The 72,089-nt window shown below is 40.2% G+C and overlaps 1 protein-coding gene across 1 annotated transcript; it reads right to left on the bottom strand.

The window, feature by feature from the left end:
* Window positions 1-15,127: 15,127 nt before the first annotated feature.
* Window positions 15,128-41,854, bottom strand: ZNF365 (zinc finger protein 365). Its single transcript, XM_077778660.1, has 5 exons — window positions 41,749-41,854; window positions 39,418-40,173; window positions 26,227-26,407; window positions 18,823-18,860; window positions 15,128-18,085 (listed from the first exon to the last, which is right to left on the bottom strand). Exons 2-5 carry the CDS (start codon window positions 40,158-40,160, stop codon window positions 17,824-17,826), a joined length of 1,224 nt encoding a protein of 407 aa, XP_077634786.1. The 5' UTR covers window positions 40,161-40,173; window positions 41,749-41,854; the 3' UTR covers window positions 15,128-17,823.
* Window positions 41,855-72,089: the final 30,235 nt, after the last annotated feature.

Raw genomic sequence — 72,089 nt, forward strand, 5'->3', positions numbered from 1 at the left:
CAAATATCCACTAAAATTAGCTGTTGTGGCCCTATAAACATCAGATAAAACTGATTTTAGTGGAAACAACTTTAACAGAGATAAGAACCATTATGTAACAATAAAAGAATCAATTCTTCAGGAAGGCATAAAGTGCCAAATTTTTTGTACCTAATAATATAGCCTAAAATAAATATAAAGTAGACATTGACAGAATAGGTGAAGTTGATACACACAACATTATAGTAAGAGATTTTAGCACAGTTTCTTTCAATAATCAATCACAAAGATCACAAAGGCAAAATCATTTCAGTAGGGATATAGGTGATATAATGAATTCAATTAAGTTGGCTTACTTTATATGTATGTGACATTTATAGGTATGTCGTTGCAGCTAACATTAGGAGAACATACAATAAACCTTGGTTTACGAGCATAATTTGTTCCAGAAACATGTTTGTAATCCAAGCACTTGTATATCAAAGTAAATTTCCCCGTAAGAAATGATGAAAACTCAGATGATTCATTCCACAACCCCAAAATATTCATATAAAAATGATTACAACACTATAATATGCTACAAAATAAGAAGGAAAATAAAATATTGAAGAAAAATAAAACAAATTAACCTGCATTTACCTTTGAAAACCTTCGTGGCTGGTGTGAGAGAATCAAGAGGAAAGAAGGTTATTGTGAAAGACGACTTTCACTATCACTAATGGAATCACTGCCATCTATTGGCTCAATGGAATCTTTTTCTGCATGGGGGTCATTGCATATGCTTGCATGGATGTTGACTAAGTACAGTATTAATAAGCTCTTGTCATATACTGTATTAATGTAACTGGCAATAAGGCATCAGAGGAAAGAGTCTATATCTGCAGGCAGCCTGACCTAGAATGAAGCAAAGCATTCCTAAGCTTACTCTTGTATGAAAAAGCAGGGGACTGTCCATAGGTGCCTTGAAGTGACAAAAAAATACACTAGTGCCAGTGATAGTCACCTTCCAGCATTCTGAAAAATCACTGATTTCTGCCAAACATTGCACCCACCACAAAGCATCCAAGCATGGGAGATGATCACCCACAATCCCACAGTGAGAGGGAGAGAGAGAGAGAGAGAGAGAGAGAGGGAGAGGGAGGGAGAGGGAGAGGGAGAGGGAGAGGGAGCAGGAAAGGAGAGAGAGAGAAAGAGAAGATCCATCGGCTTAATTGTGATCATGAGACATTGGTGTCATGGACTACTTGGATTGCAAGATATCACTCATTTATCAAGCTAAAATTTATTAGAAATGTTTGTCTTGCAGAACACTTGCATAACAAGTTACTTGCAAGGTTTTACTCTGTATATATACATATATATATAATATATATTATTATTATTTTAATTTATTTTTCAAATTTGCATCCAATTTAGCATATAGTGCAACAATGATTTCAGGAGTAGATTCCTCAATGCCCCTTACCCATTTAGCCCATCCCCCTCCCACAACCCCTCCAATAACCTCTGTTTGATCTCCATATTTTAGAGTCTCTTATGTTTTTTCCCCCTCCCTGTTTTTATATTATTTTTGCTTCCCTTCCCTAATGTTCAACTGTTTTGTATCTTAAAGTCCTCATATGAGTGAAGTCATATATTTGTCTTTCTCTGACTGACTAATTTCACTTAGCATAATACCCTCTAGTTCCAACCACCTAATTGCAAATGGCAAGATTTCATTCTTTTTGATTGCCGAGTAATACTCCATTGTGTATATATAAATATATATATCCATTCATCCATCAATGGACATTTGAGCTCTTTCCATACTTTGGCTATTGTTGATAGCACCGCTATAAACATTGGGGTCCATGTGCCCCTTTGAAACAATACACCTGTATCCCTTGGATAAATACTAGTAGTGCAATTGCTGGGTTGTAGGGTAGTTCTATTTTTATTTTTGAGGAACCTCCATACTGTTTTCCAGAGCGGCTGCACCAGTTTGCGTTCCCACCAGCCGTGCAAAAGAGATCCTCTTTCTCTGCATCCTTGCCAACATCTGTTGTTGCCTGAGCTGTTAATTTTAGTCATTCTGACAGGTGTGAGCTGGTATCTCATTGTGGTTTTGATTTGTATTTCCCTGATGATGAGTGATGTTGAGCATTTTTTCATGTGTCAGTTGGCAGTACATATAAATACTGATCATATTATAGTCCATAAAGCCAGCACCAACAAATTCCAAAGGACTGATGTTAAAGCACCACATATTCTAATTAGTATGTAACAATTCACAATTGATGACAACAGGTAAATAGGAGGGAAAATTCTTTCAATTGGAAATTTTAAAAATACACTTTCAAGTGTTGATGGGTCAAAAAATAAAGCTTTATCAAATTAGAAAATATTTAGAATTGAACATGATAAAAACATTTCACACTGAAATTTGTGGGATGTAAAAGTACCAACAGGGAAGATTGTAGCCTTCAAATCTTATATTAGAAAAGGAGAAAGCCTAAAACAAGGAGCAAAATTTCCCATTCAAGAAATTAGAAAAGCAATCACAGAATAAATTCAAATAAAGTAGAAGATAAAACATAACAAAAGTAAAATTAATAAAATATAAAAAGGAAAAGAGCAATAGGAAGAAACAATAAAGACAAGACTTTATTCTTTGAAAAGGTTAATGAAACATTCTTCTGGCAAGACTAGCCGAGGACAAAAGAGAGAAGACAAAGACAGAGAAGCTAAGAAACTACAAAGCTTAATTAAATGGATAAATTAGTAGGGAAAAATGAGGCATACTAAGATTGACAAAAGTTTAGAAATAAATAAAGGACCTCAATAATCCTATCATCAATACAACATTGAATCAGCACTTTAAAACTTTCTCACAAACAGGGGCGCCTGGGTGGCTCAGTCAGTTAAGCGTCTGACTTTGGCTCAGGTCATGATCTCACGGTTTGTGGGTTCGAGCCCCACATCGGGCTCTGTGCTGACAGCCAGCTCAGAGCCTGGAGTCTGTTTCAGATTCTGTATCTCCCTCTCTCTCTGACCCTACCCTGCTCAAAATCTAAGTCTGCACTTACCAGAAACGCCTCACTGTCAAGGAAACTAACATACACACATCCTCCTCCGCCAACTCCGCTTTAGCTAGCTTACCTTACTTTAGAAAACGACCATAAAGGAGCCCCCAGCTTCCTAACCAATCACGTCCTCTTTCTGCATCACTGTTTCCAATGCTCCCTAGGGAAATAATGTAGCCTCTCTGTGAGATGCTAGATGCCCACCCTCAATTTATGGATTGTTTTCTCTTGAATAAAGAGCATAACACTTTACTAAATTGGATTATGTTGTCCTTTGACGCTAGTTATAGCAAAAACTAAAATCAATCTAAATACCCACCAAGAGTAAAATGGATTAAAAAAAATAATTGTACTGCATTCATAGAATACCTCACAACAATGAAATTGAGTGAAATACAGGTAATACATAGGAATCTCAAATAAGGGAATATTAAGAAAAAAACCAATCACAAATGACACAGTAAAATAGGATTTAAAAAATTACTGAAACTAACAAAACTAAAGAGAGTATTGTTTGGAGAACTTAAAAATCCTTTATAAATGTTCTGTATCGTAAGCTAGGTAGGGATACCTGGTGTTCATTTTATTAGTTTTTTAAAAAATTGGTTCATATATTATAATACCCTTTTGTATATATAATGTACTTCATACTTTTAATGTAAAAATAGAACTATTTGTTATTCCTTTGTTTTTAGTTGTTGAAGTAGTGTTTCTCTATATAATTGCTAAAATTTACTAAGCTCTCACTATTTACCTGAGGTTGTGCTAAGCTCTTTATGTGGATTATCTGTATTAATCTTCACAGCAAGTCCTTAGGTAAGAACTATTACTATGTGCACTTTAAATACATGCAAATGTAAGCTTAGAGAAGTAATTTGCCCAAGGTGACAAAAATAGTAAATAGTGGATCTGATATTAATCTGACTGTATAGCCCAAATCAGAACTAATATATATCATCTTTAAAAATGACAGTCCTGAGATTGGTCATGAAACGTATGTTATGCAGTCTTTGGGAATAGACTGTATCTAAACAGAATGCATACATTTGCTGTTGGCTTTCTTTTCATGAGAAATACTGACCAGAGCTGAGTCTTTCGGTGTTATATTCAAATATCACCACTACATGATAGAGAGCTTAAAGTCATTCATGACTGTAATCTTATTGGATTCTACTTTTTTTCCCCAATAGTTATTTGTGCATTTTGTCATTGTTTTCAAAGTTTTTATTATGTAAAAGATATACTTGATTCCAAAATCAAAAACATAAAGTAATTCAGAGAAGTCTTAGCTGTATCCATCACCTCCTCCAGTTCTCTCCCTCCCTTTAAAAGGAGAACTAATTTTTATTAGTTTCTAGTTCATTTTTCCACTTACAAATACATATTTCCTATTTCTTCCCTTTCCCTTTTTGGGCAAGGTAGCATGTAATATACAACAAACACACGGATTCTGATTTGGGTTTTTTAATTTATTTTTTATTTTTTTATAGAGGTACACTCTAAGAGGAAAGTAAGTTTCTAAACAAAAGTGTATTTGTTACTTGTTTTCAAGGAGATCCAAGTTTAAGAAAATTAAGAGCCTCAGGTTATAGTTCTTTCTCTGCAATTAACTCTCACATGGTTCTTGGAAAATCACAAGTATAAAAGTTTAAAAAGGAAAATATAAAAAAGAAAGAAGACTAATGATCTCTAGAGTCCTATCCATCCTCAAGAGAAAAGCCCACAACAATGTCTGAGTTGTGGGTGATGAAGCTAATCGAGGTTGAGTTAGATAGTGCAGGGATTAAGGATATCACCCTAAAATATGCTCCTTTAGTATATTGATTACTTTGAATTAGAGGTGCCTGAGAAACGGCCAGTGCAAAAAGGCTACTCGGACCCTCTGTCTTCCGAGAGCAGGAGATCAATGTTCCATGTGAAAGTTACTCTCCCTCTCTGTACCAGGGGGGCGGAAGGCATCCTTACCACCACCAGACAGGGAATTTAGGGCCAAAAAGGCTATACAAACAAATCTTGTTACTTATCACCATTTTATTTATTATCCCCTAGCCCAAACTTTGTCTTGCCAATTCTTCACAAATTTATTATTTCTTTGTCTAAAAAGTATCAAAGCTTCCTGCTTTTGGTCACTTCTTTGAGTCTTCTTTCTTTGGGAGACTCCTCTACATACAGATGTGCATATGTAATTAAAATTATTTTCCTCTTGTTGATCTGTCTTATTTTTTTTTTAAATTTAAGTAGGCTCCATGTCCCATGGGGCTTGAACTCACCACCCTGAGATTAAGGGTCTCACGTTCTGCCAAATGAGCCAGCCAGGCCCCCTGTTAATCTGTCTTTTATGGGGAGGAGGGCTATCACAGTCAAGGACCTAGAAAAGTAGAAGGAAAAATATTTTTCTTCCTTTACAGTAGATCTAACAACTATTAGCAAAGGTCCCAAGGCTTTTATTACAATGAGCTGATTTTCATTTTTTTCCCACTTTCCATGCCAATCCTTCAAAGGTAAGGGCTATAGAAAAGAACATTAGTTGACTCAAATGTGACATTAGCAAAAAAAAAAAAAAAAGAGAGAGAGAGAGAGATGGACATTTTATTCATGTTTATGGCAGTTTCTATTTATGAAAGACTATTGAAATGTTTTATCCACTGGAATCATTACCGGTATGTTTAAAATGACTACCAGGGCATAAAGTACTAAAATAATCCATTCTAAGCACTTCAGACAGGATGCCCAGTAATAATCAGCATTAGCTGATGTATAAATAAACATTATAATGACGCAAAATAAGGAGAAAGTGTGGTTTAGCTCAAGTAGATTCAAGGAATTGATGACCAATGTTGGAAATTTGGGGGAACAATGTAAGTGGTCATTTGGTAAACAAAGAAAGTACATTTTTTGTGGTTGATTCTCTTGAAAGAAATACATACTTTAATATTATTTCCAAGAACTCTTTTGTGAACAAAATAGGTCTATTAGATCTCAAATCTGAAATTCTCTGGGTTACTGAGCTACAGAGGGGCCTTGCCTTCAAGGGTTTTTATAATTGGTTTTGGAGAAGCACATCAAATCACAGTAATAACCTCATGCTAAATGATTACATATCTGCTCAATTTCCTTTTCTCTCTCTTTTTCCTTGTCTCTCTCATAAGATTTATATGTGAATAGAAAAAGTTTATTTTGAGCTTTAAATTGTCACTTAATATTTCAGGATATATAGCTTTTGAAAAATCTTTAATCCATTATATTTCCTGTTTTTTTCTCATCAAGAAATTGCAAGTAATAGTCTCTCTCTTCAAGGATATCAGACATGTGCTTTTTAGATTCAGTATTAGGAAAACATGGGAATATTTCAGATAAAAATAATTCTTCAAAGAATGAATACCTAGAGAAAACACTTCCATTTTTTTTGTTAGGAGAACAATACTGGAGTACAAATAATCATTCTTCTGCCAAGAGTTGTTTCTTGCATTTGTCTCACTCTGTGTTTAGCTTACACTGTTCTAGTGTCATAATAGTTTTGTTTTTTGTTTTTTTTTTAATATTCCATCTAGTCAGGTGGAAGCCTAAGATACCTGATCTGTGTTAGGGACCTGTGCTAGGGAGGGGTGAGATTTGCACTGTTCAGAGCTGAGGGTAATCCAAGAAACAGAAACCAGAATGAAACCAAAATGAAAAACCAGAGAAATCATGTGATCAAAATGTCAATCCAAAAGGCAAGATAAGAACATTCAATTCTGGGTAGAATAAGGCTGACCAATGCTTGCTTTAAGAACAGCTACAAATACTATATAACATATAGATTCACTTGTTTAAAAACACCAGACAATTGCTGAGTTAAAGAGGACAAGAATGGCTAAATTTCTCAAGAGGAAATAACTTCAGCTCTCTGGCAACACACAGTCACTTTTCCCTTTGGGACATATGTAGACTCTAAGAGATTGGCAGTCTGAGATTTTCCCATACAGTTGTGGGAAAGAAAAACCATCAAAGATTTTCATGGTCTTTGGGGTCTGTAGAGATGTAATTCAAGGCTTGAGGGACCTCAAACACACAATCTCTCAAGACATTTGCTAATTTCTGAGGCTCTAAGGGCAGGTGATTGAAAAGCTAAGCATAAAACCTATGAAACACAAGTAACATTTTTTTTTTCATGGACTTCTACTGCTGGGAAAACAAAGAATAGACTTTAGGACTTGGAAGAAAATCCAAAATCTCTAAAATTCAGAGAGAAGTTTTCTGCTGTTTCATAGTGCAGAAGAGACAAAGATAAGATCCTGCTAGGAATAGGGAGGCCAGTGAACACATCACCAAGCATTCAGTTGAAAACCCTGAAGTACAACAGCTCAGTAACAAACGAGAGGTATACCAAACCTTGCCAAAACTAGAAGTAAGTCTCAATTCAGTTCAATCTCTGGCTGGTTTAAGATAATAAGTCCCAATTTCATTTGCCTAAGATGAACCCACTGTGAAGGAAGAAAAAGATATTTGGAAATGTATATAATTATTATATAAAATGACCAGCATTCAATAAAAAATTTCTAGACATGCTATGAGTCAGGACCATATTATGAAAACCACAAGAAAAAGCATTCAATAAAAATAGAACCACAGGCAACATAGATATTGCAGTTAGTAGACAAGGACTTTAAAATAACTATAATTAGGAGCTCCTGGGTGACTCAGTCAGTTAAGCAACTGACTCTTGGCTTTGGCTCAAGTCATGATCTCAGGGTCGTGAGATCAAGCCCCACATTGGGCTCTAGGCTGAGTGTGGAGCCTACTTAAGATTCTCTCTCCCCATCTCTGTCCCTTCCCCACTCATGCTCTTTCTCTCTGTATTTATCTCTCTAAAACAAAAACAAGAACAAAAAAACTATGATTAGTACGTTCAAGAATATAGAGAAAATACATTTAAAAATGGAGAATTTTTCAGATAATTTTAATCTCTAAAAAAGAATCAAATGAAAATATTGAATATTTAAATATACGTGTATTATGCATTTAGTAGAGATTAGAGGCAGAAGACAGGATTAAGGAACTAGAAGAACGACCAATAGAAAATATTCAAACTGAAGCACAGAGAAAATAGTAATGGAAAATAATAGAAAAACCATAAGAGACATGTGAAAAGGTATATAATATGTATAATATGGATCCTTAGAATGACAGAAGAAAATGAAGCAGAAATATTTGAATATATAATACCCAAGAGTTTTCCCAATTTGAAAAATGATATCAACACACAAATTCATGAATATTTGGCATGGATTCAAGAATAAGCCATCAGCAACAGAAATATAAAGAAAATCATGCTGAGGCACATTATGATAAAACTGCTTTAAATGAAAAGGCAAGGGAAGGGAGAGAATCTAGGTACACAATGAAGGCCAGAAAGTGGGGAAAGGCTGTCTGAACAACAATAAAAAAGAAGATGGATTACCTGGATAATCCACCAAGTGGTACACCTGGCAAGGTACTTCAGAGATGGAGGTGAAAGCTCCTAAGAATAGGACAGGATAACCTTGTGCTTCACTCTTAGTTCACTTGTGTTGAGAAGCCTAAAATCTATGATAAAATCCCAAGCACTTGTTGCACTAATTAATCTGAATCACAACCTGTGTTTTCTCTATTATATCCAGTAAATTAATTTATATAATTTCTTGTCTGAGAAACACTGTAAGTTTCAGGAAGTGTTTGGGGCGCCTGGGTGGCTCAGTTGCTTAAGCGTCCGACTTTGGCTCAGGTCATGATCACATGGTTTGTGGGTTCGAGCCCGCATCAGGGTCTGTGCTGACAGCTAGCTCAGAGCCTGGAGCCTGTTTCAGATTCTGTGTCTCCCTCTCTCTCTGCCCCTCCCCCACTCGTGCTCTGTCTCTCTCTGTCTCAAAAATAAATAAAAAACAAAAAAAGATTTTTTTTTAAGTTTCAGGAAGTGTTTGCTTTTTTGCTGGGTATGCTAAACATCTAGAACTACTATCCCTGACTCTCTCAGCCAGGAGTTCAGCCTTGGAAAACCTGAGCCAAAGAAAAGAGTATCTAGAGCCTATGACTATTAGCTTCTCTCTCTTTACAACAGTGAATCGGAAATTCTGATAAGACATGGTGAGAAGAGGGCCAGTAATTGGATATTAAATGGTTCCCCATGTATTTATATACCCTGATTAAGAACCACTTCTCTATATGGGTGCAAATGAATCATCCAGGAATTGTATTAAAATTCAGATTCCAATTCAGTAACTCTGGGGAGGGACCGGGGATTCTGCATTTCTAACAAACTCCTAAGTGATGCTGGAAACAATATAAAGGGTTCGAAGTTCTCCTACAGAGATAGAGGTGTGCCCAGTGATTGTACTTTTGAAGTGTTTACTAAAATATATTCTGAGCACTCACTACTTTTGCAGTCACAAAAGATGTTAATGCATGTGCCCTAGAACTAAACAGTTCCATGGTACGATAGGGTTGGGAAGCATTTGTATACTTTCTTCCCCTCTAGGAGATTTGCACTGCATATTTGCATTTTAATAATTCTGAACCGTCTGCAGTAGGAAAACATGTTTAACCTGATAATTTATTTATTTAACTATTAATATTCTGAGACATTAATGTTCCTGGAACAAGTGTTGGGAAATGCAGCCACACAGAGCACTAGTTTTCAAACTTTGGTGTGTATCAGAATTAGTTAGAGAGCTGATAGAGAACACAGATGCCAGGGCTTGCTGAAGTAGAATAAGTCCTAGATCACCTTTGTATTTTCACCAAATTCCCCAAGTGATTATGATTCCCACCAATGTTTAAGGATCACTGCTGTAGAGTAATCTCAGAAGAGTTTGTTACCATCTGGGGACACAGGCCTAGCTGTGAGACTGGTTTCTATCTTGCAGAAGCTTATGCTATCCAGCGAGGACCACCGTCAGCTATGAACTACTGTCATCTAAGAAAAGACATTCAGACCACATGCGAGACCCCGAAGAGTCCTCCCTCTATTCCACATACTGGAGGGATTCCTCCAAGTCTCTTTTCTTCTTTGTAACTTCCCAGTCAACAGGGAGGGAGCTGTTACTTAGCCCTGCTCCAAATTAGATCTCCTGTGAAGAAGGATTCTCTCTAGAACCAATTCATTTGCTCCTTGAACAAATCTTCATCAATCAGGACTTTGGCAGTATTCATCAAGCAGACAGGCAAAACACTCCCATGAGGCAGGAGTAGGGGACAAACAATAAACAAGTAAACAAATAATTTCAGATAGTAATCGATGTCATGAAGAAGATAAACAGTGTCACAGGACAGAGAATGGCTGAGTCTGGGATTCTGTTTATGTGCTGTGGTCCTGGAAGACTACAAAAGCCCTAAAGCCAGTCAGGGTAATGTGGACACCATTTTGGAGAACGACAGTGACTGAGATTGGTCTTGATGGTTCAGAAAACTTCACCAGTGGTCAGGAGGCAACCTCTATCTCTTATACCTACTATAGTGATTGGCTTATATACACCCCCTCATGAATACTGGCAAATGGCTGGTTGGATTTATGGATGGGTGGATTGTTGTACATGTATACAGTCTAGTAATTTTGATAGTCAGGTAAATGTGGCCACAGAAAGTAAAATAACATTACTTGTGGCCCCGCTGTTCTCACACTTCCTAAAATGCTCTTCTCCCTTCTACTGCCCCAATCTTACTCATCCTTCAAATGCCACTTCCTCTTTGATCCTTCCCAGCTGGAAGAATATGTACTTTCTCACTGTTCTTTCCTTAAAAAAAAAAAAAAAAGTTATGAGGGTACTGATGCTCACATACTCTACAAATACTTACTAAAGACTCACTTTGTGCAGGCACTGCATCTGGCACTGGGGACATACTGGGGATAAAAGATGTAGACATGGCCTCTTGTTCATGGAATGACAGAGTAATGGGGCCAGCAGATGTGAGTCAAGGATTCATTCCATTAGGTCTAAAGGGGCACCTGGGATTAGTCCTATAGGGGAAAGGTACATGGTGTTGTAAGAGTTATGAGGTTGCCTTGGGGGAGTGACAGTTGACCCGGAATCTGAGCTGAGTAGAAATTAACCAGGTGGAGAAGAAAAAGAAGGGCATTCCAGGCAGAGGGCATAATGTGATATAGCTGGTGTGTAGGGGGAGAGCAGGTTTTCAAGAGGCTCTGAAAAGAAGTCAGTGGCTGGCATGGGCCAAGTCAGCACTGAGGGGCTACAGGAAATAGGAGAGGGAGGCCACAGCCAGGGCACGAAAGCAAGCTCTGGGCTTTGTTCTGCATCCCGGTAACTACATCCTCACTCATTTGCTCTTACCCACTCTCTCACCTCAAACCTCTTCGTGTTTATGCTAGGTTATCCCTCACCCAATAAGAATCCTAGTTCCCTCCACCAGTCCTGTGTTTAGGACTATGTAAGAAATTTCAACTATGCTGTCAAGTTACAGGTAGACTTAATTAGGGATAAAATTAGAAGAGTGCATTCTTTTTTTTTTTTTTTAATGTTTTATTTATTTCTAGGAGAGAGAGAGACAGTGTGAGCAGGGGAGGGTCAGAGAGAGAGGGAGTCACAGACTCTGAAACAGGCTCTAGGCTCTGAGCTGGCAAGTCAGCACAGAGCTCGACGCGGGGCTCAAACCCACGAACCATGAGATCATGACCTAAGCGAAAGTTGGACGCTTAACCGACTAAGCCACCCAGGTGCCCCTAGAAGGGTGCATTCTTGAGAATGAGGGAAATGGACACCTTGCCTTGAACAAAGACAAGGGACTGAGATATATAACCAGCTGTTTCTCTATGATATATCCAGTGAGGTAAATGCAGTGCCCCTCTTGTCAGTTTGCAAACTACAAGTTTGAAGTGTCCAAAAACGTGTGCCCTAAATTCTGACAAATCTGAACCTCTGGAATTTCTTGCCAACCTGGGGTAGCTCTACTATAGGGAGGGTATACAGATTGCCAAGTGGCGACATTTATATCCCCCCATAGCAACTTGCATTAAATAGGTGCGATCATTAACAATAAATGTTAAACTGAATTTTAGGACACTGGGAAGCACTGTGCAATCAGCATTTAGGGCCGTGTTCTAGGATTCCTGTCAAGAAGATGGCACAATGTGGTGGAAAGAGCACTGGCTGAGATTTAGGAGGATGGTATTCTGAACCTCACTCTGCCTCAGTCATGAAGGAGGCCTTGGGCCCTCGGCAGCTCTTCCCAACAATTACTAAGCCCCGCCTTTGTTGTAAAATATGGTGAAGTTGTGGGTTTTTTTTCTTTTTAATGTTTATTTATTTTTGAAGGAGAGAGAGACAGAGTATGAGCGGGGAAGGGACAGAGAGAGAGGGAGACATAGAATCTGAAGTAGGCTCCAGGCTCTGAGCTGTCAGCACTGACCCCGACTCGGGGCTCGAACTCATGATCCATGAGATCATGACCTGAGCTAAAGTTGGATGCTTAACCGACTGAGCTACCCAGGTGCTCTGGTGAAGTCACATTCTTAAGTATTATCAGAAGAAAGGCAAAAGTCAAGTATCATCAAAACCACTTGAGAAATGCTTGAGAAAGGTATGATACTGGAGCCACACTTCATCTCTTACGAAGTCCAATATTGCCAATTCCACCTTCCCCACCCTGCCCCGTTTTGGACAGAATTGCTGTTGACACAACTGAACACCAGATAAAGTGGTTGGCTTGTATTCAGGAGCCATGTTGTAACCAAAAAAGCATACCTTCTCTTTAAACCCTGAAACCACATTCAGTGAAATGAGATGCTTCCCAAGAGTCATATGGCCCCACTGAGGTAACACCACCAGGTGTACATCTCCCATTTCCCCTGATGCTGTTTCTGCACATGCCAAGAAAAGAAAATGATACCTCTTTATCCCTACCTACCTAAAAGCATCTTATGAGGTTAACTATGGAAACATGTCACAGGAAACTTCACAAAGTGCAAGTCAATAAAGTAAAATTTCCAATTGTCAATTTATCACATCAATATGAAGTTTGATGCAACCAACATTTACAATAATGTAGTATCAGTACATATGATAGAATCCCAGGGCTCATTGTTCTTTGAAGAATCCAGTCCAATTCCCTATCCAAAGTAGAGACACATCAACCACAAAACAAACAGTGGCACGGAGACGGGAAGCTCACTTTTCCAAAAGGTGACCTATTCTGTGCTGCACTAAGACTTTTTTCATTCAATGTCTTAAAGTCTGCTTTTTTTAAATTTAAATTTTAATTTTTATTAAAAAAATTTTTTTTAATTTATTTCTAGGAGAGAGAGAGACAGCGTGAGCAGGGGAGGGTCAGAGAGAGAGGGAGTCACAGACTGAAACAGGCTCCAGGCTCTGAGCTGGCAGGCAGCACAGAGCCCAACGTGGGGCTCGAACCCACGAACCGTGAGATCATGACCCAAGTGAAAGTTGGACGCTTAACCGACTAAGCCACCCAGGTGCCCCGAATGTCTTAAAGGCTGCTTTTATAGAACTTTCACTGACTGAAAGCCACACAAAAGAAGCATTCTTGCATGTGACAGCACTTCAGATATTCAGGGATAACAATCATGGGTACCAAAAGCTCTCATTCACCACCCCCCACACCTGTCTTCACATATACAAACTTTACCAGTGTCCCCTTACAGTGTGGGTAGGAGAGCCAGGCCCACCTCTTTGTGAAGTTCCTCTAAGAGAAAAACTCATTTCTTGGAATGGCTTGAAATGCCTTAGAATAATGGCTTACAAATGCAGAGTAAACACATCATAGTGCTACAGATTAAAGATCCCATTTTTTTTTTTAGTATTTTCTTTTTTACAAATAGTTTGTCAAATTGGTTTCCATACAATACCCAGTGCTCATCTCCACAAGTGCCCTCCTCCATGCCCATCTCCCCCCCCCCCCCTCCCCCCCCACATCCATCAGTCCTCAGTTTGTTTCTCAGCATTCAAGAGTCTCTCATGGTTTGCCTCTCTCCCTTTCCCCCACCATTTCCCCCACCATTTCCCCCCTTCTTCTCCCCCATGGTCCTCAGTTAAGTTCCTCCTAATCCTCCTATACGTGCAAACATATGATATTTGTCCTTCTCTGCCTGACTTATTTCGCTAAGCATAACACCCTCAAGGTCCATCCATGTTGCTACACATGGCCAGATTTCATTGTTTCTCATTGCCATGTAGTATTCCATGGTATAGATAAACCACATCTTCTTGAAAGATCCCATTCTTAAATGAACATTTCAGATGTGTCCATTTTATTGATACAGAACATGGACAGAAAAGAATGAAAAAGAAATTCACCACCTTAATTCCACAAAAAATAATCCTATAATCTAAAGCTCTCCATTACTTAAATTTTGAAATGGTTCCAAGGTTTGTGCTTGTGCCTCCCTGTACACCATCTCTGGAATTCACTTTTCAAGGATCCAGCCTAAGCAGAATCGAGACACTGGGATTTATTTATGCTTTCTCCTGCCCAGAGATCATGGAGAGTGTCACTGTTATTTTTCATGAACATTATGACCTGGCAAATCCATCAACTTTTACAAGAGTAAGTAGAAGAACAGGCTAAGTTTATCTCCCTAAAAGCTCTAACAACTCCTCAACAAATGGCACCCGCTCAATTTTCCTAATTCCATGGTTTTTAAAAGACCAATGGCTGAGTAATCCACCAGTGATATACAGTACTTCTGTTATCTATTGTAATCACTCTCTGGGTCTTACAATGACTGAGATGTATAGCCTATATAAGCTGGGATATACACTGTGAAATCTGTTCATGGTTTTTGCTAAGGGTTGCCAAGTTTAAAAATAGAGTGTAGGAAAATTACTCATAGTGCGGAGGAAGATGGGAGAAAAGTACCAAATGGGCTTTTAATGAGGACGTCTCAGTGTGAACATATGTAAAAAGAACTTTTTAATATAGGCATAGTGATCAACAAAAACAATCAAGCTAAGTTCTTAAGAAAGCTTCTAAGTACAAGACCATGGTGGTTATATGTACAGTGAACAGTTTGTTCATGAAAAACTATTTTGTTCACTGTTAATGGACTAGTACACTTGGCTCCCCAGAAACATTTCAACTAGACAAAACATACTGACACATTAGTCATAAATATAGCTTTATTTTTATAATATTTGATAATCTAAAAACTTTTTCTTTTCAATTCTGGGAAAAGAACATTCCAACTTCCATACAACTGATATACCCTGCAGAATACTGGAAAACAGTGTCTAAGCAACCTGAATTTTGCATTTGAGAATTCCTAACTTTGGGAAGAAAAAAAGACTAGTTCAAAGAAAAATTTCTTCCCTACAAAACAAGTAACAACATTAGATCCATTCTTCAGTTTAAACTTGAACATGTTTTCCCAGAAACTTTGGTAATTTCTTCAAAAATCAACTCGCAGGTTGACTGCCCATGTGGACAAAATATATATTATATATTTATTTAAAAATAAGACCCTAGCTGGGCACAGTACCTGGCTTGGGCCATGGCATGTAGGTGGAATACCCCTTGGAGTGAGCCAGCTCTGATGTTTCAATAGCAAATTTACGTCTCTAAGAAGCACAACATATATAATGCATTTCCTTGTATGAAGGTCAGAATTTAGTTGGAATTAAAAAGAATTTTTTAATATAATTAACCTTAAAATCCTCTGTCTTGTGTAATGTACATACAGTAGATATGACATTATGGTGCTTTCTGGAGATCACTGAGTACCACTGTCAAAGAGCACTGTCATGCCCTCTAGGCATATTAAATAAAAATTGAAAATGTAGGTTACATTAAATAAACAAAACCAAATCTGGCTATACCACCTTTAAAAACAAGTTGTTGCCATTGCACACATGTGTTACGGGACTAAGGTCATGCAATACAACAAGTCATTTTTTAGCATGTAAAAGGCTAGAGTGCAATCATGGTATAAACATCAATAATAAATAACTTTGGAGATTAATTCTCCAAATAAACAATAATTATAACATTACAATTTTTACAGTGTTAGCCTAAACAGTGATATTCACTTCACAGCAGTGTTTTTCCTCCACTTGATAGTTGCCTAAATACCATATGAATGGCCCATCCCCGTGAGCCAGATGTCAAAGTGAAGGTTCAAAAATCAACATTTTTTACTGTAATAGGTTCAAAATGTTTGTATAATGATAAGTTACACTTTTCAATTTACTGGCATTTTAAGTAACTGCTTTATACCTATTTTTAATGCATTGCTAATCTGATGCTTATTGCAATAACAATCACTCTACTAATGTTAATTAGGTTACAGCTTTAATTTTTAAAATAAGAGAATCAACTAACATGAACTAACTTATATAGTTTAAAAACCACCCACCACAAACACACACCTTTTGCATGAGTATTTAAAAATAAATTATTAATATACTTGACATATATATTTTGTGTTCTATATGTATCTATATATGTGTATACATTGATGGACATAACTACTCTTTTTTTCCAGAAGGATGTCAGCACTTGTAAACTCTGCAGAAGACCTGATGATATTGTTAACATTAAAAAAAAAAGTAACATGAAAATTCATTCTTGAGGGAAATCATAAAGCAGGAGGTTCTTAACAGATGGTTGCTTGTGGAAACAAAGGCTATTTTAGTGAGGGAAGGAGGACAGTCTTGGACTGTGGATCCCACATGCACTGTTTGCTTCAGAAACTACTTTAGAAAGCAGCGTACAGTGAATGCTTCCAATACCTGGTTGAAAGGCAAGGACGTATATTTAGTCATCAAAGGGCACAGAAGCAGTAGGAGGTGAAGAGTGAGGCCAGCAGGGAGACAGTCATGCCTACAGCTCACAGAGGCTGCTCATATGACCAGGGAAGTAGGTTTTGGGAAAGGTCTGAGTAATGTCTGCAGTGTTCCCAGGCTGGCTCTCAATGCACTACACGTGCAATCTGCTGGCATGACAACCTTCAGACCCTGAACTGGTGACGGGTGCTGATCTAAGGGTTTTACGGTTTTAAGGTTTTTATGGGCTTTTCGGCCCCAACCACAGGCCATAGTAACGGCTATGAAGACAGAGGCTGGGGCTTGGTCTTAGAGTGCAGAATACACAGCCAAAGAAGACAGCAGAGGCTCCCCAAAGTCTGAATAAATGTGCATTCGGAGAAACAACGAACCTGAATCGAACAAACTAGAAATGAGAACTGAAGTCTACATGAACGAGTCCCTGAAGCAACCCAAACACTGAAATCCTGACTAACCAGAATAATTGGGGAACTAGCAATCCTTATTTCAGAAGCTTTCAAATTAATGGAGGGCAAAGTTAAAAACACATAAAAATATTACTATTTCACTGCAGTTATGAGAACTTTGAGTTTCCATTCCTTGCCTCACAATTTAGACACAGAAGAAGTTTTTTCCCAGTGCCTGATATCTTGTGTGGCATTGAGTCCTAGGTTTAATCATCCTGCACCCCAGGTGCAGAAATTACTGGAGAGTGGTCTAATTATTTTACAAGCTGGAACTTTTACTAAAATTTTGGAATAAAAACTGCATTCGTTGTTTTTTTTTTTTTCCCCAATTCTTTCTGTAATCTGCCTCTTGCTTCTAAAAGGGGCTTGTAATAAACCTCTGGTTGCCGGAGATTCCCACTTGTTAAATTCTGGTTAATCCAGGTGCTTGTACGGACACGAAATAAATGTGTTATGTCCTTCTTTTCCCCAATATGTCTTACTATGGGATGTATCCAAAAGGGCATTAATGTTGGCCCTAGGACGACATTCCACAAAGCCCAGCAACGGTGGTCCAGGGCCACCCCCCTTTCAGATGATGTTCACAATCGCTGTTGGCTTTTTTTTGGCCATTTTGGGCCTGATGTTGCCTTTTCGGCAAAACCCCAGAGGCTCCCCTTTCTTCGATGGTCTGCAGAGTTCTCGTGGGGACTCAGCCTGTTCGTGAATGGACTTAGCGGGCTGCATGCTGGCTCTGTCATCCTTGGCTTTTTTCAGGTAGCTCCTTCCCTTTGGATGAAAATGGGTCTTGAGATCAGCGTGGTTACACACAGAATGTGGGTGCCCTCTACTTCTACAGATGGACAGGTGGAGGGAGAGGAGCAGAAAGAAAGATTTTGTTTAGAATGCTTAAAGAAAAAAAACCCATCCCTGGCACAATCACCCCTACACTAGAGTGGCAGTAATGGCACCTGTAAGTCAAATATAAATTGGTATTTTTCTTACAAAAATTCCTGTGGCCTTCACAAAACGATCTCATGATGCCAAATTCCCAGGGAGATCTTGCCAGCTCTATTTACCAGTGATAAAACTGAGATGTAGAACATTTACGTGACTATCTAGGATAATACATACTGTTGGTCTCTGGAAAAGATGGGACCAGAATCCAGACCTCTGGACTCTTTAAGTGACTGTATACAGTAGTAGTATCATAGCAATTACAAAGTACATGAATTATAGTATAAATTTACACATCTGTTTATATTATAGATATCTAATGTAACACACATAGTACATGAATAGTACTGTAGAGCTATTATGGTTACACTATACCTCAATAAGAGAAAGTTATACCATAGAATACTGTAAAAGCACTCCAGTACTACTATCATACTGCCATATGGCATATGCTATAAGGCTATCAGCATCATTAAAAATAATAACCACAAATTTACAAAATCAGGTACATGAGCAGGTACATTTTCATCTAAGACTTCCAAGTCCACTTATATAGATATTACATAAAATGTAATAGGAAAATACATTATGCAAACATTATCAAATGGCCCAAGTATAAAAAGATATACGTACAGGCATTTGGGTTTCCTATTTGAGGAGATATCTGTAAGCTGAAGGAAAACAAATAAGAAAAAACATTACTTCGCTTGAACGTTGGATGTGACTTTAAAAATGTTTCTCGCTTCTATTTTTAAGAAATCATTCCCATTAAGGAAGCCAGTAACTGCTATGGGTAGCACAGCCCATGGCACCTGCTATCACAGCAGTGAACTAGAACGTCTCATGCTCAGCCTCTACTGACTCTGGGAGCCTCTGTGGCTCCCGGTTCTGAGATCTCCAAGAAGCCATTATCAGTAGATCTAAGAAATTTCAAAATGTCAAAGAGCTCTCTAATAAAGCAACATGTAAAAAACATGTTTTATAAAACTAGAATGATATGCCATTACTTCTTGATTAATTCAGGCTGCATGTGCAGCTAATTTACTACAGCTGTCATTGGTCACAGTGTATCAACTAAAGGGAAAATTGGCATAAAATGTTTATTGCCTAAAATACATCATTTCTAAAGTGAGAGCATATGAAGACCAACTCCACAAGTGTCCCCGAGGCCATCTATCACTGAGATTATTTTCCACTGCCCGTAAAATATGCACTTTTGTGGCTGGGCTCAAATATCAATTGCAGAACAAATTGATAACTTATCATTTGGTGATCCAGATGTCACCATCCACTTTAGAGGCAGACCCAGTGTATTCCCAACTTTTAATTCCTGACCTCCCTTGGGTAGCCTTCACTCAAAGTAGTGGTGTCACATCAGCAGGCAGACGAACAGAAGAGGATGACAAAGAAAATATGAAGAAAGGGTCATCCTGGGGCGCCTGGGTGGCGTAGTCGGTTAAGCGTCCGACTTTCTCTTAGGTCATGATCTCACAGTTCGTGGGTTCGAGCCCCGCGTCGGGCTCTGTGCTGCCTGCCAGCTCAGAGCCTGGAGCCTATTTCGGAGTCTGTATCTCCCTCTCTCTCTGACCCTCCCCTGCTCACGCTGTCTCTCTCTCTCTCCTAGAAATAAATAAAAATATTAAAAAAAAAAAAAAAAGAAAGGGTCATCCTGGTGTTGGGGCCCAGAGTGGCCAACGCATGAGTCCCTACTGTATTCAAATAATCAGAGAAACCAAGTTCAGCATAGCAAGGCCACTCCCCCAGGTCTTCAGCCTGCAGCTTGAGCTTTGGCCAGAAGCAAATCAGAAAACAGCTTTCTTTCTTTCTTTCTTTCTTTTTAATTTTTAAAAAATGTTTATTCGCTTTTGAGAGAGACAGTGTGTGAATAGGGGAGAGGCAGAGAGAGAGGGAGACAAAATCTGAAGCAGGCTCCAGGCTCTAAGTTGTCAGCACACAGGACAGGGCTTGAATCCACGAGCTGTGAGAGCATGACTTGAGCTCCAAGTTGGATGCTTAACCGACTGAGCCACCCAGGAGCCCCAGAAAGCAGCTTTCTTAAACTTTTGAGGGTCATGTCCCCAGCAAGGCAAGATGGGATTCTTGGCATCTGCCTTCTGACTCAGTCATGAGTAAGCTTCTTTGTTGACCCTGCTCACACTGGCTGGATTCAACACGAGATTAGTAAATGTGGACAGAAAAAGGCACCTTGCTTGCATGAGGGTCGTGAGGGTCTGCAATATACAAAGGAAGTGGGACAGATGGCTCAGGCAAGAACCAGGCTGGAAGCTTCTGCTAACTGTGGCAGTTATCCGCCACAGCCCCACAGCCCGGCTCCTTGAATGGACTTTAGTGTATGTGTACACTGTGAAACAAACAAACAAACAAAAAACTTGTAAGATTTTTCTTCCTTTAAATTGTCACCTACTTTAGGGTACCTGGGTGGCTCAGTCGGTTAGGCATCTGACTCTTGGTTTCAGCTCAGGTCATGATCTCACAGATTTGTGGGTTCAGGCTCTACATCAGGTTCTGTGTACTGGCAGTGCAAAGACTGCTTGGGATTCTCTCTCTCTCGCTCTCTGTCCCTCCCCTACTCACGCTGTCTCTTTTTTATAAAAAAATAAACTTTAAAATAAATTGCCTCCTACTTTTAAAATTTATTCTTAAGTAATAACAAATTTTTTCACTTTACTATATATATGTATGTAAGCATATAGTTTGATGATGTGTTGTATATGTATATATAATACTCTTTGGGGTTTTATGTAAAATTGTGTGTATGTGTGTGTGTGTGTGTGTGTGTTATTGTGTGGACATACACGTACATACTTCCCTCCATGGTGAAAAGGTGAACAATGTTATCAAATGTTCAAAGAGGTCCCTGACTTCCAAAACATTTTAAGAGCCAAAACCTATGAACGTCGCTGATGGACCCTGCTGGGACCTCAGGAAATTAAAAGGATGTACTGTATATTACATAAAGGGAAATGCACAAATATGGGTAAAAATGAGCCATGAGCCTCACATACATACACACATATATATATAGGTACCGTAACTTGTGCATGTCCACATGTCACCCATGGGATAAAATACTAACTACATAACCACAATTAAGCTTCAAAACAACCCTATGAGATACACATTGTCATCCCCCTTTCACAGATGGAGAAAGTAAGGCCAAAAAGTTAAGCAGCTGGTTTGAAGCCTTAATCTTTACCAGTTTTAGAGCTGGGCTTCAAACCCATGTTAGCACATTCCAAGTCCGAACAAGACTTCACTCTGCACTGCCTTCTTGAAGAGTATGTGTTTGTGTAAAAGCAAGCAGTTTGTACACAAAAGTTACGTGGAATCCATAGGTGGGTCAGAATTTCTCCAGTGATCCTACAGATCAAGAGGCTTGGGTGGAGGCAGGGTCGCTATCACAATCCCCACAGAACTTCACATGCTCTCCTCCCTGTGAACACAAGAGGCCACTGTTCCTTGTGGCTGTAGAGCCTCAGGCACATGGAAACCCTCTTCCTCCTGAACCCACCTCATTGTCTGTTTCCTCCCTGTTCAACCACTTTGTCTTTTTGTTTGTTTAGGAGGAGGAGACTATGAGGATGGGGACGGAGTGAGTCCTTAAGGAAGATTCCAGGTTGGAAAAATATAAGTAACTTTGTACTGAGATCCAATCCAAGAACTTCTAAAACCCACACATGGTGTCGTGGGTTGTTTTGGCTTAGAGAAACTGGATACCCGGCCCTCCTCCAACCTCTGCTCTGTGTAAACAGCAGCACTGTAGGCTTAACTGCTCAGGCTGAAACATTAGATTCATTCTTGATTCCTCCCTTTCCCTCACCTGCTAAAAAAGTAATCCTTCAGCAAGGACAACTGGCATGGTCAATTCTATCCCCACGACTTACCCCATACCTGCCATTCTCTCCACCTTCGCTCTCCCCAGGCCACCATCTGCCGCACCATAAACAGCCTTCTAACCTGCCACCCAGTCCTGGACCTCTCGATCTATTCCCCCCAAGCAGCCAGTGTGATTGTGCTAAAGCAGCTCACCTCCTGCTCACAACTTGCCAGTCAATGGCTTCTCTCTGCTCTGGAATGGATCCAACCTCCTTATGTGACCCAGAAACCCCGGCATGATCTGGATCCTTCTTGACTCTGACTTCAACTCTTCTCACGCAAACATGCAAGCGTGTTCCCTCCTAAGCCACTTCCCAGTGTGCAGAGCTGCCTTCCTCTGGTTATTCAGGTCACAGTCCAAATGTGGCCTCCCTTGCAGGGCTGTGCCTGACCATAAGGGCCACTCAGACACATCACCTTACTTTTTTCTTTAAAGGGGTTGTCACCGCACGAAACCATCTTTGTTATAGGTTTACTTGTTTATGGTGCCATCGCCTTCCTCACAAGAGCAGGGACCTCACCTACCTCATTCACCCAGTTTCCCCAGCACCCAGTAAGTGCTGTGTCCCCAATAAATATGTATTAAATGAATGGCAGCTAGTCCTAATTTAGCAACCTACAGGAAATAAACGCAACACTTAAAATAAGATTATCCGAACTGTTTCATGACCTTCCATTTGAGCAGTTCTGTGCCTGATTTTGGCAGATGGAATATTAGGTCAGTTTATGTCTAATTCGACAGCATTTTTCAGAGCATAAAGACAAAGGATCTGAGTAAGCATGTTTCATTTTTAGAAATCAGCCAGGTGAAAAAGGAACACAAATGCTCAAGGGAATGAAGGGGGAAAATACAGAGGCCGAAACAGTATTTCAGAAAAGGCACTAAATGTGAGGGGAAAGAAATTTTTCTAAGGAACAAAAGAATCGTAAAGCTAGAACATATCTTAGAAAGGGGCAACTCAAACATCTATCTAGAAGTTTCACTGCTATCTGGAGGTGGTAATGAGAAAAAGAGGGAAGAGGGCAGACGCTGATTCTGCGATGGACCCTTAGCAGCGATGAAGAGCCAGGCTGGCTGGGGATAGCAGGCAGGCTGTTGTGAGCTGAGGTGTGGAGGGAATGGGTCAGAATGCGCTGCTTCCTTCCAGGGTGCACTGGGGCAAGGAGCTCTCCGGGGTGGGGCTGAGCCTCTGGAAGTCTGGGCTGCTCAGGGCTCTGTACCCTCACTAAGCTGGGCCAAGTAAGTCAATAAAGCTATGATTTGAAGCTTTTCCTGCTGAAAGCACCCAAGCTTCTGTGTGTGTGTATAACAACCACAGGAGCCCTGGGATGCCAGACTTAGCATGCGCATTTCAGCAAAGACACTGTTTCTAGTTTCGCAGCTGCATGTATATTATTATGATGACACAGATAAACAGAGAAGGGAGAAATGCTCTGAGGGACTGCAGACTGCATTGTAACTTGGTACGTTATGGTCCAAAGCAGAGTTTAGAGGACTTTCAGGAAAAGAGGGAAAGTGTTCAATCCTTTCAGAAACAAAGTGCCTCATTCTTGGTCTTCTCAGGGCGATGTATCCTCCCTATGGGAGTCCCACGGTCCACCTCACTGTGGCCTAACCATGTCCTACTCACACACAGCGCTCACTTCTACCTTCCCCACTGTCATCTTAACTGCATTTTACTGTCTTTCAATTAGTCAATTCTTCCTTAGGTAGATTAAGTCTGATGAAGGTAGATCATGTCATGTTTAGAACACAGAAGGCAGAAACATAACTATGTATCAATTTCCTGCTGTGTTTGGATGTATATATGTATGTGTACAAATGTGTGCCTATATATCTACGTATTTATGTGTGTTTACATGTGTGTTGTGTGTGTACAGGCATACACGCACCTAACTTCATATATACATAGCCGACTTGAGCAGCTGAGATACCGTACAACTTCTGACTATGCGGTCCACTGTGATGAAAATAATGACTAACAATGTCTTTGAAAAGATGTTTAATTTTCAAACTGGAAAAATAAACTGAGCAGAGTAAAGTGAGCACAGAAATATAAGTAAGAGAGAGAACTATTAGGTGTCCTCTCTTCCTCCTTGCCTTCCATTGTTTTCTCTCTTTCTTTAAGATCCTCTTGGTCTAGTACAGTAAAATTTTACACAGTTCTTAGCTCTGGGTTACTTGTAAGCCTAAACACTAAAGCTATTAATGCTACATTTAATTTTAGAATTCTTAACGACTGAAGTCAGGTGATGATCAGAGAATTTAAGAGGCACAAGACCCTAGAGAGCAGCTAGTCCAACTGCTTCATTTTAGTTTTGTTATTAAAAATTTTTAATGTTTATTTTTGAGAAAGAGAGACAGACAGACAGACATGAGCGAAGGAAGGCCAAAGAGAGAAGGAGACAGAGAATCCAAAGCAGGCAAGAGGCCTCTGAGGTGTCCACACAGAGCCGGACGCAGGGCTCGAACTCATTAACCGTGAGATCATGACCTGAGCTGAAGTCGGATGCTTAACTGACTGAGCCACACAGGCGCCCCAACTGGTTCATTTTAGTAGAAGAATAACAAGCCCAGGAAGACCAATGGTCTCATCCAGTCAGGAGAGGGGTGCGAATGATCTGGAAGCCAGGCCTTTCACCTCACATGTGGGCTCCATGACTTCATGCCGCACTCCCTTCCGATACAGGACAGGATGGGAAAAACGCAGGAAAGGGTTCAGAGTGTCCCTCCGGCCACCGTGAGTTATGACTGACTCTCAGTTTCCCGAGTGGGTGAGAAAGGAACTGAGGAGGGAAGGGTAGGCTCACTCTCAGGGGACCACAGACACCAACAGGAAAACAATAAACTTGCATGTGACTGAAACTGCTTTGATTACAGTAACGGGACTCACAGAAGTCACAAACTTACTTCTTTCCCGTCTATTTTTGTTCCTGACCCAAAGTTCTAGAGCTCCCATTGTTGCACTGCTCTAAGGCTGAGTCTACATTACAGGAAGATTGAATAAGATTTCTTTACTTCTTCCTTCCTCCCTCTCTCCTTTTCCTCCTGCTGTCTCTTCCTCTCACCTTCCTTCTTTTATCCTGTTTTTCATCTCATTCCTTCTTTTTTATTAACATGTTTCCTTTCACTCTTGGCTTTCAGAATGCTCCAACTAAACTTTTTAATCAGCCAATAGCAACTTTTCCAACATTCTGGGTAGCATAAATGTTTCCTATTTTTCTTTTCCTGACATATACAGTCCATGTTTGGGGAAGTGGAAGAACCATTTTTAAATCTTTTGGGAAGGGGGTAAGCATAAATAAGGTTCAATAGATCATGAAAATGTTGTAAGTAAACCACTCTGGGGTTTCAAAAATCCTTTCTTGGCTTTGTTATTCATAAGAAAGAAAAAACTGTTTGGAGGGCAAATCTGCCCAAATATCTCCCTCATCTAGAGTGTGGGTATTGTGCCTCTTCCCACCCCCAAAGAGACTGGGGAATCTTGATCGAGCCATTGAGGACAATCTGGACCTTCAGCCATTTGCACGGTTCTTGTCTGGGCTCTAGGGGTTTCTTAAGTCCCTGAAACAATATGTAAAATTGTGTGCAAAAATCTATATAGAACTTTAGAATCTATAAAAATCTTTTAGAACTGCCACTTGTGAAATATTCTAAGACCTTTTCAAAATCTATTTAAAGAAGGTTTCAACTATAGAGACTATCTGAAGGTGCTATCCTTCCTATTAAAGAAGAAAGAGGTACGTGTCTAGATCCTGCTGTTGCAAAGAAAGCCAAAGCTTTCTTAAGATTCTCCTGAAGAGCTCCCAAACAGGACAATACCTTCCAATCCACCTGGTCACCCAGGCTTAGACCGATAATTTGTTTGGACACTTCCAACTCTGTTATTCTATAATATAAAATTATTTTTGCCGGTCTATCTTGGTGTGGAGCAGCGGGTGGAGGACAACCATGCATCCTAGATCTCATCTTGGATTCCCCATGGCATTTCATAACACAGGCGTGGCTGCGGCAGCACTTTCAAACGATGTCCAGAAGGTTCCTGCAAGTCATTCCCCAGCTCCCCCTTCCTCTGTCCTGGACCCAATCTCGCCATACCCGAGGACTACATGCTTGGTGGCTGGACCTGTGTGACTTACCACGTGCTCCCTGATGTCTTGGTGGAGGCCAGCGGCCTGCTGGCTTTGATAGTACTCTAACTGCTTTTCCGCCACTTCTACCCGTTGCAACAGATTCTCAATAAAGTCCTGGAGCCGAGCTTTCCCTTGAACCTCCTTCTCAGCTGCTGCTTCCAGGAAATGGTTGAATGTAACAACTTCTCTGCAAGGCAAAAATGTCAGAACACAGAGTGGGGAAATGAGACAGGAATTCATTCACTCAGCACATATTTATTGAGTGCTTACTATGCGTCAGGTACCGCCCTTGGCAGAATGCTCATGGCCATGACAAAAGAGGTAACGATGCATTTCTGTGGTTACATTTAGAGATTACATTTTAGTAGAAAGAGAGTCATTATAAAATATACAAATCAATACACATGTCAGGTGGTGGTAAGCACTAGAGAGAAAACTGACATTGGGCACAAGGAGACAGAAAGTCACAGAGGGAGGGAGAGTGTGAGTGAGATTTTAGAGAGTCAGGGACGACCTGGATGGGGAAATATTTGAACAGATACCTGAAGGAAGCAAGGAGTGAGCCATGCAGATAGCCGGGGGGAGCGAGCCAGGCCTGGGGTGGAAACACACAGACAGGCCTGAGGTATGGCAAGGAGGCTTGTGTGGCTGGAGCATGGTGGGGGAAGGGGAAGGATGGGCGGAGCAGGGGACACCGTGAGGATGCCCAATTTTCTTATAGATTACATGAGAAGCCACTGGACGCTTTTGAGAAATGTTCTGACTTACATTTTAAAAGTCTAGCTGTTGGGGGAGAAAAGAGTATAGAGAGGAAACAAAAGGCCATGCTGAGTACTTTAGTGCATAAAATGAGTCACCCTGTCCAACTGTGTATTTCTGAGCTAAAAGTGAAACAGTCCAAGAAATGCCATCCTGAGGTAGATCCATGGTCCGCTGAGAAAGCTATTTTAGCGGACACAGGACAATCAACGTGCAGGGTGCCCTTCCCTAAAAAGCTGAGCAAAATACCTCAAACACTATTCCTTTATCCACATAACTGGTTGTGATTCACAAATCCAGAAAAAAAAATTTTTTTTTAATTTACATCCAAGTTAGCATATAGTGCAATGATTTCAGGAGTAGAATCCAGTGATTCATCCCGTACATATAACACGAGTGCTCATCCTAATAAGAGTCCTCCTTAATGCCCCTTGCCCACTTAGTCCAGCACTCTCCCCCCCAACCCCTCCAGCAACTCTCAGTTTGTTCTCTATATTTAGGAGTCTGTTGAATATATGTTTTGTCCCCTTCCCTGTTTGTATATTATTTTTGCTTCCCTACCCTTATGTTCATCTGTTTTTTATCTTAAATTCCACGAGTGAAGTCATATGATATTTGTCTTTTTCTGACATTTCGTTTAGCATAATACACTCTAGTTCCATCCACAGAAAAATTTTAATAACCTTATTACTATTTTTTGTCTTTTTATTTCTAATCCATATATGAGAACCATACTTTTCTGATTTATAAAGAAGTCAGTTTTTTATAAAAACTCAAACACATCAGAAATATAAAAGAAAATATAGTCGGAGACCCCATTATCCTGAAACAATATAACAATCTGATAGCCATTCTCATGAGCAACTCTACACATACACATACACACACGACCAACAGGTGCTTATTATCACAACTCACTTCATCCAATTTGCCTTACTTAATAAGAAATTATGAAGATCCTTTCAGCCTTTCCCTTCATATGTTCTGCCACGCCCACCAGAGGTAATGAATTCCATAATTTTACTACCTGTTGGACATAGCACTTCTTTTATAGATCTTCAGAATCTCTCTCGACCTTCAAGGAGTGCCCCCTCATTTTTCTGGCCATGTTCAAATTATACANGGACGCTTAACCGACTAAGCCACCCAGGCTCCCCCAGAACCAAGATTCTAAAGACTGATCATTATCCTCCCAGCCTCTTTCATTTTAGATTAAGAAATCCCTTTAAAAAAAAAAACAAAAAAAAACCCCTAACCACACTGTATCTGGGTGGCTCAGTCCCTTAAGGGATTCTTGATTTCTGCTTAGGTCATGATCTGTTCATTAGTTCAAGCCCTGCTTGGGATTCTCTCTCTCCCTCTCTTTCTGCCCCTCCCCTGCTCAATAAACAAACAAACAAATAAACATCTAGCCTCATGCAGTCGCTCTAGACAGTTGATGAAATTCATTGCCTTCTCTGCACCTTCCACTTAGCTCCATAATTTCTTGAAAGCAGAACTTTAGGTAGGTCTGGCCCAGGAAGTTTGGCAGAAGGTCTTACAAAATAGCTGGCAGTGGTTTCCAGCTCCTTTATTCTGTACAACTAGTCAGTGACTCACTTTTACAAGGAGTTGCGATTTTTTTTCTCATTTTTTTCCTCACAAATATGTCGCACTTTGCCATACTGAAACTTTTCTGACACTTCCCAGAGAGTCAAAGGTCTCTGCAAAACCTTGGAAATTATACATTTATAAAAATAGAAAAGAGACAGGTTCTAACATGATCATCAAAGAATTGCTTATTATAGTAATCCCTTTTTTTTCTTGTTTCCTATCCAGGATCAAACATAAACCCCAATCCCATGATAAATCTATTATCTTTCAGTAGCTAAGAAATATTCACATAAAAAAAAAAAAGAGTCCTTTTGGAAAGGAGTTTGCTTCCATTATCAAGTTTCAAGTTTATTTCCAGATGTTTCTGTATGAGGGCTGAATGGAAGACGTGCACTTTCCAAGCTGTTTGGGCCACAGACTCAAGCCAATTTTCAAGCTCTACCATCATTCAGTTTTGATCTGCCTCTTAGGTAACCCTAACTAGCAGCAAAACAATGGAAGTTTCATTCAGGTGCTACATCCAGCATGCTACATGCTATATCCACATGGCTCCTAGGAAAGGCCGAGATCGTTTAGATGCAGTGCAAAAGTACAGCTAGAAAACACAGCCTGGGAAATGTCTGTTCCTTCCTCTTTCCAGCATTAAGGTGTCTGTCCATTCAGAGTCCAGCCCATTGTAGATACTTCATAGGTGATATTTAGGATACCTTAATCATGAACCAGGTCTCCAAACTGTACTTATAGGGAAAGCAACCAAAACCCACAACCCTCTACCCTACCCAAAAGAGAAACATAGAATAAAAGCCAGTGTATTCTTTTCCAATTTATTTTGGTTTATAATGTTTACTATATCTATCTCATTACAGAAATATTTTACATTTATTATGGGAAACATAAAAGTTGACCTATTAGAAGATCTAACCGAGCAAGGGCCAAATAAGCTTTTTTGTTCTCTGCTCTAAGCCCATCATTCAACATAATACATGACACATAATGTTCAACATATATTCGCTGTAATGAATACTTTAAAAGGACAAGGAAGAAACAAAAAATGACCCATAATCCCAACACCCAGAGGTAACTACTATCAACATCCTAATATATTTCTTCCAGTCTTTTTTTTTTAATCTATGCATATTTACTATTTGGGGACTCTCAGGCTGTAAAGCTTAAAATGTAAAACAGCAAATCTGACAGCTTAATCCCATAGGATTAACATTCCAAAAGCAAGAAAACAAATCTAAGTGTAATATAGTTTGTGACTGTGGCTGTATTTTTAAATCATGTAATGTTTTGTTACTGGTTCTACATAAAACTTCTGCAAATTAACATTAATGCTCCCAGCCGATGCTGGAGTGCTTATGTCATGCTGTAGAAGAGAAGCATCTTTTTCTAACCTCTCCCTCATCCAATTACCTTATGCCCTGAAGCTGAGACGTTAACACCCTTTGTATTTTTCAACCAACCGGGCACCTATACTAACTTAATTTCAGTTTATGAATGTTTCCCATCAACTAAAAAAAAGAAAGAAAAAGAAAAAGGAAAAGACAGTTAAAACAAGCCTGACTATTTAATTTTAAGTGAGAGGTTATACAAGACAATGGCTGGAGAAGTTCCTCATACTGAGAATATGTTCGGGTGTCTGTATTAGATCAAAACTGTAACAAAACCCAGTGACTAATTATGGAATCGCATGTGTGCATGACTTCAGATTCCCCTTTCACATCCTGTTCAATCTGGATTAACAATATCCAGAAACACCTCTTACTTCCCCAAGGAATCTTGGGAATTTCCTGAATGAAAAAGGAAGAGGTCTAACCACATTGTGTTTGTAATCTCTTTAATAATTACAACTCAAATAGTAAAACATCCATTCAAAGTGCAAGGCAGACCAATGGATTTCAATGTAAGGGAGGACAAAATATTCACTAATATGATTACAGGTTCCATATCTCCATTATTCTTTTTTAAAAGAGATTTTTAATGTTTTTATTTATTTCTGAGAGAGAGAGACAGTGTGAGCAGGGGAGGGTCAGAGAGAGAAGAAGATACAGAATTTGAAGCAGGCTCCAGGCTCTGAGCTAGCGGTCAGCACAGAGCCTGACGCAGGGCTTGAACCCACTAACAGTGAGATCATGACCTGAGCCAAAGCTGGATGCTTAACCGACGGAGCCACCCAGGCATCCCCCATATCTCCATTTTTCTTGAAGAAACTACCAATTGTTGACCTCTGGCATAGTATCAAAGCAGCATATCCTCTGTTCTCTGAAAAACCTACTCAATACCCCTCCGTTTTCTTACTACAGACACACGTGAGGTTTGATTTCCTTTATCTACTTCAACCAAACAACAAATTTGCAAGACTAAATGCATAAGTAACAAGGTCCAGCTGTCTTCTATTTAAGTCATATATTAAAAATATTTGCAAAACTCAAAATCATGCCTTTCCCTTTGCTAAACTGTTTTTCGGGAAAATAGTTATTTTTTAGAAATATGTTATTTATGTTAACAAGTAATGGATTTTTTATTGCTATTGCTGTACTTTATTAATAAGTGCTTTTAAATTTCTAAGTTTTAATTTCTAATGCAATAAATATTGATAGATAAAACTCACATAAACAAAAACTTTTAAAGGAACTCAGATAATTTTTTTTTTTAGCAGTATAAGGAGAAGGGGAGCCAAAAAGTTTGAGAAGTGCTGACACAGTGTGTACATGTGATCCTGAACCTCAGAACTCAGGTGAGGGTGGACGATGAGGGCTGGAACAAAAGAAAGATGTAGTCACAGACCATATATTTATTTACTGCACTACCCAATAACTCAACAAGCATTTATTAAATATTAACAGGTACTGGGCTTAGTGCTGGGGCACTTGTGAACCCATGAAATTTACTATCTTAATGAAGCTTAGTGCCTAACCCAGAGGTCAGCCCATTTTTTCTATAAAGGACCAGGGAGTAAATATTTTAGGCTCTACAGCCCATGTGGTCTCTGTCACAATTATTCAACTCCACCTAGTACAAAAGAACCACAAAGCCTGTGTAACAATAGAACTTTATTTACAGACACTGAAGTTTGAATTTCATTTAATTTCCATGTCAAGAATTATTATTTTTCTTTCGAATTTCTTTTCAAATTAAAAATTCTTAGCTCACAAGCTCTTCAAAAACAGGTAGCAGGCTGGAGCAGGCTGGTGGTATACTAACCCTTGATATAGTGGGAGAAGCAAACATTACACAATTTTTTTAAAATGTTTTTTTAGTTTTGAGAGCGAGAGCATGCCAGCAGGGGAGAGGCAGAGAGAAAGGGAGACACAGAATCCGAAGCAGGCTCCAGGCTCCGCGCTGTCTGCATGGAGCCCAACATGGGGCTTGAACTCATGAACTGCGAGATCATAACCTGAGCTGAAGTCAGAAGCTTAACTGACTGAGCCACTCAGGTGCCCTGGGAGAAGCAAACATTAAAAGAAACAAATACTGAAAGAAATATGTAATTACAAAGCTAAGCAGAATAACTAAGAAAAAGAATAATACGATGCCATCAGAGAGAAGAGACTGTGCGGTTTTATTTTAGGTGGTTAACCCTGTGACTTAGAATACAGTGAGAAGGCTGGAAGCCCAGATGGGAGAGAAGATAAAAGCAAACCTGAGTGAAATCCAGTCAGGCTGTGGGTGCAAACCAGCTTCAGGGAAACTAAGTGATTCTAGGCCACTTCCAGGCCCATCACTGACTTCTCATACACATATTTTTTTAAAAGTTAAATATGGGACACCCGGGTATTTCAGTTGGTTGAGAGAGTCCAACTCTTGATTTCGACTCAGGTCCTGATCTCACGGTTCATGGGATTGGGCTCCCCATCAGACTCTGAGCTAGCAGAAGGGAGCCTGTCTGGCATTCTCTGTCTCCCTGCCCTTCCCCCACTCACACGTGTGCGTGCGCATGCTCTCTCTCTCTCTCTCATAAAGTTAAATATGATAGAATGCAAGGCACTAAGCTTCAGCGGAAAATACGCTTATTTAAGCCAATATTTGATACTAAAGGAAAAAGTATCAGCACAGGATAAGAAACTGGTCTGAAGCTCACGGCAGAATGATTCACAGAGCTAGCAATCTGTCAGTATCCTGAGATTCAGAAATAAAGAGGCAATGAGTGAAAAAGCCCTTTCAATGCTATCAAAGCTTTATTTAGAAAAACTATTTTTTCCCTCATGCACTCATTCATTTAGAGAATGGCCATAAGGTCTGAGACACAGGTAATATTTCATTTTTTACAGATTGAACCCCTCAGTTACTTCTTCTGAGGTGAGTTAAAGACAAAATAATTCAGAAAAATCAAAGATATACTATCATGTGTATCATACTCTAGAAGCAGGTGTAGAGAGGGGCACTTGGGTGGATCAGTTGGTTAAGTGTCCGACTTTGGCTCAGGTCATGATTTTGTGATCTATGAGTTTGAGCTCTGATTTGGGCTCTGTGCTAACAGCTCAAAGCCTGGAGCTTGCTTCAGATTCTGTGTCTCCCTTTTTCTGCCCCTCCTCCCTACCTCTCAAAAATAAACATTAGAAGCAGGTCTAGAGAAAGAGGGAAATGCGCATTAATGCACCACGGTGCCCACTGCAATTTTACATAGGCATTGGACCATGCATTGTTAATAAGAGACAACACACTGATCATATCATGTACTATAATTTACAGTTATTTCCCTATGTGTCCAGCTCTCATGCCCATGCTGTATCCTCACGTTCCCCTTGGGCCTCATAAATGCACATCACCCCCCTCTCTGCTCCAGCACCAGGGAACTCCCTTCATTCAGTCTCTGAGCCAGATTCTTATTTCTGAACATGCTGTTCTTCCACTGAAGTCCCTTCCTCTGTCTTTACCTAGCACCCACTCTTCAGGAGCCTTCTAATCTCAAGGCTCTCCTGTTAGGAAGCTTTCCCACACATGCGTAGGAGTGGGTTAGGTACCTGCTGTGTTCTCCCACAGAACGTTGCCCCCATCAAACCGCACACTACAGAGAAGGCTAGTCATACCATCTGCCCCATTCAATTGTGAGATCCGTGAGGACAGGGACCTTGCCTGCTCTTCTGCTGTGCTACCCCAGTACCAAAAATGAGCCCAGCACACAATAGGGGTACAAAAACTTCCTACTGAATGCACAAAATGTACAACCACATGTCTAGTTGAAAATCTGTAACTAACAAAAAGATCCTGAGGTTTCTTTTTATCTTTTTCCAGACAAGTACTGGGGCATACAACCAAAAAGTGATCCACAATACAGGCACCTCCCACAAGGATGAGGGTGGGATCTAAAATTGATGCCTCTCTTCTATTCTTAAACAACACTTTAAAATCAGCTTCTCCTCCCAAAGGCAAAGCCCTACCAAGTTATTTAAATTTCATTTTACATTACTGATTTATGAACCTCTTTGGAGGTATGTGAAATGGTAAAAATACCTCTGCCTAAAAATAGTCTAGCTATTGATCACAGAGCACTTCAGACAGACCATAATGTCAGCCACGAGGCAAATCCTGAAGCTGGAGTCAACCAGCTTCCAATGCTGGGAGCCTGGCTACAATCCTGGGAGCTCAGGGTTGGCTCCGACGTACCCCATGGAGCCCCACAGGGTGGAATCTGCACCTGTGGCCTGTCTGAAGTCACGTCACCTCGACTTTTGGTGACCCTTTGCCTCCTCTTTCAGTTTCTTTGACTAAACCAAAAGGTCTATAGTTCTCATTAAGATCGACCTAAGTAAATCAAATCACTCTTATTGGTAAGAAGTAGGTCAACACTACATTCTAAGCCCCTCAGTCCAGAGAGAAAAAGAAAGTGCACTGATGTGAGAGAGACAGAGAAAAAGTGAATATTTTCCTTGGTCCACAAAGTTTACCATCCATAAGAGGGCATGTTTGACATCTAGCTTATCCTATATTAGTTTGTAAGTCTGCATGGAAAACAGCCTGGAAAGAGAGGACCTCATTTCTATAAACACACTAAAATGTGGAACAAACAGACCCCTCCCTGTCCCACTGAACCCTACATGTAACATGATTTTTCCTGGCCTGTTTCCTAGCAATGGATCCATCTGGAGCCCAAGTTGTCTATTCACTGCTTTAGCTGATCAAAAATAGGAATGCTGTAATTAAGTGGTGAAAGGGTTTGGCTGTGCAAAGCAAGTTACCAAGGCAAACTTACCTTTAAAAAGCCAGCATCCCAGAGCCAGCTTTGGACAGAAACTCAAATGCATATTACCTGGCTCAGGGCATGCCTTTATGCCTTTTTTATCTTATCAAGATGTTTAATTTTACCTCCTGGTTTCTCCCTGCCATGAGAGCAGAAACTGGACTCATTTGGTTTACTACTGTATGACCTAGAACAGCACCTGGCATTCAGCAAGCACTTAGTGCAAGATCTGTCTTCTGGCTGACTCCCAGCTGAGAACAGGGCAAATAATGAAGCAAGAAGGGAAAGATTGTATCTATCGTAGCTTGCAAGGGAGTAGGATGGAAATTAGATAGGATTACAAAGGGGCCGTCACCATAATCAAGGGCTGCCAGTAGCACATGCTCCATTTTAAGTGGCCTCGGACATCCAGAGAGTCAAATTAAAAGCCCTTGTTGAAAATTAAAAGCCCTCGTTGAAAATTAAAAGCCCTAGGCTGGCGCTCCAGAAGCTTAACATCATAACCACGCTTATGACGCTAACATTTCCCTATTTCCCAACACCTTTGATGCCAGCTGACATTTCCTTTAATCTCATCAGGAAAATAAATGATGTCACCATGGCAGCTCTCTCAAAACAGCAAAGAAGCAAGCCCACTCCAAAATGGGCCAGCTTCAGTATTACATAAGTCTTGACGCTTTGGGCAAATACCACATTTTCAAAAGTCTGGCAGAGACAGTGAATTAATGGGAAAAAGCACTCAGCAGAGACACAGGGAATACTGGTTTCAATTTCAGCTCCGCCACTAAATTTTTGTCCTTGGGCAAGTCATTCCACTGTGCTGGTCCTTATTTTCTGCCTCTGTAAAATGCGAGCGTTATCCTGAAGGAGACAAGAAGCACTTTCCAGTTCTAAATCACATGATCTCCTCAGGGGCCATCTGCAATAGTCTCCCTTCTCCTTGCTGTTCCCTTCAGTGTCAATCTCCCCTGGCCACTGATGCAAATACTCACCTTTCTCCTTACTCCCCCAGTTTGGCCTCTCCACATAAAAACACCCTGATGGTTTATCAACTTGAAACCGTGGCTTGTGTTTAGGCACTTGCTCAAACTACCTTGGGTCTGAACACGGACATGTTCAGAGATACATTTTACTCTTCCCATGTAGGGTGTTAGCCCCTCGGGGAAAAAAGCATGAATATTTCCTATATACACCCAGCACAATGCCAGGCACATCACGGGTGCTCAATTAGGACTTTCCAGCCTTACCAGCAGTGGGAGATACAAGAAAACTTGGGATTACTGTAATTACACTGATGTCCTCCAAACTTTGGGTGACCAACTCAGCCATAAATCAGCTGGAATCCAAGTTTACCCTTTCTTGTTAAGGGATACCTTACTTCAAGGTTGGCTGGGATTGATTTACCTGATTACGGGCGGCGCTAACCTATAGCTCTGAATACTCCTGAATAAGTAAATACTTGTTTCAATAGGACTTTTAAAGTTAGGACTTTTAAAGTGGCAGAGGCTCTGTGAAGACAATGCACACATTTTTGGACGTGTGTTCCAGAAATATACAGATACCTCTCTACAGACTGTAATGAGACTCCCTGGGACCAGAATACAAGATGCTGCTTATTCAGACAACCTCCTCTGTCACAAAGCGTACCTAGAACTTCCCCAAGTCCAGTCTCCTCTTCAGGAGTCAGTCTGCAGACAGCCGCAGGGCAGAAGCGGCCCTTGAGTCTTTTATTTCAGTTTGAAAGAAAGGATTTTAAAGTTGAGAGAACAACTCCGTAAGCAGAAGAGCCTCATGTGAAATCCAGAAGCAAGTGAGCCTCATCAGCCTCACTTTAAAGTATTTTTAAAGTTGAGAGGGGAAAATCCATAAGTAAGAGAGCCTCATGTAGATGTTTGCATGTTTTTCAAAACTGAATCTACCATCTGTGTCTCAAAGGGTCCCCAGAGTTTAAGTCAATTTCAAATCGGACTGTAACCACCTACTTCCTCTCACAAATGAGTCTTGAGAGCTCATGCGGAGGGGGTTAGCAGGGCGGCACAGTTCCTAGTTTGCGCACCAGCCAAATAGGGTCTTCCCATATGTAAAAGGTCACATATCTGGTGGGAGGCGCAGCTCTGTGAAGGATGGCGAAGAGGCAAGGCGTGCATCCTAGCCAGGCAAATCCAGTCAAATTAATGCAGTTTCAGTGGTGTGGCAGCTGGGCAGCTGGCTTGCTGCCCCGTTTTGGGGGCAGGGGTGGGCGTCAGGGAGGCTGAACACTACAGACTCCGAGGGGGCTGGCCACAGTCACCCTCTCAGACCAAGAACTCCAGTGTCCTTCCTGGAAACAAGACCCTTTCAGTGCTATTTTATTTACAGAAAGAGTGATTATTTGAGACTTGAATACAGAAACTGATAGGACAGGCCAAATGAAAGCTTTAAAAAAAATGAAGACTTTGTTAATTTTATGTTTAAAAGTATAAGGCAGTTTCACTGTATTTCCATTTAAAGTTTTTTAATGTTATTGCTTTTTTTTTTCCTGGTAGTCCAAAATGACATACTAAAAACCAATTCATAATTTATCTTCACATATATTCACAAAAACGTGAACAGAGATGTATGTACAAGGATATTTAGGGAAGCATTATTTTTAATACTAGGGAAGAACAAAACCATGTATTCATTAATAGCAAACTGATGAAATCAGCCACGAAGCATCCACACCACAGAATACCACTGCAATAGCCAAAAGGAATGAGACATCCTATATTCAGTGCATGAAAGATGCCTACAACATACTGTGTGCAAACAAAAGCAAACCACACATAAGTGGCAGAACAGTGTGTGTCATGATTCCATTTGGGAAAATAATTCTCTCTGCATATAAAGTGCATAGGATTGTATGTACACAGGAAAGGTCTGGAAGGACATTCACTGAGCTAAACGGTGGCTGTCTCTGGAGGAAGGAGTATGATATGCTTGGAGAAGAGGGGAGACTCTTAGCACATGCAGTTCCATCCTGTTAATTTTTTTTTTTTTTACAAGTATGTATTACTGTTTCAATTGGTTCCTCAGGTGACCACACTGGATTAACATTACTACAATTGATCCATGCATGGCCCACGTTTTACTAAGTCAGTTAGCCACATATTTTAAATAATAAAGCACTCTTGAACCCATAACCCAAAATAAAAGTTAGAACTTTGCCAACAACCTAGATCTAACTATCTGATCCTCCCTGCCGTCAAACTGTCTCCCCTCCAGGCAACCATCAGCCCAAATTCCATGTTCATTTTGACTTGTGTAATTAATAAATAAAACATGACAAATAAATATGCACAGTTAGTTTGTTTTCCTTTCAAATTCATTGCTCGTCAATCAAACAGAAACACCACAAATTTAATTCTAAGCTTTTCTTTGCACATAGGGGAACCCATCTGCCATTTTTCCAGTGATGCAGTGTAAATCACCCTGGTGGCCGTAATGGGTATTGACACCAACTTCCCACCAGGAAACTCGGCCAGCCAAGATAGAAACTTCGTTAGAGATCATTTCCCTCAAAGCAAAGTAAATCAGTGGCTAATTCAAATCCGTCCTCACTCTGTAATTAAAAACATTTCTAGTTGATCAGAGCAGGCTTTCCCTTTAGGTTGAAAGTAGGCATTTAGTGATATCAGATGATGATCTCTTTAATATATAGGGTTTCTCAGCCTCTTGCCAAATGGAGGGCACTTTAATTACTATACTTTAAGAGACAATACATGATATAACAGTGCCAGTGGGCAAAGAAAGTATGAAATTAAGTCCATCTCTGTAATATAATCCAAATTACTTGAAATCCTCCTTCTAGGTTATCTTAGTGTACCAATTTGTGTGCCCTTTGATTCTATGAATTCTGAGCCTCCATTTAAAATTAAATCCAACATTCTGCATTTGGGAAATACACTGCATTGTTATGTATGCTTTTCTAGTTTGAGTGGATGCCATAATGAATGATAAGGAAATGCTTTTCCAAGTATGATGTTTATGAAAGTAATAGCTTGTCAACTCTTTGCAAGCAGGCCTGACCTATTCTAGTATCAACATACCATTTTCCAAAAAGAAAATTCTCAAACTTAAATCACAGAAGTCAGCAGTATCAGGAAGTTTCCTCTGGGCTTACTAATGTCTGCTTCTTCCGAATAAAAACTATAATTAAATGGATTCTCAGCTACCAACATTTAATTAACACGAGCAGATAATCCAAAATGGCAAAGAAGCCAGAACTACTGGTATTTAGAGCATATTTTTACACTTGAGCAAGACAGCATCTCCCGTTCCTGACTCTACCACGTGGAGGCTATCAAGGACTGGCTCCCCTGGCGCCCCCTCTCTGCCTTCCCATTCAACCCCCCCACCCCCCAGCTGGTGCTGGGAATGGATCCCACCATGGAGAGACTGCTACTCCTCTCTCCAAAAGTGTTCTGTAGTTTCTAAGGCAAGAAAGAACTAAATATTTTTACTTTCCTGCTGCTGGGCTGCAGCCTATTCACAGAGAGGGTAAATAATATCACAAAGTCTTGTGCCTCCCAAATTCAATTGTACCAGTGAGAAATGCAGCCAGGGAACCAAACCAAACCTCGCCTTAGACGTGCTTGTAACCTGGGGGTAGATGCCTACAGCGAAGGCACGGCAGCACTTACTCTTCCTTCCTCAGCAGCTCCTCCTCTGACTCGGTCAGGCGCTGCCTCAGCGCGGCGATCATCTCCACCGCCACGTCCACCTGCCGGTTCAGGGCGCGCTCCCGCCTCTGCACTTCCTGCTTTTTCTGCGTCAGCTGCACAAAGGCCGCCCGGACTTCCAGCAGTTCGGCAGTTTTCTGGGCCAACTCTTTGGTGAGTTTATCGATTCGCTTTTCGATGGTCCTGTCCACGGCCTCGACCATCCGGTTGAACTTTTCTCTGACGTGAGCCTCGAAAGCAGCTTTGGCGTCCGAGGTGGGCAGGCCGGGGCTGGCCCGTGGCCCCTCCAGCGAGTCTGCACGCAGGTCCACGGCGGTGTAGGTCTGCACGTAGGACACGGGCCGCTCTGCCACCGCCTCGAACGGCTTCCGGTCCCTGGAGTGTTCGTGCGAAATGCTGTATAAGTTAACATAGCTGGGCTTCTGCTTCACCACGTTGCCAGTGCTCTGCAATTTTCCCTGTTTCAGGGGTTCTGTGGAAGTGACCAGGTCTGTGTCTTTGAGGGATGGAAAGAGGCTGCATTTCGTCAAGAGGGTTCTTTCCTGGTAGCTGTGACTGAATTCCAGATGGGCCCTCAGCGAAGACAGGCTTCTAAATCTGGTATGGTCTCCACACCTCGGGCAGCGGAATGGCAGGCACACAGCAACATTCTCAAAGGACTCCTGCCAGGGGTATCTGCTTTCTTCAAAAGCCTTCTGTTGCATTACTCTTCGAGTCCTGGGTAGGGCGAAATAAAACAGGTAGTTTACATGTCTGTTTAAAAAAATGCTGCTGAAATGCCTATTGCTGCCCATGTCCATGAGGGCAGGAACTTTTGGCTTCAAATGACTTTTGCATATAATATCTTATACTAAAATTGAAATGATCCGTGGGCCACATCCAGCCACAGTCACTCATTTCTGTATTGTCTAATCTGCTTTTGCACTAAGCACAAAGGTGAGAGAGTCGTTGAGACATCTATGGCCCTCAAAGCCAAAATTACTACTTGGCCTTTACAAAAAAAAGTTTGCCAACCCCCACCCAGTATTAAAAAAAAAAAAAGGTGGGTACCATTCTCTTTTAGCAGATGAGAAAACTGGAGCCAGGAGGTAAAGTAATTAATTCAAAGCCAGATGGTAAGTGGCAGATCCAGAAGTGGAATTCAAGTTTCCTGCCCTCCTGAATTTAGTACGCTAACTGCAAACCTGTGCCCTATTTTATGGATACAAGCCTGATAAGCATGAATTCCAAAAATGAAGAAAACTCACATGAATTGTCAACATTTGTCCTGAGAGGGCAAGTTCAGCGATCTTTCTTCAAGCACAGGAAAGATATAACTCAAGCTAGGCGCAGTGGCATTAAGCACACAATATGCTGGAAATGTTTCAACCTGAGATTTCCACCTTTAGTTATTGCTGTGATGACATAAATCAAAATGTTATCATTGTCCCCCGTATTCCATATTTACTGACATTTGGGAATTCAAGATATCAGATATGTTTTGACCCAAGTGGGGCCATGGCCAAGACTTTATAAAAATACAGTGCTCTGAATGGATTTATCTCCTCTCTGATCCTGTTTTAATACGGTAACTTCTAGAGATGACCGATGTTTGAACCAGGCAGGTACAGCATAACTCTTCTAATAACAGCGAGTTCGTATTTCTTTGAAGGAATTTATTATTTTAGCCCTAGCAACAGATGACTGGTAGCAACCCTATTCTGCAAACAGGGTATACCTATTCCCTCCCCGAGTGGTTTCTGCTTAAATGTAACAAGCTTTGAGCCCTCAAGGGAGGAAGCTCAGCTAAGGGTTTACACTTGAAAAGTGTTGTTATTGGGCCCTCAACCTCTTCAAAAGCAGAGGCGCAAATGGTCCCCAGCCAGCTAGGCAAAGCCTCCTGGTTAATAAACCTCTGGTCCCCCAGAGAGGGGAACCCCTTTCTGTGCTACACCTGCCTGTTTAGCGACCAGTTTTGTGGACATAGGATGCACACCCTGGCCCAGAAGGCAGGCGAGAGGTGAAGGAGAGGCAAGTCTGGATTCGGGGGGGCAAAGGTAAAGGGGTGGCATCCCTGATGGGGAAGCGGGTAATCACATACTCTAGGAGTACTCCTGCTTTGAAGGGCCCAGCGGAAACCCAGTCCACAGGGTTGGCCGTAAAACCCTAATTTCCTCTGCCAGGACCGGCTGGCAAAGACGCTGCCCCGAGGGTCCCGGCTCTCCCCGCCCCCGCTCCGCCGCGGGTCGGCCCCAAGCGCCAGAGTGGATCCGTGCGCACACGAGTTCCCNAAGCCCAGCTGCGGCCACTTACCCGACTTGTTGCTGCAGCTGCAGCCGCTGCTGCTGCCGCCGCGGCCGATGCTACTGCTGCGGGAGCGAAGCGGTTTTCAGCAGAGCCGTAAATCAGGCTGAGCCGGGGCCCGCTCCCACCCCCCGCGCACCCCCCCCCCGGGNATGGGGCTCAGGATCCCGCTGACATCACGCGGGGAGATGCCGGGATCGCTCCCCGGGCGAGGGAAGGGGAGAAGCGTGCCAGGCTCCGAGGCGCTGCGCTTTCTGCAGGCCCTGGCAAGCTTTTTTGCACTTTACAGTCACTGGGGAGCGGGAGACTGTGGACGAGAAGGAGGCATGGCTGGGTATCTTCGCTGATCTGCCGGCAGGAAGGTCCAGGTATTCATTTTAGGACCTCTACATGCTAAGCAACGGGGCCGAGAAAGTCCCAAAATAACCTACCTAGAGTCTACTCCAGTGGTACCAGCCGAGCGCCCTGGTGCTAAGTTAACCGGCAGAACTAAATCTAGTAAAGTATAAAGGTTGTAAAGAAATAAAGCTAGACGAACCCCCCCGCCCCCACCCCCATCTCTGATGGGCACGCCTCCTCCCTCCCTTAGTCTCCAGGCACTCAGTCTCCGCCCCTCCCCGCAGGAGCGAAAATTTCCCATCCTGAAGAGGTTTCTTTCCTACTGAAGGACCCTGATGACTCAGCTTTTTTTTTTTTTAAGCCTGTTTTGGGGTATTCCTAGTCTAATTCTTGAAATATGAAACCAGGTTAAGAGTTACTGCTGGGTTTTCTTGTCAGAAAGAGAGATTCTGTTCATCTGTAGAGTTATTTCAATGCATCTTCTTGACTCCTAAGGGTGTCTCTGTTCTCTGAGCTTATTTAGTGCTTTCCACACCGATTTTATTTACACTGTAAACATCTCAGTAAGTATCTTAGATTTTCTTTATTTACTTTGGGCAAACGAATCATCACATCAATGTATTTAAGAGCCCAGGCGCTGGAGTCGGACGTGATTCAAATCCTAATTCAGTATTCAAACCCTTGACTTCTAAGACCTACACCAAGTTAGACTCTTCTGTGCCTTGGATTTACCATCTGTGAGATGGAGATAATCAGAACCTACCTCTGAATATCGTGATGAGGTTGAAACGAGGTGATGAGGATAAAGCACACTCTCTGACCCAGACCTACACGGATAAAATCAGTTCTCTTATTTCAGTTACAAGAGAGGAGCCTACAGAGAAGGGGAAGGAATGTGGACTCACCTGCCCCTAAACGGTGATAGAGGCAGTTGTGCTGGAGTGCATTCTCTCTGAAAAAGATTATATCGCATTGCATTTATCTGGTGACGCTCAAAATTAGGTTTATTCCAAAAATCTATTCACTAAGTAAAATATTTTTAAGGATGAAATAAACATACATGTAACCAAGGGCCACGTCATCTTGGTCATCTAGCTGATGCGAGGAGCAAACAGGGTGAGCCTCTCTCAGGGGCTGCCTTGTGAGGGCCTTAGAACAAAATAACCAAAAAGAGCTATTGACAAAAAAAAAAATCTCTTAGATTCAGACTCCTCCCATTTCTTAGGTAGCTTCCTGGCTTCTGGTCCTTGAGTTCCTTCCCTGTAAAAATAAAAGGATGGGGATTTTCAAGGGACTTTTTACACCCTAAAAGTGCCCAGAATAGTATCAGATAATTATGGAGAGGTACTATGGAGGGTGTAGAGCTGAGCATTGTGGGAGATTTAACTTTGATGGAAGGCATTTGGGACCTTCTAGTTTACACCGGTTGTATCTTCGCATGTTCAGCGCCAGCCTAAGCATTACCAGGTAACTAGTTAGAAATGCAAAATGTAGGGGCGCCTGTGTGGCTCACTCTGTTGAGTGTCTGGCTTTAGGTCAGGTCATGATCTAACAGTTGCTGAGTTTGAGCCGTGCTTCAGGCTCTGTGCTGACAGCTAAGAGCCTGGAGCCTGCTTTGGATTCTGTGTCTCCCTTCCTGCCCCTCCCCCACTCATGTTCTGTCTCTCTCAAAAATAAACATTAAAATCAATAAATAAATAAACAAATAAAAAAGAAATGCAAATCATGTGACTTACACCAAGCCTTCTGAATCAGAAACTCCCAAGTGGCAGCAAGCAATCTGTGGCTTAACGAGTCCTGCCGGTAATTCCGATGAATACTAGTTTTGAAAACCTCTCGTTTACACAGTACTTTTCATACATTGTCTACAAACCAAAAAGGTATGTTATCTTCCTGATCATTATGTTGCTTCTGAGCACTGTGCAAGCACTTTATTATCTTGTTTTATCTTTCCAACACCCTCGAGGGAGGGAACCTTGTGCACTCAGTTTCAACTGCACTGACATCCCTTTACTTCTCCAAGAGTCTAGTTTTTGCATCTCAGGTCCTTCTCTGGATAATGTGTGCTTTTCCTTCAGGACTCAGCTTATGTGTCTCCTCTTCTGGAAGGTCCTCCCTGATCCTACTCAGCTAGGTTAGCTCCTGCTAGTAAAATTTATCACAACAGAATTTATCACAGTAGAATTTTTTGTACAGTTACCTATTTAATATTTGTATCCACTGTTGAATCATAATCTACACAAGTCAGGGACCCAATCTGTCTTACTCCCCAGTGTTTTCTCAGTACCTATCATGGTGTTGGTCACATACAAAATACTCAGTAACTATTTGTTGAAGGAATGAATGTTGAAAATGAATTCCTTTTGTACTTCAGGGGAAACTGAGGCTCAAAAAAGTTAAGTAACTTTCCTGAGATCACACACCGAGAGAGTATTAGAGCCAGGACTCCAAACTCCAGACTTTTAGTGGCTGTTCTCATAGCCTTTCCAATTTCTGAAGAAGAAATAAAGTTCTGAGATACACAATGACTTGGCTGAAGTCATATGGCTAGTAAATAATAGCATCGAGATTAGAATTCGTGTCTTTTAATATTTATGTTCTTTTATACCACCTTATGCTGCTTTACCCTGCCCTTCAGCAACTTATAATTAGTGGGATGGACAAGGCATACATATAGGACAAGTTAAATTCATAGTAAAAGAAATTAAAAGGGACATATCTACAGGGCCTGGCATCATGCCTGGTACACAGTAGATGTTCTATGAATGTCTGTTGAATGAATAATGATCATATAGCTTCCACCTTTGGAATATGAACAACATGTCTCATGCTACTAGGTGTTTATGAGGATATCCAATGAATTTCCCAAAGTAGCGCCCTTGAAGTCTGGGAAGCTTGCTAAAATGCAGATGCCTGGGACTTAGACCCATTTACTTGGCATCTGTGTGCATGGGTCTTGAGAATCTGCACCTATCTCCAGGTGACTCTCATGTCCACGAAAGTTTGAGACACAATCCATTGCTAAAATAACCATTCAAGACAGACCTGGATAGCACAAGGGGAAATGCTGCTCTAGATGTAATCAAAGGTGCTGAAGGTCACACCACTGATAAGCATCAGAGATAATAAGGATTTGCATTGTTTTGACTCCAAAAGCCTGTACTCTTTCTACTGTGAAAGGAGGGAGGGATGGGGAGAGGAAAAGAAGGTGAGCAGAATGGAAGACTAGGCAAGAAGAAGGAGGGAAGTAAGGCCAAGTGAGTAACAGGGAAAACAGATTTCATTGAAAAGGGGAAGAGACTACTATCCGGCAGGGTTGTCAGAGAATCTCCGCTGCAAGCCCTGGGGACAGAATGGAGATTTCTGAGCTGCCTTGTCCCTTACCTTATCTAATAGCATTCACTCATTGTGGCCAGAGGGACAGCCTTTCAAACACAGGGTTCTTGAAACAAAGAGGCTTTTTAAATGAAAAATGCATTTTATTAAATACAGTGCTTACATTTGCCAAAAAGTGACTTTAGAAGGACCAGACACAGACCCTCTCAAATGTGAATAAGCTGCCCAGATAAAAGGAGGACCCCAGATCAGATTCCTGTTACCTTATGTCTGCAGCAAGCATCTGTGTGCAGTGCTCCGCANCCTTTGCAATCAGACAAATCATTTCACACAGTGTGTCAGGTAATTATGAAAATCGAGGGATGATATGAGATAACTTGTTCCAGACTGACTTTAAGTAGCAGAGAAGTTCTCTACTGCTACATCTTCCTCTCTCTAATGCATCTAATTGAATGTATGTATTCTGTTTTTCAACAGGTATAATAATGGCATGCCTACTATGTTCCATTACTACTCGCTTGCATCATTAAGGCTTCAGAGTTGGAGCTCTAATCTGGCTTTAAAGCCTCTGCCAGAATAATCTACTAGAAACCTCTATTTCTGTTAAATTTCGTTGGCATGGCAACCACCAAGCAACACCGGGGAGAGTGCCTTAAATCCCACAGTAGTCTGTTAGCCTGAGTGTGCAGAGAGGAGGCCATGTATAGAAGCTAAAAATAGATAATTTACAGCAAGGTGTCCTGCACCCCCACCACCTGGGAGGATTATGACTTACTTTCTCCCCTTGGTGGGGTCAAACGTGAGCAATAGGAGACAGTGTGCCAGTGTTCCAGTGTGTGGGTTTTTCCAGCCCAGTGCCTGGACTAGGAATGTGGAGACCCAAGGGCTAATGCCAACTTCACCCCCTAATTTGTTGTGTGAGATTCTATTCAAACTGAGTGACACCTCTGGGCTTTAGTGTCCTTATTCGTAAAGGAGAGGGAGCTAGTATGGATTAAAGACTTTCCGGTGCCACAGTCCTGGCTGCTAGTCCAGTGTGTTTCTCAGTTCATTGCTAACGTGGATTGGGTGGCTGGGGGAGAAGACATGACAGGCAGTCACGGTGGTAGTGAAGTTTGTCAACAGGCGATTTGGCAAAAATCATCAGTTGTCATCTCTTCTGGCAATAACATCTAATATGTATCAAGTGCTTACCAAGTGCTTACTAATCAAGTGTATCGATGTGCCAAGGAAAATCTAAGTAATTTTCACATAATATGCTCTTTTACCTTCTAACAAGACTAGGACAAAGGCATTATTAGTATCCCTATTTTATAAATGAGTAAACTGAGTCATAGAGAGGTAAACTAAACAGATCATTTTGACAGAAGTAGTTAGGATTCAGACTCAGAATCATCTAAATGCAGAACCAACATGCTTGACCATGATTCTGTTGTCTCTGGTGCTTCCATCATTGCCTGCTACCCTGAGGGCTCTCAAAACTAATTGTTGAATGTGTGATAAATGACTGGTATGATAGAAAGTTCTCAGTGCCTGAAGGTCCTTTTCTTTCCGTCCTTCCTTCTTTCTTTCTTTCTCCCTTTCTCCCTTTCTCCCTTTCTTTCTTTCTTTCTTTCTTATTTTATTTATTTTTGAGAAAGAGAGACAGAGATAGAGTGCAAGTGGGAGAGGAACAGAGAGAAGGAGACACAGAATCTGAAGCAGGCTCCAGGCTCTGAGCTGTCAGCACAGAGCCTGATGTGGGGTTCAAACCCACAAACTGCGAGATCATGACCTGAGCCGAAGTCAGACACTTAACCAATTGAGCCACCCAGGCACCACTAAGCCCTTTTCTTTCTTGGTAGTTTATTATGTGAAGAGAAACCTTTGAGACATCGCCCTTAAATGAAATGATTGTGGGAGAGCTAGAAAGCATGTTGCTATGGAATAAAATATACCAGAAAAAGATACTGTTAAAATAGGAGGAAAGTTAGATAATGAGCTTGAGTTATGTAATTATGTGACAGATCAATTATGGAACTGATGTTCTGTCAAAATAGGACCTGTTTTCTAGGACCTAGAATACATAGGTGATTTTATTCTCCTGTTTTAGACAAAATTTTGTTTTTAGAAGCAAAAAGGGAAAAGAGAGCACTTTTAACTATAGTCAAAAGAGAACTGAACTTGAAAACAAAATATAGGCTATGGAAGTAGTTTTTTTATGTTTATTTATTTTTGAGAGAAAGAGAGAGAGAGCGAGACAGAGTGCAAGTGGGGTAGGGGCAAAGAAAGGAGACACAGAAACCAAAGTAGGCTCAGGGATCTGAGCTGTCAGCACAGAGCCCAATGTAGGGCTCAAACTTATGAACAGTGAGGTCATGACCTGAGCCGAAGTTGGAGACCTAACTGACTGAGACACCCAGGTGCCCCCGTCCAACTCTTGATTTTAGCTCAGGTCATGCTCTCATGGCTGGTAAAATCGAGCCCCCTATCAGATTCTGTGCTGACAGTGTGAAACCTGCTTGGGATTCTCTGTCTTTCCCTCTCTTTCTGCCCCTGCTCTGCTTATACATGTCTCTCTCTCTCTCTCTCTCTCTCTGTCACTCTTTCTCTCCCGACCCCAAATAAATAAGCAAATACATAAATAAATAAATAAATAAACATTAAAAAGAAGCTTCTTTGGAACATGACTATTATAAGGTGAAAATAAGTCATGTTTTTCAGTCTCTACTGTCTAGTCTAATTCCTCTCTAAAAATGAGTTGTTAGATTAGTTTAAACTTTTTACTGGAAATGAATATACAGGTAATAATTTTTTGTATTGTAAGTGTAAATCATTATGAGTTCTGACAACTAGATACACTCATGTGACCGGCATCCAGATCAAGAAACAGCAATTCCCTGCTTTCCAGAACACTCCTTTGTACCCCTACCAAGTACTCACGCTTTCCTCCCCTGGGGTAACCAGAATCTCAAGTCCCAAGAGCATTGGTTAGGCCAGCTTCTGTGTGCTTCCCAGAAATCACATGGCATGTACCCTTTCTGGTTACTGCTTAATAGTATTTGAAAATGTTATTCCAGTCGACAAATGTTACCAGCAATGTGGACGGGTCCCAAACACTACACATCCTCTCCAAATCTTGGAAGATTTGGATGTTAATTTAGCCATTCTGGTAGATGTATAGTGATAATCTCATTGTGGTTTAATTTCCAGTCCCCTGATGGTTAATGAGGTAGAAGCATTTATTCACATGGTTTTTGGATATTTGATATTGCCTTCTGTGTGTCTGTTCATATCTTTTCTTCGTTTTACCCTTGGGTTGTCTGCCTTATTGATCAGTGGAAGTTTGTGTGCATTCTAGATATGAGTTCCTTGTTATATATACATATGGGGATTTTTCTTTATGGTGAGTGCATTTTATGTCTTACTTAGGGAAACCTATACTTCCTCCAAGGTCATAAAGATGTCTTCTATGCTCTACTCTAAAAGCTGTCTTTAATTTTCACATTTAAATATGTGATCCATCTAGAATTAATTTTTGAATAATAGTAGAGAAAGGAGTCCATATATATATATTATTTTCACATATCCCATTCATCCAGCAACATTTATTGAAATCTTTTTCTTTCACCCATTGCATTATTGCCTTTGTCATGAATCAGGTGACCATTTATGTGTGGGCTCTCTAATCTAGTTCATTGGTTAGTTTATATAACTTTGTGTCAATTCCATGAGTTCTCCATTATTGTAGCTTAATGAAGGGTTTTGTTCTCAGACGCAATGAATCTTCCAGCTTTGCTCTTCCTCTTCAGTTACCTCAGATATCTTTGGCCCTTGCATTTCCATCTGAATTTTAGACTCAGCTGGTCAAACTCTCTGGAAAAACAAAAGTACTGCTGGGATTTCGATTGGGATAATGGTTTTATTTTGTTTTTTAAAGTTTGTTTATTTATTTTGAGAGAGAGAGAGAGCATGGGGGAGAGGCAGAGGGAGAGGGAGAGAAAGAATCCCAAGTAGGTTCCACACTGTCTGCAGAGAGTCCAATGCAGGGCTCTGTCCTAGGAACCATGAGATCATGACCTGAACGAGATGAAGCATCAGATGCTTAACCAACTGAGCCTTCCAGGTTCCCTGTGAAAGTGTTAATTTATAGACTAATTTGAGAAGAATTGACATCTTTAAAATATTGAGCTTTCTAAATACTAAAAGTTTATTTTATAAATGTATTTAGATATTTAGTTTCTTTCAAGAATGTTTATACTTTTTAATGTTTGGATATTGCAAATCTTTTGTTAGAATTATTCCTATGTAGTTTATGTTTTGATAATAGTATAAATAATACCTTATAAAATGTAATTTCCTATTTGTGAGTGATGTGTAGAAATACAAATGATTTTTAAATAATCTTAGTCTCAACAACATTGCAGATTTCAATTATTAGTTCAGATGGTTTACAGTTTGTTTTGAATTTTTGTGAAATATGATCATGTGGTCTACAAATACTGACAACTTGTTTCCTTCCTTTCAAATTCTAATGTCTTTTAAAATACATTGCAATGGTTAGGACCTCCAGAAAAATATTGAATATAAGTGGTAATAGCTAGCATTCTTGTCTTGTTCCCAATCTTAGAAGGAAAGCTTTCAGTATTTCACCATTGGGTATGATGTTTGCTGTTGATTTTTTGGAGTATTCTTTATTTGTTTGACAAAGTTGCCTTTTATTCCCAGTTTGTGAAGAATTTTTTTTTTTTAATTTTTTATTTATTTCTAGCAGAGAGAGAGAGACAGCGTGAGCAGGGGAGGGTCAGAGAGAGAGGGAGTCACAGACTGAAACAGGCTCCAGGCTCTAGCTGGCAGTCAGCACAGAGCCCGACGCGGGACTCGAACCCACGAACCGCGAGATCATGACCTAAGCGAAAGTCGGACGCTTAACCGACTAAGCCACCCAGGCGCCCCTGAAGAATTTTTTAATGTTTACTTATTTTTGCGAAAGAGAGAACACAAATAGGGGAGGGGCAGAGACAGCAGGAACTAGAGGATCTGAAGCAGGCTCTGTGCTGACAGCAGAGAGAGCCCAATGTGGGCCCCAACCCACCCATGAACGGTGAGATTATGACTTCAGCAGAAGTCAGACACTTAACCAACTGAGCCACCCAGGCGCCCCAAGAGTTCTTTTTTTTAATATATAATAAATGAGGGAGAGAGAAATTTTGTCAAATTGTTTCTCTGTAACTATCAAGATATTCATGTAAACTTTCTCTTTATTTTAGTTAATATGGTTGGGTTAGGCTCATCTTGCATTCCTAGAATAAGTTTAATTTATATGTCACTAGATTGAATTGTCTAAAATTTTGTTAAAACTTTTCATGTCTGTGTTCATGAGAGACTGGTCTGTAACTCTTCCTTTCTTGTAATGCCCTTGTCAGGTTTTGCAATTGTGGTTGTATTGGTGTTATAAAAGTTGCATTTGAAAAACACTTGTCTCTCTGTTTTCCAGAAGAGTTTGTAGAGGATTTGTGTTATTTCTTCTCCTTAAATTTTTTTTCAAGAATTTACCAGTGAAACCATGTGGGCATAGATTGTTCTTCGGGGGAGATTTTAAATAATGGGTTAATCATCTTTAATAGATATTAACTATTCAGATTTTCTACTTCTGACAGTTTTGGTAAGTTGTACTTTTCTAGGATTTTATCGCTTTCACCTAAATTGTCAAACTAATTGTTGTTAAAGTGTTTAATTGCCAAGTAGTTGGCATTATTCTAGTTATGTTTTTGTTATTGATTTCTACTTTGATCCTATGTGGAAAAATAGCAAACTATCAATGACTTTAATTTTTTTTTAGTTTGTTGAGACTTTATGATTTCAATAAAAGATCCCTTTGCACTGGTAAAGAAGGTGCATTTTATCATTGTTTGATGTAGTATTCTATAAGAGCCAGTTAGATCAAGTTGGTCAATTGTGGTATATTTTTACAGACTGTTTTTGCTAGACTATTTTATGAGCTAAGGAAGTATGCTAAAGTTTTGCATTAAAAGTATGGATTTGTTCGTTCCTTCTTTTAATTCTGCCCATTTTTGCTTCAATAGTTGAAGCCCTATTACGGTGTCCATACAAATTTAGGATTGGAATAGCTTCCTGCTGGATTCGCCCTTTTATAATTATGAAATCTCTGTCTTTATCTGTGGTAATGCTTTTTAGCATTACATCTACTCTGTCTGATTTTAGTATAGATAAACCAGATTTCCTTCATGGAGTGTTTTCATGGCTTTTTTGTTGTTGCTGCTTTTATACTGTCAACTTTTCTATTGTGTTCTGTTGTCTCCTTTTATCTTTAAAGTGTGATTCTTTAAACACAATATAGTTGTTGACTAATCCAATCTGACAACCATAAATCTTGGTGTATTTAGGTCATTTATACTTAATGTAGTTACTTGCATGGTTGAATTTATATACACCATGATGCCTTTCATTTTCTATTAAAGCTGTTTTATGCTAATTTTTTCTATTTTCTTTCCTTCTTTAGGACTACGCAAACATTTTAAAAAGTATTATTCCATTTATCCCTTCTATTATCTTCTAATATTTGTCATTAACTATTCATATAGTGGTTCTCCTAGATATCTGACATGCATTCTTATCTTAAAATAGACTGAGGGTGCCTGGGTGGCCCAGTCAGTTAAGTATCCAACTTTGGCTCAGGTCATGATCTCACAGTTCGTGGGTTTGAGCCCCAAGTCAGGCTCTGAGCTGATAGCTCAGAGCCTGGAGCCTGCTTCTGATTCTGTGTGTCCCTCTCTCTCTGCCCCTCCCCTGCTCATGAACTGTCTCTCTCTGTCTCCCAAAAATAAATGTTTAAAAAATTTTTTTAAATTTAAAATAGACTAATACAAATTGTAACATTGACTATTGCCTATCTCTCACTCTGTGTTATTGTTCTACATATAATGCAAACCTAATGTGAAATTATGATTATGATTTTGTAGAATTCATATTTGTATTTATGGATTTAGTTTCCCTTTCTGATGTTCTTCATTCCCTTCTGCATTTCATGTTCTTATTTGGGATCATTTCTCTCTGCCTGAAAATATTTCTTTAATTTACCTTTAGGGAATACCTTCTATCAACAAATTCCCTTAATTTTGGTAGTCTGAAAATGTGCTTGTTTCATCATCATTGTTAAAAGATCTTTTTTTCACTGAATATAGAATTATAAGCTAGAAGTCATTTTATTTTAGTTCTCTAAAGATTTTATCAACAGTCTTCTAACTTTGGTTGTGTAGGGGGCAGGTTTAGTGTACTACCAAGATTCTTCTTTAAGGATGGAGGTACTTACGTTCCTCTTTCCAGGAGTATTTCATGTTGACAGAACATAGTTTTGCCCCTCCTCAGGAATCACCCTTGGATGAGGACCCTTGTTCAAAGTTATAGCAAATATCTATGATGTGAAAACCATCTAAATGCTTGAGGCGGGCCCCCTTCTGAAGTGTGTGAAACTGTAGGAGACTTCACTTCACTTCACTTTGTAGGAGCTTAACTCCCCAAATGTCCATATAGCTCCAGAATTCCCTGTGCCTTTGGGGCTCTCTACATCTCCAGTTTGTTACTAAGCCCCATGATCCTAAAGGCTTACTGGTTTCCTTTTCCCTGAGCAGAGGCTCTCCTTTTGTCTAAGCCAGACCTTTATCCTGAACCCAGAATCAGCAATCCTTCCAAGAAAAGGAGAGCTGGTGGCTGGCAGTCATCTGGGAATTTTATTTACTCTCTATAAATGCATCCTATTCACATAGTCCTCATTATTAACCTTGTTATCCAATCCAAATGGTTGGATCCCCGCAAAATCCATATGTTGAAGCCCTAAGCCCAAGTGTGATAGTATCTGGAAATAGGGCTTTGGGAGATAATTAGTGTTAGATGATGTCATGAGGGTGGGACCCTCATTATGAGATTAGTTTTCCCTTAGAAGGAGAGACACCAGGGAGCTTGCTCTCTCTTTCCCTTTTCATGAGTATGCACCAAAGAAGTCCATGTGACCACACAGCAAGAAGGCAGCTATCTGCAAGATGGGAAGAGAGGTCTCACCAGAACATGACCATACTGGCACCCTGATCTTGGACTGCTAGTCTCTAGACTTGTGAGAAAATTAATATCTGTTGTTTAAGCTACCAGGTCTAAGGCATTTTGTTATGGCAGCCTAAGCAGACTCATATAGTCTTCATTACTCTCACAGCTCACTGAGGTTTTTAAAAATAGTATTTTTTAGAATTTATTTGGCCTTTTCTAGGTGTTGCAGACATGACCTATTATGTCCAACTGGAAATGGAAATCTGATTTGTTGAGGTTTCTAAACCAGATTTTTCTATTGCTCTCAGCATGTAACATTTTGTCATGGTTTCACTACATACTTTCTGTTGTCTCCCAATATGCATTGTCCCCTTCTTCCATAGTGAAAGGACCCTCAATCATCACCCAGGTACATGGCAGCCCAGAGTAAAGACTACATTCTCCACTGTTCTCTACAGCGAGGTGTGGATCTTCTTTCCCTTAGAATGTGAGCAGAAATTTTGTGGACAACTTCCTGGTGGTATCATCAAAGAAAAGGGATCTATTCTCGCCTCCCTCCTTCCCCCTTCCCACAGGTTGGGACACACACATGGAAGTGTGCCCTCCTGTCCCACATGGACAAAGACAGCTCCTTAAGAAAAGAGGAGTAAAAACAGGGGTTGCTCCCCACATTTTCAGTGAGCAGAGCTACCATACCAGCTCAGAATTTGACTTGAGATAGAAACTTGATTTTCGTATTTTTATGGTTTGTACTATTAATGCTTTTTTCCCACTTATACTCTTGTCCTTAGTTTATCTCTTTTTAAAAACAGCTCTCTTGAGGTATAATCGACATACAATAAACTTTACATATTTAAACGTACAATTTTATAACCATTAATATTTTTGTCTCTGTCACATGTTGAACTTATATCCCAATGAATATACTTACAATATCCTCATCATTTGGTGTTAGAATGTTGATATTTGTGAATACATTAACAAAATATTTACCATGTGTTGTGCTGGGCATTGGTTGTGCTAACTTAGAAGATTGGGGCCCAGAGACTAAATCTGAACCCCAGATATTACTAATTTGGCCCAAGTTGGGGGGGGGGTGGCTACATGGCAATAATTGCCGGGAGCTGAGTAGAAGTTGCCCTCGTTAGATGACACCTTCACTGTTTCATCCAGGCTACTTCATGTACCTGCCTGGTCTCTATTAGAATTAGAATTTGAGACCCTTCAGTTAGAGATTCTAAGATATAAAACATACCCTTGTTTTCAGTACACATAAGTTCTAGAGGGTGATGATCAAGTATGACAGTCACTGTCTCATGACACGGGTTGTCAGTCTACAGCCTGTGGGTCAAATCTGTCCTTCCATACCTTTCTGTAAATAACATTTTTATTAGCACAAGGTCGTGTCCTTGTGCTCACATGTTGCCCATGCTGCTTTGACACTACAGTGGCAGAGCTGCATAGTAGTAGCTACCACTGTAGTGCTCCCCACATAGAGAGGTTCCTATGGTAGCTGTAACAAGCTGGGTGGCTAAAGTAGCAAAAATTAAATCTTTCCCAGTTGTGAAGGTCAGAAGTCCAAGATCAAGGTGTTGACAGGGCCACACTCCCTTTGGGGGCTCTAGAAAACAATCTGTTTTTTGCCTCATCCAGCTTCTCTTGGCATTGCTTAATTCATGGCTTCATTGCTCCAATCTCTGTCTCTGTGGTCACATCGCTTCCTCCTGTTCTCCCTGTCTTCTCCTCTGTGTGTCTTTTATAAGAACATTTGTCATTGAATTTAGGCCTCAACCAGATAGTTCAGGATGATTTCCTCATTGCAAGATCCATTACATATACGAGGATCATTTTTTCAAATAAGGTAGCATTCTCAGTTACCTGACTTTAGGACATGGGTCTTTCTGGGGCACCTGGGTGGCTCAGTTGGTTAAACATTCAACTTTGGCTCAGGTCATGATCTCACAGTTCATGAGTTCGAGCCCTGCATCAGGCTCTGTGCTGACAGCTCAGAGCCTGGAGCCTGCTTTGGATTCTATGTCTCCCTCTCTGTCTGCCCCTCCCTGCTTATGCTCTCTCTCTCTCTCTCTCAAAAATAAATAAACATTTAAAATTTTTTAAAAAATACATGGATCTTAATGGGGAACCTGGGTGGCTTAGTCTGTTAAGCATCTGACTCTTGATTTTGGCTCAGATCATGATCTCACCCTTAGTGAGATTGAGCCCCATGTTGAGCTCTGTGCTGACAGCACAGAGCCTGCTTGGGGTGCTCTCTCTCCCCCTCTCTCTGCCCTTTCCCCCTCTCAAAATAAATAAATAAACTTTAGGAAAAAGAATATGGTTCTTTTTAATTTTTAAAAAATTTTAAATGTTTTATTTATTTCTGAGAGAGAGAGAGACAGCATCAGCAGGGGAGGGTCAGAGAGAGAGGGAGACACAGAATCTGAACCAGGCTCCAGGCTCTGAGCTGGCTGTCCGCACAGAGCCTGATGCGGGGCTCGCACCCACAAATGGTGCCAACGAACCATAGATTGTGACCTGAGCTGAAGTCGGACGCTTAACCGACTGAGCCACCCAGGCGCCCCATATGGTTCTTTTTAGGGTCTACCATTGGGGCTACCTACACTCTCAAAACCTAAAATACTAATTATTTAGTACTTCTCAGAAAAAAGTCCCCAGTCTTTACTACAGAGTAGTGCAAAGAAGAAGGCCATTTAACTCAGGCTGCCAGACGTGGGAGATCAAGAACACTTTATTCCTAGGGAAAGTGATGTTTGATGGTTAGATTCAATTTAGCCAGGTTTGCGGAATGTTGCAGACATGAGAGTAGAAGAAAGAGGGAAAGTGCTTCAAGCACAGGGAATAGCAGCATGTCAAAAGGCCAGGAGGAATAAAACAGTGTGGTATGTAGGTATGAACAAGTAGTTCAGCATGTGTTGTGTAGATACATACAGGAGAGAGTCAATGGTCAGTTCATTAAAAACCAGACTAAAAATTTTGTATATAATCCAAAATACCATAGGGAAAATGATGAAGTTTAAGCCAGGGAGGAAGGCAATGAGATTTACATTTTATAAGGATCACTTGGAACTAATATATCCCAAGTACATTGGATAAGAGTAAGAGTTGAGTCAGGAGACAAGAGGTTATCACAGGAATCTGAAAGCTGTTACAAGCACCTGAACTGAACTGAAGTAGGGGCAGTAGAGATGGAGAAAATATGGGACTTAAATATAGGAGGTAGAATCAACAGGACAGAGAGTTTTTATTTTTATGGATGTGGCAAGAGTTGAAGAGATAAGATGACTCGCAGATTTCTGAATTGGGGAAGTGGGGATGTTTGTGCTGAATATGAAGATAGAAAACACGGAAGAATGCATTTGGAGGACAAGACGGAGAGGTCCATGGTGCACCTGTTGAGCTGTGAGTAGGATGATGGCTAATATTTTGAACATGGTGAGTTGTGGACATCTAGCAGAATCTACTGAATAAGTCCTTGGATATGCGGGTCTGACAATTAGGAAAATATTAGGAGTGGAAGTATAGGTTTCACTATTATTTTTATGCCTTTTGAAGACCACATTTAATTATCCTTATCTGTTCCAAATTTTTCCATGTAGAAGTGAGGTAAAGACATTTTCTTTAAATTGGTAAGATTAAAGGACAGTAGGATGTTATCTTTACAATAACATTATGATATGTTCATTACTATCAGGTAACGAAAATCAACCACCACTTCACTTGAATTTCTCCTCCTACTTTACAAACACTAATTAGTATTCAAATTGCTAATGTGTGGTGAGTAAGCACTTCACAGAGATTATTCACATACTTCCTGGTTGCTGGGGATCCAATTTATCCTCTCAGCTGATGGGACACACAGGAAGTGACTAACACAGAGGTTAAGTTGCATGAAGAAATAAGCAAAGCAAGTAGAATTTCCCCGATTTGAAAACTTACAAGGAAGAAAGAAAAAAACTTCCCCTTTGGAATAGTTTTCAGGTATTTTCCAGGGTTTTATTATTCAGTTTATATCTACATATAATATTTTAATAGTATATATCATAAAAATGAGATGTATTTATTTTTCCTTTTTGTTGCCAACCTGTGACTATTTGCAAACAAAGATTCTGTAACATCATTCATTCTCTCAGGCATTGTACTACCCTATGTGATCCTGGTTTACTGAGTTCTGGACATGGAAACTGAGTTCAGCATACCATGCTCTTTCTGACCTCAAGAACAGTCTAGAAATCTTCCTATCACCACTCCCAAATGTCCTAAACCTAGACTGAGTCCTTCTCATCCTTCAGTTAGGAAAACTTCCCCCTTGCTCTGACTATGCTATCATTATTAGTTCAAATGAACTACTTTTTCATCACAGGATCTTGTTTGTTTCCTTATTAGAATTGAGCATAACCTGTATTATCTACATTATTTTTTCTCAATTAGACTCAAGAGGAGTTTAATTTCATTGATCTTTTCTATTTTCAAAGACTTGTCTTTTGAAAAATTTTTAGCTTTACATTTATTAATTTTTCTTTCCTAACCTTAAAATCCCATCATTCTAGTGCTTCTTGTTAATTTTGCTGAAATTTTTTAATATTCTTAAGATGTATGCTAACAATCTACCCCTTTTTTGTTATTTCTTCTTTAATAATGAAAATATTTAAGGTTTATACTTTCATTCCTTACTATGGCTTTTGCAGCAGTTGTTTTCATAGGTTGTTGTTTTGTCTTGTTTTTAAGTAGTCTCTATGCCCAGCACAGACTCCAGTGCTGGGATTTAACTCATGATCCTGACATCAAGACCTGAGCGGAGATCAAGAGTTGAATGCTTAACTGACAGAGCCACCCAGGCGCCCATCATAGGTTTTGATGTAAAGTGGTCTCCTTGTATTGCTTTCTAAACAGTTCATAATTAGTTTTGAAGTCATCCTTAATGATTATTTAAAAGTGTACTTCTCAGTGTTCGAATAGTTGTAATGTAAACACATTTCATTATGTAATATCTGATACATTCAATAGACAGTATGTCAGGCGAACGTGATAACCACTATACTACGGAAACACGCGGTTTCAATAGACTGTATGTAAGACTCAGCACCCATCAACAAAACTAAAAAGTGGAGCATGAGCAATATCACTAAAGGTAACTATGTGCTTTTTTTTCTTTTCTACTGATTAATTTGACTAACCCTAAAATAAAACCACACCTCTCATTACACTGGCTTTCTAATAACTCTTAATAACTTATGGAAAGCCCCCATGTTATTCTATTTCTTAAAGAGTGTTTGGGGGAATATTAGGGATAATGGTGCGGTAAGGAGCTCCAAGGTCCTGTCCCTCAACAGAAACACTGAAAACTGACAAAAATGTCAGAATGAACTTTACAGGAACTCTGGAAAGCACTCAATGGCTTACAGCAACCAAGCAAACAATCAGGAAAAAGCAACCGAAACCTGGTAGGAAAGCTTCGTGGTGTTGTAACCTACCCTTGCTGCTGGGTTAAAACTACCCCACATCCCCTGCTCAGTGGTGTTCTGGAGGACTCAGCCCAGGGAGGGAGCAGAGCTGACCTTGTTCTCAAAGAATTGTGGTTGTTCTTGAAGGTCTAGACAAGAGCTCGCCTTTCCTTTGCCTAACTTGGAACTCTCTCAGGGCAAGGAAGCTGCAAGATGAAGAGATTTTTCAAAAACGTTTACAGGCAGAATTATTACTTTCTGGGACTAAGGATATCCATTGAGGAAAACAATCGAGGCTCCAGAAAGCCTGGGAGAGAGCAGCATCTGCACCTGAAACCAGCAAAGGCGTCACTGCAGCGGCCACCACCATCACATCCATAGTCCCGGGGAAGCACGCGTTCTCAGTGGACATGACCCGCGAAGGCTGCTCAAATGCAGTCAGTGGGGGGCTCAATGAGCTGGGAGGAGTTGAGTCTGACATTGAGCTGCCCAACAGGAAGTTTTGCATCAACTCTGAGCACAGCATAGACAGAGCTGGAGACCCTGGGAAAGCAGGAAAGGCTGGACCCCTGGGCCAAAGATGGACCAAAGAAGGCAGGACACTGATCCTTTCCCGCTGACCAAAGAGACCTGGGGTCTGACAGTCTTGCTCAGTGATGGGACCTCACTGGCCCTGCTCTTCCCTAGTGTCCCTGCAATAAAGTTGAGCCACTTTTGATGGGTGTGGGGGGAAGCCTGACAGAAAGGTTGAGAATTGAGATGCTTTGAGGAATGAGTCTCAAAAATCTACACACACCTAGGAATCTAGAAGCCTACATGTGTGCCCAGAGTGGAGCTCTCACACATTGCCAGTGGGAATGGAAAATGGAAAACAGCTTGGTAGATCTTTAATAAGTTCAAATAGAATCACCGTATGACTCAGAAATTACCATATGACTCCACTCCTAGGTATATACCCAAAAGAACTGAAAATGATGTTCAAAATGTTCAAATGAATTTGTGTTAAGTGTCCACAGAAGCACTATCACAATAGCCAAAAAGTGGAAGCAACCCAGAAACTAACACACAAACAAATGCAGGGTCTCCTACACAATGGGATATTATCCAGCAGTAAGGAGTATAAAGCCCTGACACGTGCTACCACATAGATGAACCTTAAAAACATTATGTTAACTGAAATAAGTTAGACACAAAAGGCCACATACTCTGTATTTCCATTTATATTGAAGACCCAGAATAGGCGAATTCATAGAAACAGAGAGCAGATTAGCATTTGCAGGGGCCTGGGGGAAAGGTGAATGGGGATTAACTACTTAATAGGTTTGGGATTTCCTTTAGGGGTGGTGAAAACGTTCTAGAATAGTGATAATGATGGATGCCCAGAAGTGTGAATGCACCAAATGTCTCTGAACTGTGCACGCCAAAGTAGTTACAATGAAAAATGTTATATTCCATTTATTTATATACAATTTAAAAATAAGTGAAAAAATAGTGTCTGGGTTCATTTTAGGTCATTGCTTCTCCAAATACAATTTAAAATCTTTTAAAATGTTTATTTCTTTTTGAGAGGGAGAGAGAGANTTGCTGAGCTAAAACCCACGAACTGTGAGATCATGACCTGAGCTGAAGTTGGACGCTTAACCGATTCCAAATACAATTTTTAGATAAACCTGCCAATATCCTTGACATCTTCACATTAGTGAACCTTGCAACCTGTTAACATGGTATAGGTCTCTTTACACCTTTTACTTAATTTTGGTTTTAATTTTTTGTCTTTAAAACTTTAAAACTCTAATAAGTTGCTTTCCTTATTAGATTTATTCTTAGGTATGTTACATTTCACAATAATGTTTTTGTAAAATTTTATGTACAGGAAAGAGAATAACTCATAAATGTATGGCTTGATGAATTCACATAGAATACACAGAGAATACTAACCAAATCAAGAAATAGAACATTACCAGCACATCCCTGCCAGAAGCTTCCTTTGTATTTCTTCCCAGTCGCTAACTCCCACCCTTGGCCCAAAAGGAGCTACTAATTTTCACTTCTAATTTAACGTAGTTCAATTTTTCAGTGCTTCCATTGTAATGAGTGCTTTGTTTCCTGTTCAAGAAATGTACCCCCTCAAGTTTATTAAACTATTCTTTCATGCTATTACAGTTCAGATAGTTCCATTGTGACTTCTATTTTGACTCCTATTTTATGTAAACGCATTTGCTTCATCTTCAAAAATTTGGGCTACTTTCGAGTTTCCTCTTTTTTTATTATTGATTTCTGGCTTAATCGTACCATGATATAAGAACATATTCTGTTTTCAATCTTGTCACATGTGTAGGGACTTGCTTTATGCCCCAGCATAAAGGTTCATTCCACACACACTCGGAAAAGTGTGAGTTCTTTCACTGTTGGGTTGAGTGTTCTATATATGTCATTCAGGTCAAATCTATTAATCCTATTATTTAAATCTTTACATTAAATGAGTGTTTTAATCTTTCCTTCCTTTCTTTCTTCTTTTCTTTCTTTGTAAGAATGCTTACATTCTAGTAAGACCTACTCAGCAAATTTCAAGTATACAATACAATATTGCTAACAATAGTCACTATGCTGTATATTAGATCTTTGGAACTTATTCACCTTATAACTGAAAGTTTGTACCTTTTGACCTACATCTCCCCCCTTCCCCACTGCCAGTCCCTGGCAACTACCTTCTCTGTCTCTATGAGTTTAATTTTTTAAAATTCCACCTGTAAAGTGATACCGTATAGTTTTTGTCTTTCTCTGGCTTATTTTACCTAGAAAAATGCCCTCTAGTTTCATCCACATTGTTGCAAATGGTAGAATTTCTTTCTTTCTCATGGCTGAATAAGATTGCATCGTATATACATACAAAATCGTCTTTATCCATTCATCTATCCATTGACCTTAGGTTGCTTTCATATCTCGGCTACTGTGAGTAATCCTGCAGTAAATATGGGAGTATAGATATCTCTTGAGATACTGATTTCTCTTCCTTTGAATATATACCCAAGAGAAGGATTGTTGGATCAGATGGTAGCTCTATTTTTAATTTTTCAAGGAACTCTTTTCATAATGGGTGTACCAAGTTACATTTTCACCAACATTCTACAGGGATGAATTTTTTACTGCTTGTTTTACCACTTAGTGAAAGAAATATGTAAATTTTCTCATTATCCTTGTGGACTTGCATATTTCTCTTTTTAGGTCTGTAAGTATTGTTTTATATATTTAAGAGACATATAGCCAAATGCAGTATATAGATCTTGTTTCTACTCTGATTGAAAAATATATTTTAAGACACCAGGGACATTTGGAATACAGTCTATACATTGGATGTATTAAGGAATCATTGTTAAATTTGTTGGATGCGGTAATATCTACTAGATATACCGACTAAAGGGCTTATGGATTAAATTTCATAACATTTTATATAATTTCTCATAGGGTAAATTGAGAAGACTGAGAAATATATTTCCTTTAGGATTTTTATACCAAGACTTCTACTAACACACAAAGATATGATAGAGACATGATTGGCAAAGATATGATTTATCACATGATAAATAAATCAAGCTGCTTGACATAGAAAGCTGGCCTCTGACAAGAGCCCTTAGAAAAATATAGACAAAAACTGCATTTTTTAAAAGCCACTGATAGATGATTTTTATTTTTATTTCTACACAAACTAACAAACATTTTGGAGAAAAAATAATCGAATATATAGAGTTGTGAGTGGGTGGGAACATTTTCAGAGTAAACTAAAAGACCCATGTGATGGTTAATTTTATGGCTTAAGGGATACCCAGATAGCTGACAAAACATTATTTCTGAGTGTAGCTGTGAGGATGTTTCTGGAAGAGATTAGCATTTGGTTCAGTAGACCAAGTAAAGAAGGTCCATCTGCACTAATGTAGGCAAGCCTCATCCAATCCATTGAAGGCTGAAATACAACAAAAAGGAGGAGGAAGGATGATCTCCCTCTCTCCCTTCTTGAGCGTGGACATTCGTATTTCCTGCCATCAGATATCAGAGCGCCTGGTCCTTAGGCCTTCTGACTCTGGAACTCACACCAGCGGCCCTCTGGTTTTTAAGCCTTTGGCTCCAAACTGGGAGTTACACCACTGACTCTCCTCATTCCCAGGGCTCTAACTTGGGCTGAATTACACCACTGACTTCCCTCCTTCTCCAGCTTGCAGACAGCAGACTGTGGGAGTTCTTGGCCTCCATGACTGTATGAGCCAATTCCTATAATAAATCTCTTATACATATTCATATATATCCGACTGGTCCTATGTCTCTAGACAACCCTGATTAATAAAACCCATAAGAAAAGTTTTGTTTATTTACTTAAAAAAAACCCCACAAAACACACAGACACACACACACAAACACGGTCTGACGAGGTGAGATTTCTGACTAAAATAAGTTTGTTAAGATGTAAGCTGTCATCAGTGCCCAGGGATGTGAGCCAGCAACTTCAAAATAGGAATCAACTAACAAGGCTGTGAGCCACACAATATAAGAAGAAAATGTCACTGTGAGGACATTCAACTAGATGTGGCTTTTGGAGGCTGACCATGTGCTGAATGAAATGGAGACTAATATTTTTCCCTTATTTCATGAGTTTGTAACTACTCCCAAGCAGTATTTAGGACATTAGTGCAGAGATACTAAAAATATCATTTTCCGATTGCCTGAGCCCACCTCTTTATAGCCATGTGATAAATGCTAACCTTTCCTGTTTTCATATGGGGAAACAAAAGTTGAGATTTTAAGACATTACAGCCTGGCAGCAACTCTTAACTGAGGAAATACTGTGGGGCGAGCAGAATGCCAAGTATTCTACCAACATAATTGTAAGGAATGAGCTCATAGGGAAGGTGTGAATATATCCATTAGACAGTGAAAACTGAGTTTCTGTGAGCTTAAGTGACCTGCCTAAAGCTCTACTCTAAGTGTTGGGTAGCTGGGATTTAGTTTGGCTCCAAACCCTACATTCTTTCTTGTGTATAATAAAGCCATCAATTGCCTGTGCTTAGATTAAAATGATCACTTGACTAAATTCATACAGGATTGCTTTAGAACACATTATCTTTAAAATGCTCTTTTTTGTTTCCTTTGCTAATTCTTTTATTTCTTTGCCATTTAATTAGTTTTTAGAAATTAGAAAAGTAATGCTTGTGTGCCTGGGTGGCTCAGTCAGTTAAGCATCTGACTTTGGCTCAGGTCATGATTTCACAGTTTTTGAGTTCAAGCTCTACGTTGGACTTGTGCTGACAGCTCAGAGCCTGGAGCCTACTTCAGATTCTCTGTATCTCTCTCTGCCCCTCCCCAGATTGCGCACTCTCTCTCTCTCCCCACAACAAATAAATAAACATTAAAAAAAAAAGTAATGCTTGCTTGTATTGTTTTTAACAAGATCAAATACTAAGAAAGTTACAGTTAAAAGTAAAACTTCCCCATACTCTTTCTAGAGGTGACCACTATTAAATTTCTTACACAGTCCGTTGCAGAAAATTTCTGCCTGTATTCAAACATACACACATAGATTTTTTTTTCTTTTTACTTAGATGAATCCATATTTTGCACACTGTTTTGCATCTTTTTTCACTTAACATAACTTGCACATCTTTCCATATACATATATATGGTCTACATTTTCACCTTAATGGTTATATACATTGGCATTCCATTTATGGGTGTACATCATTGAGGTGACCAATCCTTATTAGAGTTGTTTCTCCCTTTTTATTGCAAACAATACTGCACTGATCAGTCTTGTACCAATATCTTTCCATACTTATGTGAATTTAAACTGAATTATAATCAAGGATTACCCTATAAGTAATCCTAATTTTGGTTATAATAAGTAATGGGACATACATTTCATAGATAAGAGATTCAGCAGTGAGTTAAAAAGAGTTAGTATACAACTCCTTTATTTTCTACTCAAAGCAACATATTCAACATTAAGATATTTCCACATTGGCTTCAGCCTGCTCTGGCGTGAGCAGAGTTCTTTCAAATATCTGAGCTCTCTGGACTCACCTTGTTTTACCAAGATGATCATGGCAGNGAAAATTTAATTTATAATTTAAACTGAATTATAATCAAGGATTACCCTATAAGTAATCCTAATTTTGGTTATAATAAGTAATGGGACATACATTTCATAGATAAGAGATTCAGCAGTGAGTTAAAAAGAGTTAGTATACAACTCCTTTATTTTCTACTCAAAGCAACATATTCAACATTAAGATATTTCCACATTGGCTTCAGCCTGCTCTGGCGTGAGCAGAGTTCTTTCAAATATCTGAGCTCTCTGGACTCACCTTGTTTTACCAAGATGATCATGGCAGGTTTTGTCTACAGGCGAATGGCACCTTCCAAGGGCAAGTAGGTTTTCATTCTTTTAATTACCTTCCTGAGGTAGGAATCATTGGGGTATCCCAAATCGCACATGCTAATTTGTTAATATTACTTGAACAAATTAATAATATTACTTTAACAAATTAGCATGTGTGACTTGGGATACCCCAATGATTACTTTAACAAAGTACAGATACTGGATCAGTTTCTTGAACAGAGATTTTCCATAAACTCTACAATCATTAGATGTTCAATTTGTGTCGAACATGTGAAGTTCTTTCTAAGAAGGGAGCATGGTCTCTCCTAATATGGTTTACTTACAAACAATTCTTACTTCACAACTTGATATTTCATTTTTCTCAAGAGACAAAAACATCATTAAATACAGGCAGTATGCTAAAAAGGGAAATTGACTAACATGGATGGATATAGAGGGCATAACGTTAAGCAAATTAAGTCAGAGAAAGACAAATGGCATATGATTTTACTCACATGTGGAGTTTAACAAACAAAACAAATGAACAAACAAAGAAAAAGACAAACATAAAAACATTACTCTTAAATACAGGAGGGGAGGTGGGGGATGATAGGTGAAATACATAAAGGGGGTTAAGAATACACTTAATCTTGATGAGTACCGAGAAATGTATAGAATTGCTGAATCGTTATATTGTAGACCTAAAACTGAGATAACACTGTATATTAATTATACTAAAATTAAAAAATTAAAACTAGTTGGAATGAGGGTAAAATTCCTCTAAGTGGAAGTGCTGACTTAAACAATATGCCTTTCAAATTTTGATATTGTCAAAATGCTGTCTAAAAAGTTGTTTAAATGTTTATTCCCACAAGCTTATAGTACCCTGAGCCCCATCCCTCTCCACACACAAATTCTCATCCTGAAAGTTACTAACTACAGAAAATGTAATTCGTAAAATAAGGTATCTTCTTTTTCAGTTGCATCCTTAAGCTATGAATGGGTTTTAGCACCACATATTTCTTTTACTTATGAATTGGCCATCTAAGAATTTCTTTTAAGCACCCCCAAGCTAAGTGGGGCAGTCATCTCATGATGTGTAAATATGAAGAAAGACAAGTCCAAATTGCTTTCGTGACACAGCTTCCTTCTTCAGGACAGCTCGGAGTTTTTAGCACATGCATGTGCAGTGTGACTCTAGGATACCATGTGGAAGGTTTGAAGGAAAATCTTCATTCCATACCCTTCCCCCACCTTTCTTACCATGGTAATTTATAATGACTCCACCTCTGGGTCCTAGATGCTGTGGAAATATTATCTATGACTATATATTACTGGGTGTAAAAACTGTAAAGTAAAAGTTTATTGGTTGTTATTCATTGTACAGTTGTGTTATATATTTATCCTCAAGAACTGCTTTATGTGATGACCAGAAAGGGGATTAGAGAGTAATAGATTGTCTGCAAAGGTAACTGTTCCTCCCACCAAGTGGTGAAGACTATTTTACCTTCCCTTGCCTCCAGTTGATCTTGGGACTTGCTGTAACCTATAGAATGCACTGGAAGTGTTAGGCAGGAAGCCAGGCATAAGCGACAGGAGGATGGACCTTGGACACCCTGAAGGGGAGCCCCAAACTAGGACCACCCCGGGACCACCCCCATTTCACCCATCTAGCAGTCGGTCTGTGGTTACAGCACCCCGGCAGGGGAAGAGTTAAGTTTGTGGTGCATGGTGCAGAAAGCAGCCGCTTGTCCTTAGGTGACCTCTGTCTCTAGAACAGAAATAATGTTGCGGTTTCCTACCCCTGCAGGCATTTCGAATACGTCTTGGGAAAAGACCTGCGTCGTTGGTTAATCATTATATAATCCAGGCCTGTCACTCAAATGTTGCAACCCTAGGACCCACCCCAAAAGAAAAAAGTGACTTAAGCCTACACCCCGGACTTTCCAGATCCGGGGTATTTGTCTCTTTTGGCGGCCCGCTCCTCCCTTGAAGCATACTTCAATAAAACTTTGCTCTGCTTTGTTTTCGTTTCGCTGTTCTGTGATTCTTTGCTGTGGTAGCGTAAAGAACCTAGGCGTCTTTCCTTTTCCATCGCACTCTTGGTAAAGGAATCGATGTTCGGCAAGCTCTAGTGCCAAGCCTTAAGAGGTCTGGAAGTTTCTGCCTTCCCTTGTTTATCAGGTGAAATAAGAGCTGAACCATAATGTAAAAGAGAGAGAGAGAGAGACACCCAGTCTGCTCCCGGCCATGCCACCCACCTAGCTGGGGTGCCTGGCTTGTAGGCAAAGCCATTTTGGACGTTCCTGGTCACATACAGCTTCCAACTGACGGCAGTCACAGGAGGGATCCTCGTTAATGCCAAGTGAAAAGAACCACCAACTGATCTCAGCTAACTCTCAGAATCATTAAAATTAAATAGATAATTGAAACCACAGTAGAGACTAAAGAGCACCTGGAGAGAGAAAATCATGTGAAATATAAAATAAAAACCAATGGTCAGAACAATGGTGCTGGACAGGGAAGGCCCCAAGCCAACAGGAGAGCACAAAACCCCTATCCTGAGTTAGGGTTCAAATGCAAGGACCCGATTGCAGACCTGTGTTTCCAATGAAACCTTCTTAGATGATGGAAACGTTGATTTGTGGCTACAGAGCACTTGAATGGCTAGTATGAGGTGCCTGGGTGGCTCAGTCGGTTAAGCATCTGACTTCAGTTCAAATCAAGATCTCCATCTCACAGTCTGTGAGTTTGAGCCCTGCAACAGACTCCATGCTGACAGCTCAGGGCCTGGAACCTGCTTCAAATTCTGTGCCTCTCTCTCTCTCTCTGCTCCCTCCTGCCCCACTCATGCTCTGTGTCTCTCTCCTTCTCTCTCTCAAAAATAAATAAGCATTTAAAAAACACAAATAAATATGGCTAATGGAGCTGAATTTTAAATTTTATGTAATTTTAATAAATTACATTCAATTTAAGTAGCCCCATATGGCTAGTGACTACCATACCATAGTGCAGCTATTATATTACATATGAAACTTTGATACCCCAATGAAGGGATAAAAATCAATAACTTGCCCCCAGTTGTGCCTTTTCATCTGCTTCCTTCTCAGAATTCTGACAGGAGCCTAATTACTTAGACCTTGATCTGTCTGAGTCCCAGAGAACTGCCTGGAATGATCACATAATCTGTTAACACTTTCATTTGGAGAACCGAGAAACAGAAGTGGGTTCAGCCTTGTTGTGCTTTCTGGGTGAGCAGAGATGAGACTGGGAATAACAGCTTAAAAATCTGTCTTTCTATGTCTATAAATAGTCTTGAGGTGAAAGTACCTGTTATGAAGGACATTTCTAAGAACTTTAATTAAGGTATTGAAATTCCTTTATATACATATATATACATATATATATATAGCTGCTGTGTTTCCCAAACTTCTTTCAATATTTCATGTGTGTGGCTTCCATTAACCCCTTACAGCAGCAATAGGACACATTTTGGGAATGCTTTTTTAGAAAATGGCAGAATTTTTATTAAACTGGGCTAAATGTCATTATGAAATATTGAACACTTCAACCATGAATACTACATGATAACTTTCCAAAATCAATTCCATTTCCTTAATTAGAAAATTAATCATTTGAGATTATTAAACAAATATGAGGGAAGATTAAAATGATGATTTTCATTTCCTTATGGGTTAATTTTTAAATATTTAACGAAAATAGGATAATACTCTTCTCAGGAAAGGCAAGATTTTAGCTGAGATTTAGTTTAATTATATGTTAACTAGGCTCCAAAATTTTAAAACACTGTTTTTAACATTCCTACCTCCTGAAGGCAATACTGACATTCACATGAACAAAATCATCTTTCTTTTATACCTACCACTTGGCAATTGGCCATGGTTTTCCAAGAAGCCAAGGACAAATGTGTATTTCAAGGACAGTTTTTGCTAGAGAAAAATTCTTGCTTTCTTAAAGACAGAATAGAATTTGTTCTGCTTCACTGTCTGATTTAACACCACTGAAATTGAAAATGTATTATTTCTACTTGTGTGAGTCCTCAAAAGACTCTCCTACCCTTTAGAAAATTTGTCCTAACTGAATTGTCAAATTAAGGTACTCCTCCCCAAATTCCTATTCATGTGAACTTATTGTTGGTAGCAGTTCTCAAAGATCGTCTTCCTTGATGGTTCTCATGTTGACTGCGTATTAGCAGGGGGGTGCTTTAAAAATACAGATTTCTGGGCCCTACTTCAGACTATTCTCAGTGGGGAGTTGTGGGGGTGGTGGTGGTCAGGGAGCCAGTATGGATATCCTTAAAGTCACTTGAGAAGTTTAGTGATAATTACACTGTTGAGCTAGTCCATCCTGCTCACCTAACAGACGTGGGGACTGAAGATCACCCACCTACGTGCAATGTCGCCATGTCATTTCTTATTTATGAGGCCATTAGGACTGAAGCAGCCTGAGCAAGCGCTGGTTTTCCATCTTGTGCACAGGTCACCAGGGTTACAACTGGGTGCCTCTGGGCCACCTTGGGAGTGAAAGGGGACAGTGGGGAAAGGGGAGACTCTGATCTTCTACCAGAACACCCCTCTTAGCTGTTTGTTCATCATATTTTGTTTGAAGAGAGGGGTCCACTGCTAAAATATGCCAAGTCTGAAAAATCACCCCTCAAAAAACGTGAACATTGTGTGTCCATTTCTGAGATGTTTATCAAAATATCTGAGGAGCCAGACACCAGTTCAACTATTAATGAAATGTAAAAACACTTAAAAGAACAGAGGACTGTTTATTCTTAAATCAGTTTCCCACAAGTGTTTGATGAGCAATAAATGGGGCTATCTAAGCTCAAATATTTGCACCCATGAAAAATATGTGTACCAGGTAAGAATGCCAGGGCACAAGTGCAAATCTTTTAGATGTATTTCATTTTTCTGCAACTAACTTATTTTCTCTTTATGTCCTATTACTTTGATACCTGATGCAGTCTGCCCCTGCTCCTGGTTGTGTCTAATCCAAGGGAAGTTGGGAATCCCAAAGCCTCAGGGAGGAGGTCTGGTCCCTGGTCCTCTTGTGTCCTGGATGCCATTCTCTCAAATATCCTCTTTTATATCTGGCCTCAGGTCATGGGTACGTATGGTTCCTACTTAGTCATCACCAAAAAGTCACTCATGTCCGGCTCTATCAACAACCTTTGTCCTTTACGTGGTCTCTCAGGAGAGCATTCTGCTGCTCCCCCAGCCCTCCTGGCTTTGGGGAACCATGTCAGCAAGTTTCAGGCTCCTCTGTGCAGAGACCCCTCCCCCATATCTACTCCATCGCCTCCCCCATCATGATGCTGAAAGGGACCGCATGAATCTTGCTGCATTTCCTGGCTCCAGGAGGAGCAGTCCCAGCAGTGGGGACCAAGGCACAGGGCCCCTCTCCTGAAAACAAGTGCCTAAGTGCACTCTAATTCTTTTTTCTTATGGGTACTATGGTTGAAAGGATGGGAACATTGTCTTGAACTGAGAACATTTTCTTCTGAAACCATTATTCTGCTCTGAAGCCTTCAAAATCCAGGCTCTGGCAACTCAAAACACCTTTTCTTTCAAGACAGTTATTTCTGCTATCATTCCAAAGATCTATTTTAATACTCAAGCACAGAGAATCCCGTACTTGTTCTTCCTTTCTCATGTGTCATCTCTTCCAAGAACCCGCCCCTGTGGCTGTGAGGAGAGTCACAAGAGGCAAAGGAAGATGATTGGGGGTGGGAGTGGGAGTGCGTGTGTGTACGTACGCGGGCGCGTGGGCGCGCACACACACCCCCCAGTTAATACATCAATATCATATCTTTCTACACATGCATAAGGGGGAATATTGATCAGGTTCTGATCAACTTCTTGACCTCCCGTTGCTCATCACCATTTCATCCTTTTCCCCTTGCTGCCTACATTCTCTAGTGCCTAGTAATAGGAATTCATAGTATACATTACAGAATTTCCATGATAGACAACTATGTAGTTATTTATAAACATATTAAGTTGGTATTAAATTACATGAAAAAACTGTTATGATTCTGGACGTTGGAAACGTTAATGTGCGGGCCTGTACTACACCCAGTAGTGAGGGAAACAGCCTCGCCCTCTCCTCTGGCATCAGGGGTAGGAGGTGGGGCTTGTTTGACCACGTGGTCTTCCTTTCACTGTCCTTGATTGGCTAAGGGGTGAGTAATAGATGCAAGAGTAAGCAAACAGTAGACTTGCCAACAACACATTCTCTGTATGGGGCTAGATAGAAAAATGAGCAGGGCAGAATTTGAAATTTGTATTGAAACCTCAGGAACTATGAGACAATAAGGGTGAGAGCTCAATTAAAAGGTCCTAAGGTACAATGGATACTAGAGGAGCCAATGTGAGAAGCAGGAAGCTGAAAGTATAGGGGAGCATAAATCAAGAACAAGTAGAGAGAGTGGTTGAAAGAGTGAGCGGTTGAAGGCAGAGCGAAAAGAGATGGAAGCAGCCACTAAACTCCAGCTCCCAGTACTGAGGTCTTGGTAGCTGGTTGGGATACAGAACTTTACTCCTGCTCACTCTACACCTGCTCACTCTACACGGGGTGTTCCCTAACTTGACCCCAGTTCTTAGATTTCCAAGACAATATCCTCATCATTCCTTGTAAATCCTTTCAGTAAGCCCTCACTCAGTGGGTCCCTATCTTGCAACTGTTACAAGAGTATGCAGACTATGAGCCCAAGTCTATATCTTTAATGTGTGCTTACATGTATGTGTGGATATGAAGCAGAGTCACAAACTTATTAACAA

This window comes from Crocuta crocuta, unplaced genomic scaffold (genome assembly GCF_008692635.1).
Source record: "Crocuta crocuta isolate KB4526 unplaced genomic scaffold, BGI_CrCroc_1.0 scaffold167, whole genome shotgun sequence".
Classification (NCBI taxonomy): Eukaryota; Metazoa; Chordata; class Mammalia; order Carnivora; family Hyaenidae; genus Crocuta; species Crocuta crocuta.

What these genes read in the sequence shown, in the direction of transcription:
- ZNF365 (XM_077778660.1), bottom strand. Translation starts at nt 40,160, where the DNA reads ATGCAACAGAAGGCTTTTGAAGAAAGCAGATACCCCTGGCAGGAGTCC. An exon ending in GAGCTGCTGAGGAAGGAAGA is followed by an intron (nt 26,408 to 39,417) that starts GTAAGTGCTGCC and finishes TTTGCCTTGCAG; the next exon opens with AGAAGTTGTTACATTCAACC. An exon ending in AAGACATCAGGGAGCACGTG is followed by an intron (nt 18,861 to 26,226) that starts GTAAGTCACACA and finishes GTTTTCCTTCAG; the next exon opens with CTTACAGATATCTCCTCAAA.